The sequence below is a fragment of the Bos grunniens genome, chromosome 9 (assembly GCF_055505025.1).
Source record: "Bos grunniens cultivar Pamir isolate PY7600 chromosome 9, Bosgru_T2T1.0, whole genome shotgun sequence".
Lineage (NCBI taxonomy): Eukaryota > Metazoa > Chordata > Mammalia > Artiodactyla > Bovidae > Bos > Bos grunniens.
Window position 1 is genome coordinate 94311391 of NC_141173.1, and position 72089 is coordinate 94383479.

At 41.7% G+C, this 72089-nt stretch overlaps 1 protein-coding gene and 3 long non-coding RNA genes across 32 annotated transcripts in view; 2 read left to right on the forward strand and 2 right to left on the reverse strand.

Moving 5' to 3' along the window:
• Window positions 1-8031: 8031 nt before the first annotated feature.
• On the reverse strand, window positions 8032-11579 carry LOC147366385 (uncharacterized). The gene is made up of 2 exons (XR_015133353.1): window positions 11268-11579; window positions 8032-10732 (listed from the first exon to the last, which is right to left on the reverse strand). It is a non-coding gene; the product is annotated as an uncharacterized LOC147366385 (long non-coding RNA).
• Window positions 10272-14418, forward strand: LOC147366386 (uncharacterized). Of its 3 annotated transcripts, none has more exons than XR_015133352.1 (3): window positions 10272-10374; window positions 11572-11682; window positions 12613-14418. It is a non-coding gene; the product is annotated as an uncharacterized LOC147366386 (long non-coding RNA). The 3 variants fall into 3 exon arrangements; XR_015133350.1 differs by lacking the exon at window positions 10272-10374 and adding an exon at window positions 10431-10558; XR_015133351.1 differs by lacking the exon at window positions 10272-10374 and adding an exon at window positions 10600-11317.
• Window positions 14419-19252: 4834 nt separating this feature from the next.
• LOC147366387 (uncharacterized) lies at window positions 19253-29947 on the reverse strand. Of its 5 annotated transcripts, none has more exons than XR_015133358.1 (5): window positions 29810-29947; window positions 25549-25629; window positions 25090-25228; window positions 24010-24695; window positions 19253-23598 (listed from the first exon to the last, which is right to left on the reverse strand). It is a non-coding gene; the product is annotated as an uncharacterized LOC147366387 (long non-coding RNA). The 5 variants fall into 5 exon arrangements; XR_015133356.1 differs by having other exon boundaries at window positions 20819-23598; window positions 24633-24695; window positions 25580-25629; window positions 29810-29940; XR_015133355.1 differs by lacking the exon at window positions 29810-29947 and adding an exon at window positions 28685-28760 and having other exon boundaries at window positions 20827-23598; window positions 24633-24695.
• Window positions 29948-60791: 30844 nt separating this feature from the next.
• Window positions 60792-72089, forward strand: part of ARID1B (AT-rich interaction domain 1B) — a 435290-nt gene continuing 423992 nt past the window's right edge. For 21 of the 23 annotated variants that reach the window (XM_086318501.1, XM_086318510.1, XM_086318502.1 and 18 more), the window contains exon 1: window positions 60792-62645. In XM_086318501.1, the coding sequence (XP_086174627.1) occupies window positions 60807-62645 (1839 nt within the window). In that variant the 5' untranslated portion in view covers window positions 60792-60806. The remainder of the gene's footprint in view (window positions 62646-72089) is intronic. The other 2 variants (XM_086318527.1, XM_086318528.1) reach the window with 2 other exon arrangements.

The following is a 72089-nucleotide window of genomic DNA, read 5'->3' on the forward strand; positions in this document are numbered from 1 at the left end:
TCGTATGTCTGGGATCTTGGATGGGAGAAAAACACCTTTGAGAAATGGCAACTCCAGGCCTGAGTGCATGGTGGCTGAATTTATACTATGTGCTTGACTCAGGAATCCTAAGTTGAGAAATAAAATTTAAAAATCAAGCCAGGATATTTGAAACCTTATCTGTAAGCAGTAAAAATGTACATGCACTCCATGGGAATGTTTTCACATCTCCTGGGAAGGAAACATAATTAAAGATAAGTTCATAGTCAAAAATTACAAGGTCTATGAAAGAATAAACTACCATGGGTGAGTCAACAGATACAGCAGGGAGGAGAATCCGCACTCAGAGAACTGCATGTAAAAGAACATTCTGAGAGACTATGAAATGCCTACAACATGACTAAAGATATAAACCAAGGCACAGAAGACAGGGAAAAAAAGAAGACAACATAAAAACAGAATAAACAACTCTGAAAAAGAACAAAATTGAGTCTCTATAAATGAACATCAGAGTCACTGAAATTAAAAATTCAGTGGAAAGGGGAATGAATACTTAAGACAAAAATGAAGAAAGAATCCACAAACCAGAAGATAGACTGGAAGAAATTTCTCAGAATGTGGGACAGAAAAACTATGAAATTGTGGCCAAGAGCCATAAAAAACAGATCAAGAACTTTCAATATATATCAAGTAGAAATTTCAGACAAAAAAAAAAAGAGAGAAAGTGAGAAAGAGATAATATTTAAGAAAAATTATACCTGAGAATTTTCTAGATATAAAGCAAAACATAAATGAGTCTTCAGATTTCAGAAGCATGCACACATCCCAGCAGTATAATTTTTAAAATTCACAATTTGATACACTCTGGTGCAACTTTGGAATGTCAATGATAGGGAAAAAAAAATCTTAAAAGCAACCAGATACTCTAAAAACAAAAAGCAAAAAAGTGTACAATTAGACCATCATCAAACTTGTCCTCAGTCACCACAGATGTCTACAGGAAGCAAATGGCCTCTTTATGTTGCTAAGAGGAATAATACTCATCCTAGAATTCTATACCCAACTAAATTTATATTTCAGACTGAGTGAAGCAGAAATTTCATACCTACAAAGTCTGGGAGTTTCCCACTTATCAACTCTTCCTAAAAAATCTACCATAAGGTTTGCTTCAGTAAGAAAAACAATTGAATTCAGAATAAAGAGGTAGAGACCATAAGGATGAATAAAGAAATTGGTAAACACATTGTCAAAATTAAATAATGATTTACTGTAAATAATAAAACTGATACTAATCTGAGAGGACTTTAAAAATAAGGTAATACTAATACACCAGTGTAATACTAATTAGTCTAATACATTAATACCTGAACTGTAAACTTCCAGATGTTCAAGCTGGATTGTGAAAAGCCAGAGGGACGAGAGATCAAATTGCCAACATCTATTGGATCATTGAAAAAGAAATAGAGTTCCAGAAAAACATCTACTTCTGCTTTATTGACTACACCAAAGCCTTTGTGTGGATCACAACAACTGTGGAAAATTCTTCAAGAGATGGGAATACCAGACCACCTCACCTGTCTCCTGAGAAATCTGTATACAGGTCAAGAAGCAACAGTTAGAACTGGACATGAAACAACAGACTGGTTCCAAATCGGGAAAGAAGTACGTTCAAGGCTGTATATTGTCACCCTGCTTATTTAACTTATATGCAGAGTATATCATGAGAAATACCAGGCTGGATGAAGCGCAAGCTGGAATCAAGATTGCAGGGAGAAATATCAATAACCTCAGATATGCAGATGACACCACCCTCATGGCAGAAAGTGAAGAAGAACTAAAGAGTCTCTTGATGAAAGTGAAAGAGGAGAGTGAAAAAGTTGGCTTAAAGCTCAACATTCAGAAAACTAAGATCATGGCATCTGGTCTCATCACTTCATGGGAAATAGATGGGGAAACAATGAAAACAGTGAGAGACTTTTATTTTGGGGGGCTCCAAAATCACTGCAGATGGTGACTGCAGCCATGAAATTAAAGACGCTTACTCCTTGGAAGGAACGTTATGACCAAACTATGTCTAGTTATGACTAGACAGCATATTAAAAAACAGAGACATTACTTTGCCAACAAAGATCCGTCTAGTCAAAGCCATGGTTTTTCCAGTAGTTATGTATGGATGTGAGAGTTGGACTATAAAGAAAGCTGAGTGCCGAAGAATTGATGCTTTTGAACTGTGGTGTTGGAGAAGATTCTTGAGAGTCCCTTGGACTGTAAGGAGATCAAACCAGTCAATCCTAAAGGAAATCAGTCCTGAATATTCACTGGAAGGACTAATGCTGAAGCTCCAATACTTTGACCACTGATGCGAAGAACTGACTCATTTGAAAAGACCCTGATGCTGGGAAAGATTGAAGGCAGGAGGAGAAGGGGACAATAGAGGATGAGATGGTTGGATGGCATCACCAACTCGATGGACATGACTTTGAGCAAGCTCCAGGAGTTGGTGATGGACAGGGAAGCCTGGCGTGCTGCATTCCATGGGGTTGCAAAAAGTCGGACATGACTGAGCGACTGAACTGAACTGAATACACTAGTCAACAATCACACAAATCACTGTAAAGGAAAATCTGAGTTTAAACAGTCATAAAACCCAGTGTTAGTTTGGAGGAGAAGACATATTGATTAACTTTACATTCTTTTAACAATTTCTAAGAATAAACATTAAAAGAATAGAAATAATAACTTTTAAATGAAAAGAAGAAAAAAGGAAATTTAAAAAAAGGGAACTTGAGATATTGACAGTTGAATAAAAGGTGAAAAATGAAGCAGATGGAAAAAAGCAAAAATACAAAACCTAAATAAATTCTAAAATAGAAAATCCAAAAACATAATGTTGAGTGAGACATAACATACATTACACAAATATGAATGTATATGTTAAAACATGAATCAATATAAAATTGTTAACGGACAGATGAAAGTGAAAAGTAAAAGTATTAGTCCCTCAGTTGTGTTCAACTCTTTGTAACCCCATGGACTGTAATTCTCTTGTCCATAGAGTTTTCCAGGCCAGAATACTGGAGTGGGTAGCCATTCCCTTCTGCAGGGGATCTTCCCAACCCAGGGATCGAACAAGGGTCTCCTGCACTGCAGGCAGATTCTTTACCATGTGAGCCAACATGGTGAAAAAAATATGAAAATAAGGATAGGAAAGAGCACCAGTTTCAGAATAGTGGGTACCTGTGGAGGGAAAGGAATGAAACTGGACTGAATACAAGTACAAAGGCTTTAATGTATGTTCACATTCTTTCCCTATACTGTGAAACAGAAAGAAAGAAAGGAAGGGAGGGAGGGAGGGATAGATGGAGAGAAAGGGAGAATAAAAAGAGGGAAGGAGGAAAAATGATGAGTCATTCACCCTAAGGGTAATTCTACACAAACAGGCAACACACGAAAACTGCCCCCTTAACAAATCAAAATGTACAGAGAACATAGCGTGAATAAACAGGAAACAAAACTTAGGGAGGTTGATTTGATAACAGTTTATCTTCAGTTACTGGTAGTAGCATTAGCGTTCTATGTGCAGAGGTTTCTGAGAGAGAAAATGAATTTCATTTGCAAAAGAAAAGATTGATATTAGAGTGAATGAATCAGGATTATGTGACCCTAAGGATGTTTCAACCTTTAATAGAGGTTAGTATAGACATTTTAGAAGAGTCTTGTTTCCGTAAAATATTTACATATGAGAATGATTTGACTAATAAAAATCTCTTTCTGAAGGCAAAGTGGTACACTAGATGGCTGTTCTCCAACGTGTTGGCGTGCAGACGTCTGGGTAAAAGAACCACAAGTGGTGAAAACCCTCCATGGGATGCCTCCAACTCAGAAAGTCACGGACTAAGGAAGCCCGGCACCCGCTGCTGTTCACCACAGTTTTGACGAGAAGAGGGAAGGGGGTGGGGAGGAGGAGGGGAGAGCCCAGGGAAAACTGCATAAACCACTCACCTACTTTTACCTGCTGCTGCTGCTGCTAAGTCGCTTCAGTCGTGTCCGACTCTGTGCGACCCCATAGATGGCAGCCCACGAGGCTCCCCCGTCCCTGGGATTCTCCAGGCAAGAACACTGGAGTGGGTTGCCATTGCCTTCTCCAGTGCAGGAAAGTGAAAAGTGAAAGTGAAGTCGCTCAGTCATGTCGGACTCTCAGCGACCCCATGGACTGCAGCCCACCAGGCTCCTCCATCCATGGGATTTTCCAGGCAAGAGTACTGGAGTGGGGTGCCATACTTGTTCCCTTTTTCTCACTCAGGCAAAGGGTTGGATGCAAAAAGAGAACTGGAACGAGCTTTTTGAAAAACAATTTTTATTGTATTTATTTTTGGTTGCACTGGGTCTTCATTGCTGTGTGCGGGCTTTCTCTAGCTGTGGCAAATGAGGGCTGGTCTCTGGTTGTGGTGCGTGTTGCAGAGGCCAGGCCCTAGGGTGCACAGGCTTAGTTGCTCTGCAACAAGTGGGATCTTCCCAGATCAGGGACCGAACCTGTGTCTCCATTGGCAGGCAAGATTCTTGACCACTGAGCCACCAGGGAAGATCCTGGAACAAACTTCTAATGCAATCGCTTTCTATTGTACATTTCCTCTTCCTACAGTTTTCCAGACAGCTGGCCTCCTGAACCTCCGCCAGAGTGCAGAGAAAGTGGGGTCTAATTACATTCCTTCCAACTCAAGCTGGCCGTGGGGACAGTATCAGTGGGAACATTTGCTCATGGGTTTTATTGTTAAGCCTCATGGCAGCTAGAAAGGCAGCCCTGCCTTTTGTCTTTTGTCACAGTGATGGCGCAGATTTCCACCCAGACACAAGGACCACCAGGCAGGACAACCTGGGCCGGCCCTGCACTCCCTCCCTGCTTCCCGAGTGGCCCCGTGACTACTTTGAGGACCATTCTGCCACCCATTCTGAAAAGTCATTTCCCCAACAATTCTCTTTTTTTCATTGAGGTATAATTTATATATTACAAAATACACACATTTTAACTTAATTCTATTAACTTTGATAAAATTATACTCCCATCTCCATCAGGGTACAGCATAAAATCACTTTTAAAGGAAAATTATTTTCTGGATGGACCCAATAGCAATGAAACACAATGGCTTCTACTTCTAAATCTTATACTTGCAATTTTAGAAACGGTATCTAAGACTTGAAGATAATGAGCTACAGAGTAGTAAATAGTACATTTTGCCCCATCTGTAAGAATAGTTCTATTTTCCATAGTCATTTAGATAAGAAACAGAAATGCTATAAATCACTGTAAAGTGACTTGTACTTTAAAATACAAATTTTAACATTTGTCTGCTGAAAAGTGATTAATCATACTTTATTTTCTTTTCATATTTTCTTATAATGCCACATGAATAAGCCGATATACCTTATCTTCTTTCCTATCTGAAAAAAAATCTGGATTAACAGCCCAGACTGAATTCCATGCTAGCAACAGGGGTCGGTCAGTTCAATTCAGTCGCTCAGTCATGTCCGACTCTTTGCGACCCCATGAATCACAGCATGCCAGGCCTCCCTGTCCATCACCAACTCCCGGAGTTCACTCAGACTCACGTCCATCGAGTCGATGATGCCATCCAGCCATCTCATCCTCTGTCATCCCCTTCTCCTCCTGCCCCCAATCCCTCCCAGCATCAGAGTCTTTTCCAACGAGTCAACTCTTCACATGAGGTGGCCAAACTACTGGAGTTTCAGCTTTAGCATCATTCCTTCCAAAGAACACCCAGGACTGATCTCCTTCAGAATGGACTGGTTGGATCTCCCAGCAACAGGGGTATGGAGCTACAAATGGTTCTCTTTAAATCAAACAAAATAACAACAAGTATGGGAACACCTTACTCTGTAGTTTCTGTATTTGGGTTTAAACCTCTCTTCACAGGCTTTTTTCAAGTCTCTGAAGCATTATTAAACGATCCTACTATTGACTTTCCGTGACTCAGTCCTGGTGAAAGTGGAGTGACTTGGACCACTGACGACTACAGTTCACTCGTCGTCTGAAGGGCAGTCACAAAGCCTGGGCTCATTCCTACAAGCATCCTTATAATTTACATGTCGACTCCCGGAAATAGGAGAGGTGGGAAATAGGACACAGAATTCAACTCATCTCTCTTACTTAAATATAGCACTGCTGCTATTTCTGTTGCTTATCTTGGGGAATTTTGTTAAGTATTGATATATTTTGCTATTCAGCATTAAGTTGTATGCCTCATTTCTACCTTTGAAATCCAAATTTCCAAGTAATCACTTTTAGGAAAAAATCCTCTATTTTCAGCTTCATTCTCCATGGACCATTTATTTGTGATGCCGAGCCACTGAGTAACTTGAAGTTACAGTAAGAATTTGTCATGCCAGTTTCCATCTTAACAAGGAAGGCTTTTAAGACAAACCAATTTTTGTTAAATGGATAAAAGAAATGAACAAGCGTTTCACATAAGAGTGGGAAAAGAATGGTCTCATAACTTCAACCTTGTAAATAATTGGAAAAACGCAAATTAAAATCACAATGAGACACCACTTCAGCACCCCATCAGATTAGCAAAAATTTGTAGTCTGACAATACCAAGTGTTGATGATGATGAAAAACTATAGAAATTCTCATACAAACTGGTAAGCCTACACACATTATAATTTATATTATGTGGGTTTTAAATGACTATATGTCATGTGACTATGTTAGGTGATATTAAATTACTGTTAATTTTCTTAAGTGTTAATTCTGAAGTATTTGGGAGTGAAATGTCAAGATGTCTACAACTTTATAAAATGGTTCAGCATAAAGAATGTGGAGAGAGAAGGAAAGAGAGAAAACAAGTGTGATTAAATGCCTTTTTAAAAGTAGAGGGCAAACTATGGGGGCAGAATCTGTAAGTCTGAATTGTGACCTGGCCATTTATTGATTGTAATCTGGGTAATTAAGCTCTCTCTACCTCAGTTTAGTTATCTGTGAAATGGGAGCGATGGTGGTATGTACTCAATAGAGTTGTAAGCATTAAATGAGGTAAGTCATGTAAAGTACTTAGAGCAGTTGCTGCTTTGTCATAAGCCTTCAGTCAGTGTTATTACCTCTGTTGGCTTCATTCTGCAGATGATGTCAGTTGAGACTCAGAAAAATGATGTAACTCGTTCATTCCCAAAACTGCCACTGGAGGTTGGAGCTGGAAGAGCTGGAACCGTCAGGAAGCTCTTCTGCAAGTCAGCAGCAACACACACAGCAGCCCTCTTTACACCAGCAAAAACCTGACACACCCAAGTGCCCATCTACCGGAGAATGGATTGCTAAGTTGTGTTACACTTCTGTACTAGAACCCTATACAGCCAAGGAAAGGAATAAGACAAGTTAATGTGAAAGGGAAAGTGAAAGTCGCTCAGTTGTGTCTGACCCTTGCTACCCCATGGACTATATAGTCCATGGAATTCTCCAGGCCAGAATACAGGAGTGGATAGCTTTTCCCTTCTCCAGGGGATCCTTCCAACCCAGGGATTGAACCCAGGTGTCCCGCATTACAGGCAGATTCTTTACCAGCTGAGCCACAAGGGAAGAGTATCAAAAAATTGAAATAAGTTAAAAGCTGTTATTTTATCCTTAAAGATTTTAGCTGCTCGAGCAACAGAAGGACTGATTAAGCCACTAAAACTACCATGAAGAAGATAAGTAAAAAAAATGTTTTGGTTCATAAACACTTTGTACTTCATCACAGCATTTTCCATAAGAGTGAGAAATTACTATCTAAATGTTTAACAGATAAGTAGTTATATAAACCAAAGAATTATTCCTACAGTCAACTAATTTGTAACCATTAAAGTTGCGTCTTTAATGAATATTTAGTGATATGGTAGAATGCCCACTATATAATGTTGAATTTTAAAATACAGAATATATTTTATTTTATCCCCAAACATTAAATACAAATATACAATTGACCCTTAAACAACTCAGGGGTTAGGGGACATGACCGCACCCCAGCCCTCCTGCAGTTGAAAATCCATATAATTTTATAGTCGGCCCTCTGTATTCTCAGTTCCACATTCATGGATTCAACCAACCACTGATCAAGTAGCACTATAGTATTTATTGAAAAAAAAAAATCGCATGTAAGTGGACACAAGCATGTGTGTTCAAACTCGTGTTTTACAAGGATCAACTGCATACACATATATATTTGTATGTGTACACATATATCCATATAATAACATGTATATACCTATACCATGTAATGTACTTATATATATTCACATATGATACATAAAAATACATACATCTCATAGAAGAAAAAACTTGGAAGATTATGGTGGTGGTGGTGTTGTCACTAAGTCGTGTCCAACTCTTGCGACCCCATGGACTGTAGCCTGCCAGGCTTCTCTGACCATGGAATTCTCCAGGCAAGAATACTGGAGTGGATTGCCATTTCCTTCTCCAGGGGATCTTCCCAACCCAGGAATTGAACCCAGGTTTCCTGCATTGCAGGCAGATTCTTTACCAACTGAGTTATGAGGGAAGATTACACACAAAAACAAATTTTTTAAAGTGAGTTTCTTTGGATGGAGAGATGGAAATGACTTTTCCTTTTTATTTTCATTGCCAATTTGGATTTTCTTTTATTTCTACAGTGAAAATGTAAAACTGGCAACTCTCAAGAGTAAGTAGACAGGGTCTAATTAAGTCATGGATTGTGCACCTAGAATCCTGACACATTTCCTGTCCTGGGTGAAATTCTTCACATGTGTCCATAAGAAACATCCACAAGAAGGTCCACAGCAGCATTGTTTACAATGGGGGAAAGTAGGAACCACCACCATCTCTCAACAGAAGCACATCCGTCCAGACAGTGGATATCTAGGCAGCAGTTAAGAGGACGGAAGCAGAGCTACTGTAATCAAGGTTATCACAACAGGGCTTCCCAGGTGGCTCAGCGGTAAAGAACCTGCCCGCCAATGCAAGAGATGTGGGTTCAATCTCTGGGTGGGGAAGATCCCCTGGAGAAGGAAACGGCAACCCGTTCCAGTATTCTTGCCGGGGAAATTCCACGGACAGAGGAGCCTGGAGGGTTACAGTCCATGGTATGGTGAAGAGTCAGACACAACTCAGCAACTAAAAATAACAACAATCAATACATACATAACAAAAATATTTTTAATGTGTGACCATGATAAACATCAGTTCATAAGAGGGATGTGAGGAAAGGCAATAAGATTAGGAAGGGGACACATGGTGTGGTGGGGGCGTCGATGACACTTGAAAAGCTTCATCTCTTGGGCTGAGTAGTAGATGCTTGTTATATATTAATAATTCTCTGTGGGGCTTTTGGTATGCCTGAAATGTTTCACAATAAAAGTTATATAATGAAATAAAAATTCAAATGTATCTCTAGAAATGAAATTCATTTTCATTTCTAGAAGGTGCAATCATGGACTTCTGGACTACTTAAAATATTTTTACATCTTCATTTTTTGGCATAAACAACAATTCCAAAGAATAATAATTATTTTCTGCAAAAATAGAAATGACTTTAAATAAGTATATTTGATTACAATTACTGCCCAATTTTGTTCAAAACTCAAACGATCTTCACAGGGGAACAAAGTTAATACATATGACACCCTCTCTAAAAAAATGCATACTTAAAAGAGGGAGTTTAAAGGAAGGCATTGAATCTGGAAAAAGTAGTAGTTCTTCTATTCTTTCCATGTATTCTAAATGTAGAGGGAATCTGTGCTGGGAGAACCCCATGGTGTTGAAGCTGCGCTTCCAGCCTTGGCATGGCCAGTGATCCCAATCCTGGCCAACGTGTCAGGAGGCAGAATTACACATTTGCACATGGTTAAACAGTTTCGTCAGTGAAACAGATTTAAACTAGCTTTCAAAGAAGGAAAAGAAAACATTCGATGCATTCCACGTTTTCCCTAAAGTATACTGTACCTTCAAGTTATGCTGCATTTTGCATTCCTTAGAGCCCCCCAAAACTATTTAAATTGTGCACATAAATCATTCTATCCCTTGTGAAATATAGCTGCCTCCTCCAAGAGAAGTAAGGGGCGCCCTGTCCCAAGTGGCTACACCCGGGGGTGAGGAGCCCAGCTCAAAGAGAATCAAAGGCAGGTGAGGTGAAGGGACACGCATTCCGCCTTGAAGGCAGAGTGGAGAGCTTCGGGGACGTTCTCATGGTTTCTGGATGCACCACAGGCTTTGGGCTAAAAGCCCATGTTTTTAAAGCTGGTAAATTCTGCCTCCTGATGACACGCTTCTCAGCCATTCCAGTAGGTGGGAAGTGGAGGGTTACAAGGGCAGAAAAGATCATCCAAAAAGAGGACCGAAGAGAGAAACTCAGAGCCAAGCTGGAAAAGGTGACGACCACCTGAAATCAACAATGATATAAATGGCGGGGGTGTATTCTCCCAGCAAAGAGGCTTTCCTTTCACCAAAGAATCCACCGCGCGGTGCCTGTAACTCTCCGACGCGACGTGATTGACAGCAATTCTGTTTACACACCACCCGCTCCGGGAACCGCGGTCCAGCGTTCACAAGCCGGTGCCTGCGTTCTGTTCTAGACGCTTCCTCTGGGAAGGAGCGGCCTGCGCGGGGCGAGGCGGGGCGTCCGGGCCTCCCCACCCGGCCCCCACTCGCTGGGGAGGAGGGAAACCGGTTCTCGAGCCAGCCTACCCGGGATCTGGCAGAGGAGGGCCAGGCGGGGCTCGCAGGAGGCTGTGAAAACACCAGGCATCTGGCTGGCACGTCCCAGGGCCTCCCTCCCAGCGCCCCGACTCTTCTGTCTGCCTTACTGATGAGGGCCTCTGAGAATAGACCCCAACCCTGCCCCACGCCCAGCACACACACACACACACACACACACACACACACAGTCACCTGCAAGCGCACCCACACACACGTCCCCTGAGCAGGCAGGCGTCTCCAGTAGGTGCCCCTCTTTCTCTGGAGGTGCTTAGTAGCCGAATTGATCGGTGCTCCAGGCCCTCCCTGAAGAGGGGGTCAGAATTCGGCGTCTAGAAAGCCCTGGCCCAGGCCGAGGGAGGGAAGTCCACCTTGCCTTCGGTTGGCCCCAAATCGCCCCTTTCCTTTGGGGGCCTGGCTTTTCTGTAACTAAAAGAGCTACGTCCCACGTGAACCACCACTCAGCTGCTTTCCGTGGAGTAACGGTGGGCTCTTAGGTTCAGAGTCAAGTCCATCCCCTATCAGGACATGGGCACCATGCTAGGCACCTGCACGAAAATCAGCTCACCTTGTCCTCATGCAAGGTTATGGGACTGTAACTCACTTCTGCCTAGAAAGGTGAGGGGAAAGGGTTTCGTAGGTCCTGCCGCGTGTGTCAAGTCGTACAGACTAGCTCAGGCTTGCCGGCCTAGCTTTTTAAAACTCCCGAGTTTCAATACTACGGAACCTAGACGTGACTTCACCTTGACCTAGCCTTTTTCCCTCCAACCATTTCTCTCGAGCAGTCTTCCTGTCCGCCGCCGCCGCCTTTCCTTGTCCTTTTTCTTTCTGCTCCCTTCCTCCACGCAGTCACTTTTTTTTCCTACACGCAGGGTGGCTGGAGAGCGGAGGATGAAAGGGCGGCACGCGGGGGAAATCTTATCCCATCAGGAAAGGATGAGGGCAGAGCCGGGGACTTCTGCTCCTGCTGCCAAGTTAATCTGGTACGAGAACCAGCCGGGTCGGGTCTGGACATGCTTTTCTGTTCTGCAGCTCAGAGAGGTGTGGGGTTTTTTTTTTTTTTTTTTGGTCACTTTAACTTCAGTGATCTTCGGTGCCCCTGAAGGCAAGTAGCGCACCTGAATCATAAAGCTTCAGATGAGTCGAGTTCAAAGTTTATTTTCCCTTTTTAAAGCCCTCAATAAATTAGGCCAAAGGTAGACTAGAATCCAGCCTCTTGCCCGGCCGTTCCTCTGGGATTATTAAGGTTGACTGAGCAATCTGCTCTTGAGAAACCAGGTGTAACGAGACCTGGGCGGAGAGATCTGGGAGTTGTTTGTGGAACTTTCTTTCTCTCTCTCTCTCTGTCTGTCTCTGTGGCCGATGCCGGAGTCTTTCTGGAGCAGTCCTGCGGGCGGGCCGCCAAGGCTCTGTGGTGTAGTCCTGGCGGACACACCAGTGAGGGGGTCACTGAATCCAGGGCTGCAGGCTCAGGACACCTCTGTGCCCTCCGCCTGCTTACCTTCAGCCTCACCTTTAGAAGCCCCGTTTGCTTATATTCAGAAAGTAATGCTTCAGAGCTCTGCCACCAACTTGAGTTGTTAGGATTAAAGGGATGTATAACAGTCAAAATGAACTTTGTGCACGAAGCTAAGTTGATCCTAAAGAAAGCAATTAATTCTCACTGTTCTCTGTTTCCCTTATCTTTATATGGAATCTTTTTTTTTTTTCCCCCCTTGCTCTCTAATGTTTTTACACTGCCAGCCAAATAGTTGTTTCTTTCTAAGACCCTTAAAAATTATAGTGTCAGGGATAGGCAGCCATTCCTCTTTTTTGCCCCCTCTGAGCATGTGTATCTGCAAACCTCCTGCTATAGCAACTAACGTGCTTTTTGAAACCAAGCTGCAGAGATGCCATTTGCTCTAATTTTCCAGGTTGTGCTGCTTCCCCGGGGAGTGCTCAGAGACCCTGGGACACGTGTGTGTGTGTGTGTTAAGGGACAGGAACTCAGAGCTGCAGAAGGAAGATGGCACGAGGTGGCTTCATTCCAAACCTCTGCAATGCCCTGCTCCATCAGACCAAAATCCTGTTCTGGAAGATCCACCCACTCAAATCCGGTTCCCAACAAAACAACTGACAGAAGTAGGTGGGAGTGGGAACTATGGAAGGATCAGCCCCCCATGGAATGGGCTGGCCCTGCTTACCAATGCCTTCCTTTTGAACGGAGTGGAACTCAGAAAAAAGAGGCTTTCTCGCATGAAGAAAACAAAAGAGAAAGCAAAGTACTTATCAAAGATAAAGGAAGTCTTTTGCACTCTGCTTTGTACTGTGATCTAAACCTACTGGAAGTCAGAGCCAAAAGAGCTGCAAACCCAAATTGACAAGAATATCATGCTGTCTTCTCCATGGGGTTTGAAAAAAGTTGAGAAATGACTTCATTCCTCACGACCCTCCAGGACATTCTCCAATGATCTTCATGGTGGTACCAGCTGTTTCTGTACCTCTGGTTATTTACTAGAGGGTGTTCTGCATAGAGAAAAAAGATCCCTTTCTACTTTATTCCAATATAGTGGTCATTTTTTATGGCCCTTTATCTCAGTGGTCCCCAAAGCATTTTACAGAGGAATCTAAATCTATCCATTATTAAGGGGAAAATACAGATTTTTAGGGAACTGAAATGAGAAAACCCTTTGGCTGGAATAACTTATCCTTTATTTCACAAGGCTCTCAGTAACATGGAACCTATCTAAGCGGCAAATAGATTCAAAGTCATAGAGAAAATGACCCAAAGATTACATTTTGTTTTTACTATTCCATTAGGTTCTTTGAGTCAATTTAGAAAGTGAATAATATTCAAAGTGGGGTAGTCTTTCACTTACACCTTTACAAATCAACATTGACACATGTCCTTAAATAAAATTAAAAACCGACTCCTAATCATCTAAACCATGGTGGAAAAAAAAAGCATTTGTTATAACCAGCAAACCAAAGGGCCATTCACAGAGTAAGAGGTAGATGAATGAGACTGAAGGGGAAGAATGGGGATTAATCTAAATTGCTGATTGTTCCTTTCCTCAAAATTCTCTTTTGGTAAAGATTAAGTTGCACCAAATATCAATCAGTTTTTTTGATGATAAGACTATCAAGCTTGTTTCATTAAACACTCTCCCATCTCTTAGAGCTATCTAAATAGGATTTTCCCATTTAGGCCCCTATCAATCCAGATTTATGAATATGCTGTAACTTGGGAGATCCTTGTATCAAATATTAATATTTGTATAGTTATTAAAGTATTTGATGATTTGCACAGGGACTCTCAAATTAAATATAGCATGTCATTTATAGTCTTTTCAAAGACTATAAATGGAAAATTATTTTCTAACCTTTGGTCTTTGCTGGAGCAACTTGCAGGATGATTTACATTTTAAGCAGTATATATAATAATGAAACACTGTTTAAAAGTACAGCATTTAGGCAAAATCTTTTACATTATATAGTGCAGTCGTTTTTCAGACTGCGTTTATCCAAGGACTCTTTTCTAAAAAAATTAAGTAGAAGCCAAATAAATAAAACAGATAAAAAACAGTGTTGCGGGGAGTGGGCAGTGGGGCAACAGGTTTTAGTATTGATATTTTTAACCTTTTCAAGGGCTACAGAAGCACCTTTGAGGAACATTGGAGTTCTGGGAAGTGTGAAAGCCAGTGTAGTATTGTAAAACGTATTAAAAAGAAAAAAATAAAGGGCGTGTTGGAGATGACATACCTCTTCCTTACAACTGTATGTGTGTATTTGTGAAATCTGACTCAGATAATATCTGACTACTGTCTTTATCCTTCTTGCTCTCAGGTTGCAAATTTTGTGGCATTTTATGATAGTGCAAATGGATTCCATATTATGAGTTTCAAACTCTTTAAAAAAAAATCTTAATAAGAGGTCAGAGGGCATGTTAGGGCAAACTACATGTGACCTCCATGAAATTATATAGATAAATATTTCTACTTTGTAGAATAACAGTAACATCTCAAGAAATGGTTGTCAAATTATGATTAGGACTTTAGAGACTATTTCACCCCAAGATTCTGATCTTTTTTTCAGTTGAAAATACTGGAAGTTGAGGGATCTAAACATGGTTACAGGAGTAAATTCCAGACAGTAACACAATTATCTTGCCCTGAGTCACACACTTTTCCCACTCTTCTGTGTGTTGCATTGTGTAAATATCAATATGAGACTTTTACAACTTGAAAATATCAGAATTAACTATTGACTGAAATCAGTTTAATATTTCTACGTTTGTCTAGCCTAATCCAGTCTGGTTCATGTTCAGTCACAGGCAAGAAACACAGCTTGTGTTAGATCAAAGATCATGAAAACATCCTTAAGCAACACATGTCTCCTGCAAAAGGATTTCAGGAAGTCATCCAGGGAGACAGAGAATACTAAAATACAAAAAACTTCCATGCCTTCCTTGGAAAGTAGAGGTTGCATAAAGCATGCTACGAAGACAAATTAGGAAATCCAAGGCTGAGATTGGAAGGCTGAAACTTTGGTTTGGAAGAGTCTGGTCCTTTCCCTTCCACTGAGAGCTCCTCTCATACCTAATTCCTTGAGCAGAAAGTGGGGAAAGACTGATCCAGAGGCTGACCTTCTCATAAACCCAGAGCAAGAAATTTGGGGCTGGATGCAAAGGTCTGTGATTGTTGATGTATGTTTTGTGTATGTACTATCACAATAAGGGAGGTTTACATGGTTTTTAACTAGTCCGGGGTATTTGTGCCTATGCCACATACATTTTCAAAATTATGTTAATTGGATATTTTATTTATAAGTCACATTTCTTTAAATATACCATTCTCTGCTCCAGGCTAAGTCAGAATTGTTTGTTTAGGTTCCTTTTGAGCTTTCAAGAGAAATAGTAGAGAAGGATTTGCTATGAACCAAATTAATACTTTGGATTCCATTCTTGGTTTTTGGCAGCTTTGTTTCTGCTGGGGACTATTAGCTCCTGTAACACTGGCTGTTGTGTGCCTAATTGTATATACAATTATATTACATGTGTTTCAATATTTATAAATGCAAATGCTTTAGAGCAAACAACTACCATAGGCTTCAATGAGGCAGCCGAACAAGGGGGCAGGTCTGTAGGTGAGGCTGTTCAGCCAAGTCTACAGACAGTGAGCCACAATGGGTCTCCAGCTGGGGGCTTACCTGTTGTTCAGAATGGTTTGGTAATTGAAAGATAATTGTCTTCTCAAAAGCATCTGGGGTACTTAAGGCAATGATGATGTTTGTTATCCAAGTTATTCAGATTACATTGGCCTTGATTTTTAAATTATCAAGTTGGCCTTGATTTTTAAATTATATGCTGTATTCGGCATATAAAGTTTCCTCAGAGTAAAGCTGAAAGGAAAAAGAAAAATGCTTATTGTCTATGATTCACCTATACACCCTATTTCACAGGACTGGTGTGAAAAGCAGGTAAATTTGAAAATTGTAAGGGATGTTGAAAACTGTAAATGTTGATGTAGATACTTGTCTGAATTATATTTCAGCACTGAAGTCAAGAGAAAAAGTTCAGACGACCACTTCAACCCACTCCAGTAAAAACATACACAACTTATTGGGCTTTCCTTTAACAGTTTTACTGATGTATAATTTACATACTGTAGAATCCACTCATTGTAAGTAGTAAACAACTTACTGACTTTCAGTAAATGGATGCAGTTGTGCAGCCATCACCAGAACCCAATTTTAGAACATTTCCGTGACCCCAGAAAGTTGCCTCCTGTCCATTAGCAGTTAATCCCTTTTCTCACTCCCAGCCCCAATCACTGGTGTGCTTACTGTCCTGTAAATTGCCTTTCCTGGATATTTATATAAAGAGAGTCATACAGCTGTTGTCTTTTCCATCTGGCTTCTTTCATTTAGCATACATTTTTGAGATTCTCCCATGTTGTAGCATGTATCAGTACTTGGGTCCTTTTTATTGCTGAGTAGAATTCAATTGTATGGGGAAACCATGTTTTGTTTATCCATTCATCAGCTGACAGACATTGGGGTTGTTTCGAGTTCTGGGCTATTATGAAAAATTCCACTATTCCACTATTCCACATTCACATATATATCTTTGGACATATGTTTTCATTTCTCTTGATTAGTGCATAGGAGTGAATTGTTGTATTTCGTGGTAAATTTATATTTAACTTTTTAGGAAAATGCCAGTCTGTTATCCAAAGTGGCTAAATCATTTTTTTCCCCCATCAGCAATATATGGAGGTTCCAGGTTCTCCACATTCTTGTCAGCACTGTATATTGCCTGTCTGTCTTTTTTATTATAGTCATCCTAGAGATACGTAATCATTTCTCACTGCGGTTTGGATTTGCATTTCCCTAATGACTAGTGATCTATTTCTGCGTTATTGACTGTGCCAAAGCCTTTGACTGTATGGATCACAATAAACTGTGGAAAATTCTGAAAGAGATGGGAATACCAGACCACCTGACCTGCCTCTTGAGAAACCTATATGCAGGTCAGGAAGCAACAGTTTGAACTGGACATGGAACAACAGACTGGTTCCAAATAGGAAAAGGAAAGGAGTACGTCAAGGCTGTATATTGTCACCCTGCTTATTTAGCTTCTATGCAGAGTACATCATGGGAAACACTGGGCTGGATGAAGCACAAGTTGGAATCAAGATTGCCGGGAGAAATATCAATAACCTCAGATATGCAGATGACACCACCCTTATGGCAGAAAGTGAAGAGGAACTAAAAAGTCTCTTGGTGAAAGTGAAAGAGGAGAGTGAAAAAGTTGGCTTAAAGCTCAACATTCAGAAAATGAAGATCATGGCATCCGGTCCCATCACTTCATGGGAAATAGATGGGGAAACAGTGGAAACAGTGTCAGACTTTATTTTTGGGGGCTCCAAAATCACTGCAGATGGTGATTGCAGCCATGAAATTAAAAGACGCTTACTCCTTGGAAGGAAAGTTATGTCCAACCTAGATAGCATATTCAAAAGCAGAGATATTACTTTGCCAACAAAGGTCCATCTAGTCAAGGCTATGGTTTTTCCTGTGGTCATGTATGGATGTGAGAGTTGGACTGTGAAGAAGGCTGAGCACCGAAGAATTGATGCTTTTTCACTGTGGTGTTGGAGAAGACTCTTGAGAGTCCCTTGGTCTGCAAGGAGATCAGCCCTGGGATTTCTTTGGAGGGAATGATGCTGAAGCTGAAACTCCAGTACTTTGGCCACCTCATGCGAAGAGTTGACTCATTGGAAAAGACTCTTATGCTGGGAGGGATTGGGGGCAGGAGGAGAAGGGGATGACAGAGGATGAGGTGGCTGGATGGCATCACTGACTCGATGGACATGAGTCTGAGTGAACTCCGGGAGTTGGTGATGGACAGGGAGGCCTGGCGTGCTGTGATTCATAGGGTCACAAAGAGTCGGACAAGACTGAGTGACTGAACTGAATGATTAGTGATATTGAACATCTTTGTGTGTGCTTATTAGACATTAGTGTATCTTCCTTGTTGAAATGTCTATTCAAATTTTTGCCCACTTAAAAAAACTAGATTGAATGCCTTATTATTGTTTACCTTATGTTGCTTGGTTTTTTTTTTTTCACTGTTAATTACCAGGTCATTTTACACTCACTTGTGGCTCTTGTATTCTGCTGGCTTCCACTATTACTAAACTCCTATATTGTTGTTTACCTTTTAGTAAATGCATTTTCTTTCCCCAGACCTGTTTATTTTAAAATTTTTAAATTGAGGTGTAATTGACATGTAACATCATTTTAGTTTCAGATGTATAGCATAATTCAATCTGTGTATATATTGCAACATGGTCATCACAATAAGTCTAGTTAACATCCATTGCCATAATAGTTATAAAATTATTTTTCTTGTGATGAGAACTTTTAAGATTTACTCTCTTAGCAACTTTCAAATATGCAATACAGTATTATTAATTGTAGCCGTCATAATATATATTATATCCCCAGGACCGACTTATTTTATAAGTGGAAGTTTGTACCTCCTTTTGACCTCCTTCAATTTAACAGTCCTCAACCCAGCCTCTAGCCACACCAACCTATTCATCATATGAATAAGCTGTTTTTTTTAGAGTCCACATATAAGTGAGATCATATGGTATTTGTCTTTCTCTGACTTATTTCACTTAGCATAATGCCCTCAAAGTCCATGCATGTTATCACAAATGGCAAGATTTCCTTTTTATGGCTGAATAATACTCCATTGTATCGTAACATGTACCGCATTTTCTTTATTCATCCATCAATGGACACTTTCTCCAAACTTGATTTTTAAATTACCTCAAGAGAATGAGCACTTGCACTTTCTGTACTTTATTTTTTACAAACTAGGCCTCCAATATAAAATTATCACACAAATGATAAAAAGCTCATCATCTTTATGGTAATATTTTCAACACACCTGGTATCATAATTTAGTGAACTGAATTGAATTTTGTTTCTTTATTACTTATTTTGTACATCAGAGTTTTCAGATTTAAAACCATTTTTGAGAGGAAGGAATACTTCAGAGTATAAAGTTGGACAAACAAATTTAATTATCAAGAAAAAAGAGATTCTGAGGAAATATTAATATTTTATGGTAATTAATACATTTAAACAAAATTAAAATTTTAGGTATTTTTTCCTGCAAATGTCCCTAAGTCCCTTAACAAAAATAGCAAAACACAAAACATAATTAATCACAAATAGTCAATGCTCTCAAGTGTACCTACAAGTGAGTAGAAAGTGAGGAGAAAGCAAACTATCATCAGTACTCTGGACCCAAAATAAAAGATTTCAAATTATCAATATAGATTTACTTATGTATAAGCCTGAGTGTAAAACAAAAACAACTTTTCCTATAACTGGTAAATAATAGGGGGGAAAAAAAAAACTTTTAAGCCTTGCCTGGAAGGATGCCAAAGATATACACTTGAGAATATTTTAAGGTAATTAGCATTTTTGTCTCTGTGTCAGTAAAAATAGGCTTTTGCCTGCTACTAATTTTCTTTGGGTTAGTGAGACCATTGTATGAATGAAGGGCTGTTAAAGGCCATTTATATTGTGCAAACAGAGGCACAAATTAGAGGGCATGTTAATAAGGAGAGGGGGCTTATGAGTGCTCAATTATGAGCCCAGAACCTGTTTCTATTTTAGGGGGATAGAAAACACATCAATCTTGCTTTTAGAATATTTTCAATTAAAATGAACAGCACATGGCACACTAAGAACCAGCAAAGGCTGCAGCCATGTGGATTTTGAATAATTCTTACAAACCATCTTAGTATCAAAACTGAATACGTATAATGGGCTGAAATATAATTTGGGATCCCAGAAGACCGAAGTCCCTGAGCTGCATAAGAAATTCTAAAGGAAGAGAAGTATAAAACTGGACCATCTGTTTCACTTTTTAGCATACAACCTTTGGAGTAGAATATTTGGAGGAGGATGCTGTTTAAAACCTGAATAGGGATGAAATATAGCGCCTGCACTCCCAACATGTCAGTAACCTCCTCTCTCCTAAGTATAATCAATAGCGTCTGCAAGCCTAGTTCCCCCTGTGAAAAGCACAGCACAACTTTAGCCGAGCAGAGGTTCATGTCTCCCTCCACCAAGACAATAGTGAGTAGATTTCTCTCTGGCCCTAGGCAGTGCCTCCTGCCTAACTGGGGGTGCAGAGGGAGGCGTCCACTCTGCACAATTTGCATGTACAACTATATGTATCAGCGGCATATCCAGTTTGCCCCATTTTAGCCACTACTTCCAATCACGTAAAAATATGTAATTTTATATGTACTTATGAAAACATTTCAAGATGCCCCCAAAGCTGCGTTTTCCCCTATATAAAATACCTATTTTAGAATTACAGCTAACAGGTAACCAGCATTCACATGGTGTTCATGGAGTGGAAAACCACTAAATAAAGCAGCAAAGGGTGACAAGAAGGAACGCCTTTGGTCTCAAAGTAGAAAAGCCATCACCCCCCAAGGCTATTCAGTAAGTCCAGTGCTGAACTTCTGCAAATCATGATTGTATTGGACTTTTGGCCTTTCTTTTTCAGGTGGCGCTAGTCCTCTCTTGAAATCTTTGTAACTATTACGGCTGAAGTGCCATTTAAAGAAAAAGAAAGGCAAAGAAATGAGCTAAAGGAAGCCATGGTGAGTCGTTTGTCAATGTATCCTTTCTTGAGCTCATGGGGGAATCAGGCTTGACGGTGGTGGGATCACAGGCTTTATTTTGAATTTGTCTGTTATAACCTTAAAGCTTTCTTCAAGGGAGATACATAGGGCTCATGCCTGATATACAGTGTCTGTTGCTATGGAAAGGTTTGTGCTTAACCATATTACAGTGTTCTGTTAGGAGCAGGGAAATCGGGGTATCAGTTCATCTCTTTTTAAAACCATACCTTTTATGGGATAAAACAAAATAAAACAAAAATGTGTACAGCACATACTTCTGACATTGGGAAACAATTTTAAGGGCCTTTTTGTATTGTGTGTATCAAGAAGTTATTCTGCACCCTAAGATTCACAATAAGTAATGCCATACATGGCAATTACTCAGAGTGTATTAGCTAATCTCCTCTGATGTTTTCATCTCTAAATTCATTTCCTTGTGACATTTCTCATTTCTACCTGAATATCTGCTGTTGGCTCCACAAGACAGCTTCTCCTTTGTGCAGGTTGCCTAGTGCCCCATTCTTAGTGAAGAGTTTCACTGTAAGATGGCACCATGAGTGTTCACTGACCCTGAGTCCTCTGTTCAAAGATGGAAAAGTGGAGGCTGTCCTGCCATGAAAATCTTGGCTTTTCTGGGAAAATGAACCATTGCTTAATCCAAAAATGTTCAGCTTTCACATCTTTCTTTGTATCCCAGATGGCAACGTATTGTTTGTTTCGTGTTTCAAGAGGAATATATTGTATGGTGCTAACTCCTACCGTTGTAGGAACATTTACTGGTTCAGAGCATGGAGCCTCAAGTCAGACCACCAGGATGTGCATTTGGATACACCATGTGTAGCCTGTGTGATCTTGGGCAGTCTCCTGAACCTCTCTTCGCCCGTTTCTGCATCTATGGCACTGGGTTAATAATAGTATCTATTTCGTGTAGTTGAAGTGGAACTAAATGAGATAGTTCTGGTAAAGCACTGAAAATAGTGCCCGGCACATAGTAGGTGTGCAGTGTTTGTGTATTATGATGTTGAATGTCTTCATCATCCTGCAATTTTTAATCTTGATTTTCCCACAGATATGCAACCATTTCCGTTAATTCAAAAGAATTTTAAATGGCAGAATCTGGAGCAGGGTGGCAGGATGCTTGAAAAACATGGGGATGGCGGGGCTTTGCTGTTTCCCCAAAATAATACTAAGAGTATAATTGAAGGTTTCCCCATACCTGTAAGGACCACTTTGCCTTTCAGTCTGCAATAACGATGATTCCTGCTTTGCCCATTGTCCTGCTGAAAGCTCCTTTTTGGTTCCAGATAATATAAATGTAAAAACAGTTTGTCTAGAGGTATATGTGTTACATATGCACACTCAGTCGTGTCCAACTCTGCAACCCTATGAAATGCAGCCCACCAGACTCCTCTGTCCATAGATCTTTACAGGCAAGAATACTGGAGTAGGTTGCCATTTCCCCCTCCAATCTTCCCAACCCAGAGACTGAACCCATATCTATTGTGTCTCCTGCATTGTAGGCAGATTCTTTACCGCTGAGCCATCAGGGAAGTCCATATGTGTTACATATATCCTTACAATTTGTTCACATCACTGCTTTGTTAACAATCTTTATATGTTATTAAAGGTAGAAAGAGGTTTAAAATAACTTTGATAATTTAACCCAGTACATGCAAGGTTTTACCAGTATCCCAAGTAGAGTAAATGTAGATATACAGAAAAAAGACAAAGGGCTCATTTTGTGCCTATTCAAACTGATGCCTGAGCTTTCAGCCCAGACCTGGAATTCATTGTCAGTATTTGGCATTTATCCACGACCAGTGGAACCACTATTAGTAGGCCTGTTTTCTTTTCTCAGAACATAATTCGGTACTGTCAAGTCGGTCTAGCTACAACTGAATGGAATTTTTTTTCTTTAAAGTTTTTTTTTCTTTGCATTTTGTTTATATACTATCTCTAGTGAGGTCAAATCCCCCTGTAAATATCATCTAATTTATTCTCATAACATCTCTAAGAGATAGGGTGCATTTGTCTTTATTATTAGCATCTGGAGAGTCACACTCACTTTGTTGGGAATCACCAGGAATAAATCTCATGTAGACACTAATGGAAAAATATAATAGGAGATAAATATAGGTATGACTGCAAATGAAGATATTTTCCCACCTTTGAAATCTGTTGACTAAAAAGATAAAAAGTGGAACAACTTATGATGATTGAATAGTAATAAAAAGCAGCATTTAATCTAAATCTTTCCTTCCCATGATTACCGCATGCTAAATATTACTCAATACTAGAGAGTCTGCTGATGAGCTCTGTAAATGTTTTCCAATAAAATTAAATAGATTAGATCTGGAAAGCGAATGCTAATGTTTCTAAGGATGTTAAAGAGTCTTCTTTTAAAACTTCCCTGAAAAATCCAGCTTAGGACTGCATCACAGCGTCATCAGCCTGAGCAGTCATTATTTCCACAAGGACATGCTAGGCAGAGGCAACCAACATGTTCGAGAACTTCTTGTCATCTCCGACCCGATGTTGCTAATTCTCTTCGTGTATTTCGCCTGCTGCTTTGTTTTGGTTGTCAAAGTTTGTTACTGAGACAAGACTAAGATCATCCCACTCTGACAGCCTGAGATTGAGTTGGCATGACGCACCATGAGGTGAGTCTAATTGCTGTTAATATTGGAAGGATGAATAATCCTATTAAAAAGAAGAACAGTTACAAAAAAGTAAATAAGGGGAAGCAAGTTTAGATTACATGAAAGAAGGACAGCTTGATGAGGAGGAACCCATTAACCTGAATGGAAACAGTGCTTTGCTTTCAATTTAGCAGGCATGAGCCAGACCGCATTCATACTAAATTGAAACGGAAACAATTTTTCTGATTCATTTATAGACTTAAATACTAGGTTTCCTTATATATGAAAAAAGAGACCCCACTGTGATTCCAAATTGTTAATAGAAGACAAAATGCCACGTTAGGTAGGTTTATGGGAAACCTTCATCTTGTTCCTTAGGTATGATTAATGAGTTAAAAGAGGTAACTATTAGGTGGAGAGGGCAATACTCTACATCAGTTTGCTTTCCAGACATGATGTGCATGTGCGTCACCTGGGATCTCGATCGAGTGCAGATTCTGACTCAGCAGCTCTGGGATAGGGCCCCAGATGCTGCACTGGAGAGGCTCCCAGGGGGCTGCCATGGAGCACAGTCAGGACCACTCTCGCAGAAGTCAGGCTCCAGACAACTATTTCAAAAAGAAATCTGTGCAAGTACAGTGTGACTTGCCTTATCATTTCAGGAACTTGAGGGCATTGGGATAACAAACCCCAAACCACCAGCTTTGTTAAATGGAGAGAATGCGCCAACTCGGAGCATCAAGGACTCTCTTAAGGACACCTTGAATTTCTGGGAGAGTTGAAGCTATAACGGAACAGTGTGGAAAGGCAGAATGTCTCCTGGTTCCTGTTGGAGCTTCACTCGTGACCCCCTCCAGTCCCTCCTTCTCTGTGGCCATCGTCTTCAGACGGCCACAGAAGTGCTAAAGTAGTCCCTCTATATGATAGACTTCATACTTGAATTCATGAGGCCTTAGCAAGACAGAGCGTTATGCATCTCTTCCTTCATCCTCCTGCAAGCCAAGTTGTTAAGAGAACACCACAGCAGTCTCAAGCATGCACATTTCACCCATGCTGTCTGTGCCCAGGACATGCAGTTTATCGCTGGTTACATACTGGTAAGATCATCTGATACCCCCAGCACGAAGTCTTGTGTCATGGGCTCTTGAATACATTAATCTTTAAAAAGAATTTTTTATTGATGTATAGTTGAATTACAATGTTGTGTTAATGACTGCTTTATAACAAAGTGACTGAGTTATACACATGTACATTCTTTTCCACATTATTTTCCGTTATGGTTTATCACGGGATATTGAATACAGTTCTTTGTGCTCTACAGTAGAATCTTATTGTTTATCCATTCTTTGTATACTAGTTTGCATTGACTAGTCCCAAACTCCCACCTTTATTCATCTCACCTCCCTCCCCCTTGGCAACGGCCAGTCTATTCTCTATGTCCCGGATTTTGTTTCTGTTTCACAGACAGGCTCATTTGTGGCATATTTTAGATTCCACATATACGTGATATTATATGGTATTTGTCTTTGTGTTTCTGACTTACTGCACTTACCTTGATCATCTCTATGCATCCATGTTGCTGCAAATGACACTGTTTTTTCTCTTTTGTGGCCAAGTTGTATTCCATTGTGTATGTGCACCACGTCCTCTTTATCCAATGAATGCATTAATCTTAACCAAACCCCAGATAGCTGAATAAGAGGGAGAACATAGAAATACTTGAATAACTAAGAGTACATTTGAGTCAGGAGAGCTTTAAATGGGGAAAATATGTTTCAAAACCTTGACTGCATGTTAATTATGCTAAATTCTGAGTGATCAAAAACTATCATTTAATACTTATCCAGTAAGTACGTAGTGAAAGTAAAGTCGCTCAGTCGTGTCCCACTCTTTGCGACCCCATGGACTGTAGCCTACCAGGCTTCTCTGTCCCAGGAATTTTCCAGGCAAGAGCGCTGGAGTGGGTTGCCATTTCCTTCTCCAGGGGATCTTTCCGACCCAGCGATCGAACCTGGATCTCCCTCTGCAGGCAGATGCTTTACCGTCTGAGCCACCAGGGAAGCCACAGAAAGTACATAGGGACAGCATAAACCTGAAAAACAGATGGTAGGAAAGCTGATTACAGCTATTATATATGAACAGTATGTGCATGTATGAGTCTGCTCAGGCTGCTATAACAAAATACCACAAACTACAGACATTTAGTCTAAAATCAACATGCTGCCAACTCAGTTCCTGGTGTGCAGACAGTTACTAATCCCATCATGAGTAACCTCACAAAGTGCTTTTGCATTTGCTTCTATTAGATTCCTAGGGGTCCTGATTCATCACTTCCTCTAACCTCAATTATCTCCTGAAGGCTCCGTCTTCAAATACCATCACATTAGAATAGAGCTTCAACATACAAGTTTAGAAGACACATTTCCATTTCAGTCCACAGCAGTGCATTGAACATTGATGAAGATATCAGTTACTTTGCAATTATAATACAAGCACAAAGATGCTTATATTTGTTCCTTACATTTGCTGTCTTTAAAGTCATAAGTCTATATGTATATCATCCTGATATCAAGTCTGGAAATAAAGTTCCTTCGGATGGTTTCATCATATTATTGAAATTTATTTGTTCTAGAATGAATTTATTCTTCCTACTCACATAGAACCTTTTAAAAATATAGTTGTGACAAATTTACTGACTACTAACTCTTGTAATCCTACCCTGCAGGGACAAATTTGGTCCAACTCTATGAAGACAAATGTACTTCTAGTGTGTTAGAAAATATTTTTTCATTTTCTTGTATACACAACTAGAGAGTGAGCATGGTGGACAGATGGACGTGGAAAGCCTGCCTTCCTAGTACAAATTCATGGAAGTCATGGATAGAATGAAGCAACAAAACTCCCTGAATGTCAGAAATAAAACAAGAAATCAAAGCCAAAGAAATAAGTATAAGCTGATGCTACAAGGACCCATGGGGGTTTTAGTCCTGGATAAAGATTTGTGGAGATGAGGATGGGATGGGAATTAAGGCCTCAAACACATTGGGTAGGGAAGCTGAGGCCAGTCCCCTGCAGAAAGTCTAGAGCCTCAGAAGGCGAGTTAGAGAAACACCAATTGGCCTGTGCAAGGAGCAAGGAAGTTTGCTGTTACTGATCCCTAGAGTGAGCACAGGTCAGGGAAGAGACATCTGCTGAGAGAAACTATTAATAACACCAGCCTGGTCACATATGGAGAGGTCTGAATTTATACTATTTGCTTAGAACACTAACCCTAAGTCCATTTTCTTGGAATGGACCCCTAAGTCAGTAAAGTAACATAAAACAAGGCCAGAGCCTTGAACCCCTAGGAATCTGATTGTAGCAAATGCAGAAAGGTTACTTTCACAACCTAGGGTTCAGAAACTGTCTTAATCTGCTCAGGCTGTGGTAACAAATATCACAGATTGGGTGGTTTACCTAACAGAATTTATTTTCTCACAGTTCTGGAGACTGGAATTACAAGATTGAGGTGTTGGCAGGTTTGGTTTCTCCTGAGGCCTTTCACCTTGGCTTGCAAACAGCTGCGTTCTTGCTGTATTTTCTCATGGCCTTTACTCTATGTATGAGAGCCTTGATATCTCTTCCACTCATAAGGAAAATAGTCATATTGAATCAGGACCCATCCTTATGACCTTAATTAATGTTAATTAGCTCTTCATAGGCCCTATGTCCAAATATAATCCCACTGGGGGTTAGGGCTATAATGTATGAAGTTAAAGAGAGTACACAATTCAATTCATAACAGAAGTCTCATGAAAAACAACTGAACCCACTGAAGATGAATTTACAACAACAGCAAAATGTTTTAAAGTATACAAGGATTACGACCCTAAAGGAGAGCAATCAGAGGCAAAAATAAGGAGAAGGACCAAAATAACTATAGATTGCAGATCAAAACCAAAGACACTCTAAAGTAAATAAAAGAGCAAAAAGATTTTTTAAAAAAGACTTGAAAACATCATGAAACAATAGGACACCATGAAAATTAATAGGCAGATTTGTAAAGAAACAGAATGTCTAGAAATGGAAATTGTAGTCATTAAAATCTCACTAGATAAGCTAAATAGGATATTATGTGTATGTGTGTGCTCAGTCCTGTTTGACTCTTTGCAACCCCGTGGACCGTAGTCCACCAGACTCCTCTGTCCATGGGATTCTCCAGGCAAGAATACTGGAATGGGTTGCCATATCCTCCTTCAGGGGATCTTTCCAACCCACAGATCAAACTCTCATCTCTGGCATCTCCTGCATTGGCAGGTGAATTCTTTACCACTGCACCACCTTGGAATATTAGTCACATCCAAAAAGAAAATTAACAAACTGAAGGATACATTTGAGGAAATCACTTAGAATGAGGTATAGAGAGAAAGAGATGAGTGGGTCAGAAATGTAGAAGATACAATGAGAAGGCCCAATGAACATGTCTCATGGAGACATAGAGAGTAAAAAATGGGAGACAGGCAACTTTCAGAACAAAGTCAGTAAAAATTTTCATAATGAAATGCCAGAGTCCAAAAGTGGAAATACACTGATTCTCAAGCAGCAAAAACAAAAGTTAATGTATATCTAGCTGGAGAAAAATCCAGCAATTCTAATGTTTCCCACAAAGGGAATTTCAATAAATAACAGAAAAACTGGATTCATATGTAACATATTCTCTGATCATAATGCAGTAAAATTAGAAATTAGTAACAAAACAATAGCTGCTAGGAAAATGAAAATCGCCATAGTATCAGTAAAAAGGGTCCGGATAACACAAACCATATTAAAACATGAACTGAATATTTTAAGCTATCTCATCACCTCAATACATACAAGAAAACAAAACTTTAAGGTTTTTGGTATACAAAAAATTATTTTTTACAGTTGTTTGTAATTGATTATTTGCAATTCTGGCTTCATGAGCAAGTATTTTTCCTTTGCCTCATGGCTATTCCTGAGACTATTTTGTTAGTCTCTGTCTGACCTTGATATTAAAGGACTGTATTTTATTGGAACTTTACAAACGTACTTTCACATACATCCTATCAGCATCTAGTCTCTGCCTCTTGGTGAGACAACTTAGAGATGTATTTGCAACGCCTTTAACTAGCACGCAAATCGCTTACCAGTATGTGAATGCACGAATACTACTGGAGTCAGAGATTTCTTGCCAAGTGATTTTACTTTCTTTGATAGCATACAGAGACCTCATCAAGTATGCCCAGTGAGTAGAGCTTTACAGAGGAAAACTACTGACATTAAGGATGGACTTGAAGACAGTATTTTTCCCCCAACAGTAAGTATTAGATACATGTTATAATCGATTTGTTGTTTAATTGACCTAATTCTGAGTAGCCTCAAAATATGGTAAAATGGAGCAGAAACAGCATACATAGAAAAGCTTATTTTTCATCTAATACCTGACTGAAAATTAAATAGATTTAAGAATGTGTACCATTTGGGGGAAAAAAAATACTTAACTGACTTTTAAAACATGATCCTTTTGAATTTAAGTTCCCTTAAGACCTAAAATTCTGTTGAAGATTATGTTCATGTAATTTCTTTACTACATCACCGAGAGAGGCCTGCTTTGGGAGGTTTTTGTCTCTGAACGTGTTTCTAGTGAATTCTGCTTGCTGTTCCAGGGGGGCAGGCCACTGTGTCTTGAGAAATGTCGCATAGGCCCAGTAGCATGCCAACCCCAGATGCAGCCGAATGGCAGAGCATTTGACATAAAACTCTCTCAGTGCTTGTTTATTTATTTCTGGAGTATCCCTAAGGTGTCTGCTCTCCTTTTCATCCTTGTTGTGCTGTTTCTGCCCAGAGCCACATTGGTATGAACTCTTTCCCTCCACAGGCTTCCACTAGAAATCCAATCAGGCCAGTATTCTTAACGATTTAGTGCACCTGGTGGCTCAGAGGGTAAAGCGTCTGCCTGCAGTGAGGGAGACCTGGGTTTGATCCCTGGGTCGGAAGATCCCCTGGAGAAGGAAATGGCAACCCACTCCAGTACTCTTGCCTGGAAAATCCCATGGATGGACAAGCCTGGTAGGCTACAGTCCATGGGGTTGCAAAGAGTCGGACCCGACTGAGCGACTTCACTTTCACTTTCTTGATGAGTTACATCCCACACTCCCTTTCACTCCACAGCCTCTTACCCCATCCCTGACCCCAGGTTCCCAGCCATCTCTCACCCCATCCCTGACCCCGGGTCCCCAGCCAACGGGAGTCCCAACTTCTCACACACTCACCAGCCCAACCTTCACTGGAACTTCGCTCTTTCCTCCAGGATTTTCTCAATTTAAACCTGTTTGCCACTTCCCTCTACTCCCGCCTATTAACCAGGGTAATTTAGTCAGCAAGCCCAAGTCCTCTAGCTTATCCAGAACCTAGTAAACTGACAGCCCTGCAGGTACAAGAATTTATCCTCAGAAAGCAAAGAGAGGTACAACCAGAAAGAATTTCGTTACGTATAAATGTTTTATTAAACTAGAGATAGGGACATTTTGCCCCCAAACCATGTTTGTCTTATGAATAAATTAAAATGCAATATAAAGTAATTTTAAAAGAAATACAGTCATCTGACAACAGGCTTGTTATATTTCCACATTATTACTAATATACCTTAACTTAAATTTGAGTTTATTTTGGGATAGACAGACACTTCTGGATTAAAACCCCATGGATCTGGCTTTCACAAAGTCCAAACAGCACCTGACTCAGACTTCAAATGCTTTTAATTCAGTTCTCATCCAAATTAACCTCAACAAGTTCTCAGGAAATATCAGTTTAATGAATGGAAGGGTCAGTAAATGCTACAACTTCCAGATTCCTTGGGTCAAAAGTCTGCCTATCTTCTGATATATCTTTTCTTTTTTTCATTTACTTAGTCAAAGACAAAAATACACTAGTGTCGCTTGCCCAAACCAAAAAAAGAAAAACAAGGAAAATAAATATAATAAAATAAATAGAATATTATAATATTTTTTCAAATAGAGTGTGTGTGTGTGTGTGTTAGTCGCTCAGTCATGTCTGACTCTTTGTGACCTCATGGACTGTAGCCCGCCAGGCACCTCTGCCCATGGGATTCTCCAGGCACGAATACTGGAGTGGGTTGCCATTCCCTTCTCCAGGGGATCTTCCTGATGCAAGGATAGAACCTAGGTCTCCCTCATTGAAGGCGGATTCTTTACCATCTGAGCCACCAGGGAAGCCAGCTAGGGTAAAATAAATAGGAAATGAAATAATATTTTAAATAACCCTTACTTCATTCATATTTAAAAGTAAACTAAAAATGCTTACTTTCCAACATATTTTAATCATCAGATTTTACTTTAGTCACTTCATTACAACGCCTGCAAGTTTATATAGACTCTGTGGTGGTGGTTTAGTCGCTAAGTCATGTCGTACTCTTGCAACCCCATGAACTGTAGTCCGCCAGGCTCCTCTGTCCGTGGGATTCTCCAGGCAAGAATACTGGAGTGGGTTGCCATTTCCTTCTCCAGGGAATCTTCCTGACTCAGGAGTCGAATCCATGTCTCCTGCATCGCAAGCAGATTCTTCACTGCTGAGACACCAGGGAAGCCCTATAGACTCTGTACTCCAAGGGATAATTCATTTCTTAAGATTATTCAATTGATTAAAAAAATAAACCATCAGAAATAATCTGAACCTGAAACCATGTTTTGTAAACACAAGTAAACAGTTACTTCCACATAAAATTCTAGAATTGTTAAGTTCATAGAATTTTAGAGTTTAAAGCATGGAATAATATGATTCTTAGAGATTTAGAAAAATTAAAGAATTTCATTTTTCATAAACCCACCTTTTGCATTTAGGTTACTTCATCCAGCATCAATGTTCTAATTTTCCAGCAATAACAGTTTGATGAGTATTAGTTAAATCAAGTGGGTTAAAACACTGTTACTGATAACCATATGCCCAGTGATTTGAGCCTTAAACAATGATAAAATTGTGTACGAAATCTAACAATGATTAACTTTTAAATCAAGTCTATTTCCCTCAAAATATATAAAATTTCAGAAGATGTGTGAGATAATTTGGGAGAGTATGGATTAAAAAGAGGGAGTCTGAAATATGTCCCCCAAAGAGAGAATTACAAGTGATAAAGAAAAAATTTGGCAAAGTAATAAAGGAGAAAGTTCTGAGTGAGGCTTGAAATCCTCATGAATGTTCTATGCTTTATACTCTTAATTTATTTTTTCTTAAAGATTTCATAAGAATGAAGATGGTGATCATTATTCTTTGGTTTGTCATTGTTCTTTCCTAATAGATTTCATAAGAATGAAGATGGTGATCATTATTCTTTGGTTTGTCATTGTTCTTTCCTAATTTTTCCTTCTTTCTGAAACATAAATCTATCCTTGAGATAAGGACGGTGTATTAAAATTACATCAAACAACTATCTTAAAATTAAATCAAATAGAGGAATGCATTTTTTGGGGGAAATTGATTAAATCAAGGTTCCCTAGTGAGAGATAAAAATAGAAATGATTTTAAATAAAATTCACTCTGGATAAGGGATCTACTGGTAAGATTAGAAATATCCTTTTAAAGCAAAATGTTTATTACACATTCTTGGAAAAACATTTTCAATACATATGACAAGGTGTTAATTTCTTTAATATCCATATATTCTTACATGTCAATAAAAAGGTAAACAACTTTAAAACAATAGTTTTCCATGTTTGCAGGGAAAAAACTGGTAAGCAAATAAAAGTTCAAGTTCAGTTACAGTTGAAGAAATGACAATTTCTAAAATTGAAAGTGAATTTTCTTCTTTCATATTGCCAGGGATGAAAATATTTGTTGTGGGTGTGGAATTCTGCAGTCTCAGATTCATCAGTAGGAGTGTAAACTGATACAACCTTTTTAGAGCTCAATTTGGCAGGATGTGTTAAATTTTAACATAGGAATTTTGTTTTTAAATTTAAATAACATATCCTTTGATCTTACGATTCCATTTAGAAATTTTCCTTATAGATTTTTTTACACACATGAACAAGAGTAATCATTGCCATATATTTGTAAATAATTAAAAAAAAAAAGAACCCAGCTGAATATCCATGAATGAGGATCTGGTTCTCTTAAAGATTATGGCACATCTGTGCTTATATGCAGATGTTTAAAGGAAGGAAATAGAGCTATATATGCTACTAGAAAGAAGTCCAAGATAAAATGTTTCATGTAAAAAAAAAGCAAGTTGGAGAACGTATATTCTAATCCCATTTGTCTGAATAAATATTTTATGAATATTCTCTGGAAAAAAAAAAAACATTGCAAGTGGGATGGTTAGAAGCCCTTTGCTTTGTACATTATTCTGTCCTGCACCACGTCCTTTATTTTCTCTCTCTTTCATTTTCTTGGTGTTCTGTTTTATTTTTTTGTTTGCTTGGTTGTTGCAATGAGCATCTATTTTTTTATAAAAATGTAATAGCTAATGGTGAAAGTCATTTTTACCTATCGTAACTATTTTGTTTCAATGTCCCTAAACTGGCTGGGAGCCACAACATCTGGACTTTTTCCAACAACAGGAACAAGACTAGGAATATTGTCAGTTCCTATTTCTCTTGTCCCCCTCATAACATCCCTGGTGGACTCTTCTTTAATTGTTGCCTATAGAGAAAAAGATGCCTCTGAGGCCAGAAGATGCTTAGGAACTTGTGTACACCAGGTCAGAGGGGAAAGTGGGCTTTAAAACCAGAGTAAAGAGTGCTTTGGCAAAGAACATACACTTATGTATGGCCCCTTTTCACCTCCTCTCATATTGTCTCACATAGCAGCCACTAAATATGAGTAAGCGAAAATGGAGAGGAATTAAAGGCACAAAATGAAGCTAATATTTTGAAGCTATCTTTGATAGGATAGATTCAATTCCAAATAACTCTTCCAATTCTAAATAGCAGCACCAACAAGAACCAGGATTGCTTCACATCATGTAGACATCAGTTATGCGTGGAGAGAAAAATAAAATATTCGTGCTGCAGGAAAGTGACTCTTACAGACTGAAAAGCAACTGTGATTCACTTACAAATGCTTATTTCAGTGAGATATTCTGCCATTGGACTCAATGCACTGGGGAGAAAAAATAAAGGAGAGAAACAGGTAGTCCTAATCGCTGTTTTTATTTTTTTTTCTAATAGTTCTTTCTTATTTTCTAATAAAAATTGTTCTTATTTTCTAATAGCTGTTTTTATTTCTCTTATTTTCTTATTTTATCAAATTCTCTTGCAAACGCCTTTGTAGGTAAAAGTCTATTTCAGGAGACAGTACCTTGGTTGAAGCTGCTTTTCAATAAAGAGGAGGATGGATTAATCTGTCCTCTTTCTAATTGCTTTGTGAAGCCTTCCCTTCTCCCTAATCTCACTGTAGTTTCTCAAGAAATGAGGCACTTACATATCCCAAGGGGTTAAATGGAGATTTCTGCTGCAGAGGGTAAAGTAGGGAGTTTGCTGCATTAATCATTGAATAACATCAATCAAGCATCCGCTTGGGCAGTTAAATTTCTGTTGAACAAAGTACAGAAGTACCTGGGGAATGTCTCCCTCTTTGTAAGTGGTGTCATTAGACATCTGTCATGAAGGCCTTGTAAAAATAGATTTGGGGATGCAAACAAAGTCATTTCAATGCTAACACAATTGTAGGCACATCCTGAGTAATATTCTATAAAAATCATTGAATTAATAAATAAAACTGTAAAATAAATTATTGTACCAATTTCCTAAGGAAATTCTTAATTACGTTCTTACTCCAAATATGGGTGCTCATTGCAACAAGATTTATCTTCCTTAAGCACTATTTTGATCTTTCAGACTCATTTTAAGTAACTAACAGGTCCAAATTTTTGCTCTCATAAAACCCATACTGCTGGTCCATGTTGAAATGTTTTTTGACAATTGGTTATCATCTCCCTAAATCCCCTTTTTAAAAATCGTTGTATATTTATGTTATCTTTGCTAGCCTAGAACACATGTAAATCTGCCTCATTACTTGCTTCCTCCAGTCCAAATGCTCCTTTTGCCATCTGCAGTGCCTTTTACCCTCCCCTTCACCATTCCAGATCAATCCTCTTATTGACACTTGTATTGCGGCCAGATTTGCAGGGTTTAAGTACAGAGCAGTGTATGTACAATAATAAAGTTACAGAGCATTTCATTTCTGTTCTACACAGCTTCATGTCAGCTCAGGCATGAGCATGTCAGAGGCAAACGCTGCTTTCATGACTTTCTTAATTCTTCTCAAAACGTTTAACCTATGCAAGAGGCCTGTTAGCCAACTTAATGTCAAGGATCTGATAACATCTCAGAAAAAGGTCAAAATGACTTCATATGAAAATAAAAAGAAATGATGTATTGATGCTACTGCTAAGTCACTTCAGTCATGTCCGACTCTGTGCGACCCCATAGACAGCAGCCCACCAGGCTTCCCCATCCCTGGGATTCTCCAGGCAAGAACACTGGAGTGGGTTGCCATTTCCTTCTCCAATGCATGAAAGTGAAAAGTGAAAGTGAAGTCGTTCAGTCGTGTCCGACTCTGTGTGTCAAATATTTACAAATCTACCTAAAATTCTAATGAAGTTCCAATTTAAGTGCCAACTGTGGGATTTCCCTAGTGATGTAGTGGCTAAGTCTCCATGCTCCCACTGCAGGAGGCCCGGGTTCAAGTCCTGCAGGGAACTAGATCCCACAACTAAAGGATCTTGCATGCTGCCATGAAGACTGAAGATCCCATATGCTTCAACTGTGTCCCAGTTGCAGTAGATCTATGGGTTTTTTTGTTTTGTTTTGTTGGAATATATTTTTTAAAGCACAATTCACTATGAGAAAATTTTTAAAAAACTGTTAGGAAGAATACAGCACATCAGTTATTATGCAAATACATAAAAGCTAGAATAATTAAGGCTATGGCACTGGTGGAGGAATAGATATGTAGATCAAATAGAACACAACTGGGATTTTAAGATGATTCATGTACATACAGGGAATTTAATTTTTCCTGGAGATAACATCTTGTATCAGGGGATAAAGGATGACTTATTCCACATATGTTGAAATATCTGGTTAAACTCTTGGAAGAGTAAAAATTTAGATCTCTTCCTTAGAACAAAATAAATACCAGATGGATTAACAGTTTCAAAGTAAGTCAAAGAAAACCAAAACAACACACAAAAGTATTAGTGGATATTGTAGGCAAATACTTCTAAACTTGTAAGAAAACAGAACTTTCTGAAAAAATGATACCAAAGAAAAAATCAAAAGAGAAAATCCTGATAAAGTTTTAAAATTCTGCATAAAAACACCATAAACAATGTTTATCAATAATGAACTGCCTGAAAAAAAATATTAAAGCTATGTAAATCAGACAAAGGGTTAAATACTCTGTCTCTCTCTCTCTCTCTCTCTATATATATATATATGTATATAGTCTTTTAAAATCAATGTGAAAAAGACTACCTTGATAGAAAAAAAGATCAAGGAACTTAAAAATAGTAACATATAAAAGAAAAAACACAAATAGCAAACAAATTTTTAAAAATCTCTAACCCATCCTAGAAATAAAAAAATACAATCATATTCTTGGCCTATCTTATTGGCGAGGATTGGAAAGAATGATACTTAATGTTGGAATGGGTATGGAATAACGGAGCATTTTATACCTGGTTAGTGGAAGAGTAAAGCTGTACAATCTTACGGAGTAAAATTCGGTGCTATTTCTCAAAAGCCTTTAAAAGAATATATCACATGACTTACACATTCCAGTAGAAGAAATGGGGAAATACATGCATAAAAGGATGCTTATAGCAGCTGATCATTATAGCAAAATACATAGGAAAACATGTTATTCAGAAAAATTCCAAATAGTAGTAGCTTAAATAAGGTAGAAGTGTGTTTCCCTGCCCTGTAAATAAAGTCCTGAGATAAGCAATCCATGATCAACAATGACCCAGTTTCTGTCTATCTTGTGTCTACAGTTTTTTCTCTATGAGGATTCTACCTTGAGGTCTAAGATAGTTATTTGATTTCCAAGCATCTCATCCATACACATCAGAAATCATATCTGAAGATACACTAGGAAAAAATAAGAGCAGAAAAGACACAGGTCTCCTCTTCAAGAACATTTCCTGGCAGTTGAACGGACACGCCACTTCCATTTGGTCACACACAAATTGCAAAGGAAACTGGGACATAAGCCTTTATTCCAAACAGTACCTTCCAGCTAAAAAACTAGAAGTTTTGTTGCTAAGGAAGAAGGGAAGAAAAGATGTTAGGAGATAACCTGCAGTCTCTGCCAAAGAGCCAGAGTGCTGACTCACAAATGGTTCAACAACAAATAAAGCATGGTACATTCAGACAATGGATTATTTATCTGTTTATCTCATACTTATCTATCTAGTCATATATGTTTTCAGTGTTAAAGTGCTTTTGGTTTCTAAAATATTAGAGTATTTAAATTACCTTCTTGTTTTTTTAGCTTCTGACCATATTGCATTGTGATATGAAATGTGCTCTGTTGTGAAATGAATCCTTTGGTATTTGTGTGACTGGACTGTGGTCACTCTCTGCTAATTACCTGTTTTCTTTCATTACTGGGAGCAAGATTCTGTATATGTCCATTATAACGAGCATATTGTGTTGTTCAAGACATTTTATACTTCCCAATTATTAGTGGACTCTCTATATCAGTTTCTGAGATGTGTGTTAAAAAATACCCACCATGATGGTGGAATTTAAGTTATTTTAATATGTAATGTTATTTGTCTTTACATATTTTTGAGGCTAGGGTTTGGGGTGCATGCAGGTTCAGGATTATATTCTCTTGGTAATTGCTTTTTTATGATTATGATTTTTTTCACCTAATATTGTTGCCTTAAATTCTGTTTCATCTAATTAATATTGCTTTCCTCCCTTTATTTGTTTACTATTTACACGGAATATTTTCCCCATAATTTTATTTCATACTTTGAGGGTCATTGTCTTTCGTGCTTGCAAAAGACATACATATAGTATTGTATTTCACTTCAGATCAGTTCAGTTCAGTTGATCAGTCGTGTCTGACTCTTTGTGACCCCATGGACTGCAGCACACCAGGCTTCCCTGTCCATCACCAATTCCCAGAGCTTGCTCAAACTCATGTTCTTTGAGTCGACAATGCCATCCAACCATCTCATCCTCTGTTGTCCCCTTCTCCTCCTGCCTTCATCTTTCCCAGCATCAGGGTCTTTTCCAATGAGTCAGTTCTTCCCATCATGTGGCCAAAGTATTGGAGTTTCAGCTTCAGCCAATTCATATAATTCCTGCTTTTTAACAGATGAAGTTAATGTTTACATTTTTAGTATTGCTGTAGTTGGATTTATTTATACCATCTTATTTTGTGTTTTCTATTTACCATATTTTTTTACTATTTGATTTTTTCCCTCATTTCCTATTGAATTGATTGAGTTTGTTCCCTTTTCCCCCCTCCAGTGTTTTGGAAGATATATATTCTATTTCTTTCAGAGGTTACCCTTGAATTTTGAATATGCTGCACTTGACTTAAAGGCCAAAGTTAATCAATAGCTCTGATCTCTCTTCTCCTATATTATTGCTGTTTAGCTTATTAGTTTCACCTGTTTTTAAAAATCTCTCCAAATTAGCCATTATTATTAAGGTTGTAGGGTATACCATACATGTGCTGTACTCAGCTATGGCCGACTCTTTGTGACCCTGTCGACTGTAAACCCCCGGCTCCTTCTGTCCATAGGATTTTTCAGCAGGAATACTGGAGCAGGTTGCCACTTCCTTCTCTAGGGAATCTTCCCAACCCAGGAATGGAACCTGCCTTTTCCTGCATCTCCTGCGCTGCAGGTGGATTCTTTACCGCTGAGCCATCAGGGAAGGCCCATCCCATACATTGTACTTCTCTGGAATTCAGAATCAATTTGGAGAAAGAAGGGAGGGGAGAGGTAGGAGTAACAGATAGAAAATCAAGATACAATATTGGCTTTATTTCAGATAAAGCTGATGGGAGAAAGTGGTTTTAGATCAGTGGCCAGATGGGCTTGCTGATACTTTACTCCTGAAATAGATGGACTGAGCCCCTGATGGCGCAGTGCAACACCAGAAGGTTTCCCTAATAAGGCTGGTCGCTCACCACCTGGACACAGGCGGACTAGAGCTTTCCTTCAGTCGGGCAGGCAGTTCTGAAGGAGAGAGAACAGCAGGGGGGTGAGGCAAGCATCTTACTTGGATCTTCCTCCTCAAGCATCCAATCCCCCTGCCTTCCAAGAGACATGGTTAAGGCAGAAGAGAGAAGTTGAGAGTGTTCTTATATTATTCCTTATGGAGACTGGGGTGGAACTGTTCTCTTGTCTATGGGTGTGTAAGTGGGAAGTAATTGTTCTTGTCAATAGTGTTTGCTGTAGTCCCCACTTAAGGCCGATTTACCCTGAAGCTAGTGGTTGTGCTTCAGGGCCCTTAATGTGATAGCCCCTCTGGAGGCCCTGGTACCAGAAAGAAGCAGCAACTCCAAGAAATTTGGCGGAATGTAGTCCTGACAGCCTGGAGGTCATTCTTTCCTGGGGGGTGGTCTTGGAACTGCAGGAGATGGGGCAGGCGATGGGCACGTCTCCAGTGACAATCTACACTCGATGGGCCCTGTGAAGCGTCAGCATCTCCCCAAGGAGAAGAATCCAACTGAGACACTGCTCCACTCTCAGCTTGAGGGCCATGTGACTTGGCTTTGTGGTCACCTTGGCACACCCCACTGCTGAGAACTGCCCTGCCAAGGTAGCGGGTAGGAGAGATACTGGGCGTGGTGAAACCCAGCCAACTTTGGTCAGCCTGCTGTGACCTAGGATGAAAGGACTGGACTTAACTGATACTCCCCGACCACCAATAATGAGGCTAAAGTAAACTTTCCTAAACTATGATGGATGAAAAAAAAAAAAGAACACATTTTGACTATGTTAGAAGACTGGTTTATCTTTCTACTTTATATAAGTGATATTTAAAAGTAATTATCACATTAAGAGGTGGGCAAAGAGTATGCAAGGCTTGGAGGCTCAGTGGTAAAGAATTCACCTGCCAATTCAGAAGACTTGGGTTTGATCCCTGGGTTGGGAAGATCCCCTGGAGAAGGAAATGGCACTCCACTCCAGTATTCTTGGCTGGAAAATCCGATGGACTGAGGAACCTGGGGGTCTCCAGTCCATAGGGTCACAAAGAGTTGAACACAACTGAGCAACTAAACAATAGAAGAGTATGTAGCCAAGAAACAGAAACCAATTTTCACTTCCATAAAGGAAATAAAATTATGATGAAAATAACTAAAGATTATATTACATTCCTGGATATTGTGAGGTTTTGTGGCATTTAGCGACAGTTTAGATTTTTATCTGTTGTGATTTATATTTTCATTCTAAGATAATATAAACGTTTGCACCAAATTTTCTATTCATACTTTGAAATTCTTTTCTTAAAAAGCCCAGAAAATGTGGATTCACCCCTGTTTTTTCCAGTTTTCACTTTTTTTTTTTCCTTTGGACTAAGCAGCAAGAGCCTGTTCTTAATTCAACCTCTTAATTCCAGATATTCACCTTGGGTAGACCCAAAGTCATGTCTCTTGTTTCTGTGTAAGGTTTATTATACTCTATTTCTGTGTAAGGTTTATACCCTATTTCTCCATGGGCTTCCCAGGTGGCGCTAGTGGAAAATGTAGGAGACATAAGAGATGCAGGTTTGATCCCTGGGTTGGGAAGATCCAGGACATGGAGGAAGGCATGGAAACCCACTCCAATATTCTTGCCTGGAGAATGCCATGGACAGAGAAGCCCGGCAGGCTACAGTCTATGGGTCATACAGACTCGGACACGACTGAAGGGAGTCAGCATGCATGCATGACCATGACCCCATTCTCTAAGTGCTGGTTTTATCAGGCTAGCCTTACAGCTCGAGCTACCAGAGGATTTCTATTTCTTCCTTCCTAGCTCAATTGTCTGCTTACTTAGAAACACAATTATCAGTAATTTATTTTATTGATTATAGTGGTGGTGCTTTAGTCACCAAGTCGTGTCTGACTCTTGAGACTCCGTCCATGGTATTTTCCAGGCAAGAATACTGGAGTGGGTTGCCATTTCCTTCTCCAGGGGATTTTCCCCACCCAGGGATCAAACCCACAGACCCATGTCTCCTGCATTGCAGGCAGATTCTTTACTGCTGAGACATGAGGGAAGCCCTTTATTGATTATATTTTACTCCCCAAAGCTATGTGTTTATTATGAGTGTGTCTGTATCTGTCCCTCATGTTGCTGAACCAGTAGTAACAAAAAAAAGTCTTGATTTACACCCAAATTTACATCATATTTAAATAAATAGTCCCCATTGAGTGGGATTACAGGTGCTTTGGATTTTCTATTAAAACTTTATTTTATTGTTCACACTTTATACAGTGACTATGAAACACATTAGTTGAAAATATTATTAAATTTTTTTTCAATTTTGAAAAGAAAGTTTAATGAAAACTAGATTAGGATATCATATTACCATATAGTTCAGAAATTATTTTACCCAACTGTCTCTGTGAATCAGGGAGAGAAATCAAACAAAGTTTTAAAATTATTTTACACTTGACTTTAAAATGCATTACAATTGGTTACAAACGTCACCAGTTCAGACTAAATGAGGAAGATGAATCTAAGTTAGTCTAAAGTCTGAATATTTTTAATGTTTTTAAAATTTCTTCAAGTAAATGCAATAAATGGAACAAGAAATGGAGTCCATTAAGCAAGGTTCTATGTTCTACAATAAAAAATATTGTTTTATGTTTCTAAATAGATAAATATTCTGCACTCCCATTTCTACTCCTCAGTCCTTGTATTTACTAGTCGTTACCATTAAGTTCAAGCAAGCCTCCTTGAGACGGTTGGACAGATAACCTTAAAAACTATGCATTTATTTGTCTGGCTGTGTCAGGTCTTAGTTGCAGCGTGTGGGATCTTCAATCTTCATGGCAGCATTTGGGATTTTTAGTCGTGCTAATGTGGGACCTTCACTTGCAGTATGCAAACTCTTAGTTGTGGCGGGTGGGATCTAGTTCCCTGTTGTTCAATTACTCAGTTGTGTCCAACTCTTTGCAACCCCATGGACTGCAGCACACCAGGTTCCCTGTCCTTCACCATCTCCCAGAGCTTGCTCAAACTCATGTCCATTGAGTCAGTGATGCTGTCCAACCATCTCATCCTCTGTCGCCCCCTTCTCCTCCCACCTTCAATCTTTCTCAGCATTAGGGTCTTTTCAAATGAGTCAGTTCTTCCCATCCAGAGGCCAAAGTATTGGAGTTTCAGCTTCAGCATCAGCCCTTCCAATGAATATTCAGGACTGATTTCCTTTATGATGGACTGGTTTGATCTCCTTGCAGTCCAAGGGACTCTCAAGAGTCTTCTCCAACACCACAGTTCAAAAGCATCAATTCTTTGGTGCTCAGCTTTCTTTATGGTCCAACTCTCACATCCATACATGACTACTGGAAAAACCATAGCTTTGACCAGATGGACCTTTGTCAGCAAAGTAATGTCTCTGCTTTTTAATATGCTGTCTAGAACTGTGGTGTTAGATAAGACTCTTGAGAGTCCCTTGGACTGCAAGGAGATCCAACCAGTCCATTCTAAAGGAGATAAATCCTGGGTGTTCCTTGGAAGGAATGATGCTAAAGCTGAAACTCCAGTACTTTGGCCACCTCATGCAAAGAGTTGACTCATTGGAAAAGACTCTGATGCTGGGAGGGATTGGGGGCAGGAGGAGAAGGGGACAACAGAGGATGAGATGGCTGGATGGCATCACCGACTCGATGGATGTGAGTTTGAGTGAACTCCGGGAGCTGGTGATGAACAGGGAGGCCTGGCGTGCTGCGATTCATGGGGTCGCAAAGAATCGGACACGACTGAGCGACTGAACTGAACTGAACTGAGGTTTGTCATAGGTTTTCTTCCAAGGAGCAAGCGTCTTTTAATGTCATGGCTACAGTCGCCATCTGCAGTAATTTTGGAGCTGAAGAAAATAAAATCTCTCACTGTTTCCACATCTATTTGCCATGAAGTGATGAGACCGGATGCCATGATCTTCATTTTTTTAATGTTGAGTTTTAAGCCAGATTTTTCACTCTCCTCTTTCACTTTCATTGAGGCTCTTTAGTTCCTCTTAGCTTTCTACCATAAGGGCGGTGTCATCTGCATATCTGAGGTTATTGATATTTCTCCCAGCAATCTTTATTCTGGCTTGTGCTTCATCCAACCCAGCATTTCACATGATGTACTCTGCATATAAGTTAAATAAGCAGGGTGACAATATACAGCCTTGATATACTCCTTTCCCAGTTTTGAACCAGTCCATTGTTCTGTGTCCGGTTCTAACTGTTGCTTCTTGATCTGCATATAGGTTTCTCAGGAGGCAGGTAAGGTGGTCTGGTATTCCCATTTCTTGAAGCATTTTCCACACTTTGTTGTGATCCACACAAAGGCTTTAGCATAGTCAATGAAGCAGAAGTAGATGTTTTTCTGGAATTCTCTTGCTTTTTCTATGATCCAACAGATGTTGACAATTTGAGCTCTGGTTCCTCTGCCTTTTGTAAATTCACCTTGAACTTCTGGAACTTCTCCATTCGTGTATGTTTGAACCCTATTTTGGAGAATTTTGCTAGCATTATTTTGCTAGCATGTGAAATGAGTGCAATTGTGTGGTAGTTTGAACATTCTTTGGCATTGCCTTTCTTTAGGGTTGGAACAAAAACTGACCTTTTCCAGTCCTGTGGCCACTGCTGAGTTTTCCAAGTTTGCTGGCATTTGAGTTGCAGCACATTCACAGCATCATCTTTTAGGATTTGAAATAGCTCTTCTGGAGTTCCATCACCTCCACAAGCTTTGTTTGTAGTGATGCGTCCTAAGGCCCACTTGACTTCACACTCCAGGATGTCTGGCTCTAGGTGAGTGACCACACCATACTGCCCATTCCAAATTATTGGTGGTCCCAAGTTAGAAGAAGTAAGGAAAATGGTGCCTGTGTTACGGGTTAGGTGTGCATGAACTAGCCACAGGAGGCCAGAACAGCTTGGCAGGGTCCAACCCTGGAATATGACTCATATATTAAGTTGAACGGAAATGACAGAACCAAATTCAGCCCAGGAAACTGGGAGAGGTGCAGCAGTTCAGGCTTCTCCTAATTTCAGAGAGCATAGCCACTGGCCACAGGACTTCCCTAACTAGCTAAAACCAGCTGAAGATGCCTCCCGTTTAGAGTCACACTTATTTTGTGTCCATTCCCAGATTCTTCATTTACTGGTTTCATGAGGTTAAGTTATTTCAGTTCACCTTTTTTCATGATTCTTATCCCTATACCTGCGTTTCCCTGGTGGCTCAACTGGTAAAGAACCTGCCCTCTAATGCAGAAGATGCAAGAAACGTGGGTTTGATCCCTGGGTCAGGAAGATCACCTGGAGAAGGAAATGGCAACCCACTCCGGTAATTCTTGCCTGGAAAATTCCATGGACAGAGGAACCTAGTGGGCTACAGTCCATGGAGTTGCAAAAAGTCAGACATGACTGAGCACTCACTCAGGCACACACATCCCTATACCTGCCTCCTAGGATCTTCATGAAGATCAAATGAGACGATGCATGTGGAGACCTTGGCCCCACGCCCTGTCTCCATCCCACAGCAAACACTCATCATCATTGTACAGTTACTCTAGTAAGTAACTGTAAGCAGTAGGTAAGCAGTAGGCATCAGGGAGTGTTCAGTAAGGAGGAAGATGATGTTTGGCAATCCAGGCAGTCAGGCAGCATCAGATACAGCTGTCAACAGATACCAAGGCCACAGCCATGAGCCAAGAGTGGACGGACCAGACTCCAGTGCCAAGGGAGGATGGGAAGTTAAACTGCTGTAGTGTAAGAGCAAGGCAGTACTCCCAGCTCAGGATAGAATAACAAGCAGGATTCAATGACTGGGACCCAAGCCCAGGAAACAAGACAAGGATGTGTAACCAGCAAACCTCGTGGAGAAAATGAAGACTGACCTCGGCTACAAGCCACAGCATAGCCCTGGGCCACCAGCAGTAAAGCGGAGTGGATGTCCAGTGTAAAACTTCTGGCCATAGCTTTTGAAATCTGCCATATGCCTCACCCCACTCCAGTTAATTCATGACTGGTCCTTGAGCCAGAAAGGGCTCTACCTGCTGGAAAAGATTAATGGATTTTTTTTCAGCTTTAGTTTGATTTATTTTTGAACATGTATGATTCAGAAGTGAAAGCTATACAAAAGGTACACAAGGGAAGTCTCGCTTACAGTGTCCTCTCCACTCTCCTCTCCTCCACTTCCTACAGATAACCACCCACTACAGAGAGTTATCCTTTCTGTGTTTCTTTTTATAAATACAAACATATATGTGTACATATTCTTACCCCCCTTACCTCTTATACAAAAGGTAGCACGCTATATATACCTTCAGTTTTTTACTTAGCAAAACACCTTGTAGACTTCTCCACACTGGAAGATGGAAATCTTTGTTCTGTTTCATGGCTGCATAGAACTCCACCATATGGATACATCACAGTTTTAAATTATTTATTCATTTATTTGGCTGCCCCTGGTCTTAGTTGCTCCACGTGGGATCTTCGGTCTTCACTGTGACGTGTGAGATTGTTATCGGCATGCCAATTCTTAGTTGCAGCCTGTGGGATCTAGTTCCCTGATCAGGGATTGAACCCGGGCCCCCCACATTGAGAGCATGGAGTCTTTAGCCATTGGATCACCAGGGAAGTCCCACACCACAGTCATTTTGAACAAATTTCCTATTATTGCTGAGCACTTGGGTTGTTTCTCATCTTTTGCTATTAGAAACAACGGCACAAAGCATGATCCTGGCTAGATACTATTTTGTACTTCTAGAAGGTATCAGTAGGAGAGATGCTTAGAAGGGCAGTGGCTGGTCAGAGGTAAGCTCATTGAAAATTCTGCTCATTATTACCAAACATTTCAAAAGGAACTGTTCCATTTATACTAGCAGTATATGAGAGTTCCTGTTCCTCCACAGCCTCACCAACAATCAGGTCAAACTTTTCAATTATCACCAAGCTGGTGGGAAGGTTATAATTCTGGAGTCTAACGAAAGATGACGGAGAAGGCAATGGCACCCCACTCCAGTACTCTTGCCTGGAAAATCCCATGGATGGAGGAGCCTGGAGGGCTGCAGTCCATGGGGTTGCTAGAGTCGGACACGACTGAGCGACTTCACTTTCACTTTTCACTTTCATGCATTGGAGAAGGAAATGGCAACCCACTCCAGTGTTCTTGCCTGGAGAATCCCAGGGACGGGGAAGCCTAGTGGGCTGCCGTCTATGGGGTCGCACAGATTTGGACACGACTGAAGCGATTTAGCAGCAGCAGCAGCAGCAGCAGCAGCAGCAGCAACGAAAGGTGAACTATACTTTCATAAAAGCCACAGTAAGTAATGTTTTATTATTTAGAGTGGTCCTTCTTTCCTTCTTTTCTTTCTTCCTTTAAATGCCATCAATCCAACTATTTTGTGGTTAGTTATGTGGGTTTAGTTATATATCCAAAAACCTAAGGCGTTCTGGCTATGGTGAATTAGACTGGCTTGTGTAGGTAAGAAAGATGAAGAACTGAAAGTTCTGACTGATGGCTGGGTTCTGGACTTCTCCTCCCCTGGGGCCATCTTGGCTCCTAGCCACCCTCTAGCCTCTGCACCAATACATGCTGGGTCTCCTCCACACTGGGCTGACCTCCAGTGTCTGAGCAACATCTCCATGTTCATTCTCTAACCGCCGGTAGCCCTCTGGCTGCCGCCTTCCCTGTGGCACGTGGGATGCGGTGGGAAGAGTTTTGGAAGACATGCATGTTAGTACAATAATTAGCAGACTAAGAACAAAATCACCTTGAGAGTTGTCACACAGAGGCCCCAGCCAGGGTGACAAGTTTGTGGAAGAGCACATGTTATTTCCATTAAGTTTGATTTTCAATGAATGGGGTCTAGAAGGATACATCTTCTTCTACCTTATATTTTTCTCATTTGGACTCTAATCATCGAACATGGTTTTGAGTAAACTCCAGGAGCAGGCCTAAGGGTTTTTATGGACAAAGGGGAGGCTCTTGGTACTCAGGACTGGAAGAACAGATGCCAGCAGGGAGTCCTGGGTGTGCTGGCATGTCCACCTCTCCATCCTGGAGACGATGCTCCCACTTGTGCGAGGCCCCTGCTGCCGATCATGTGGCCACCTTCACTGGGGAATTTTCATATGGAGGCTGCCACAAGCCAGACTAACACTTTTTGAGACTGTGAAATAAATATATTTCCCCCAACTTTGAAATGTAAAAATTTTCAAAACAAGAAATAAAATCAGATCCTGACAGATTAAAACAAGGCCGAGATGGCTCACATATCACACTAGCATCTTAAACTGGGATGAAAAAAAATTAGAAGTTAAACTAAAGTATCTGGAAAGTTTAGTCGCTCAGTCATGTCCAACTCTTTGTGACCCTAAGGACTGTAGCCTACCAGGCTCCTGTGTCCATGGGATTTTCCAGGCAAGAGTACTGGAGTGGGTTACATCAACTCAGCTATGACTAGCCTAGTTTTAGATCAATCACACTAATAATTTTATTCTTTGTAGTACAAAGAATATTTAGTATATGTATCTATTTATTTTAATTATCTTGGGACAATGGGCTTCTCTGGTGGCTCAGATAGTAAAGAATCTGCCTGCAGGAGACACAGGTTCAATCCCTGGGTCAGGAAGATCTCCTGGAGAAGGGAAAGGCAACCTACTCCAGGGCTCTCTGAAATTATAGTGAGAAAGATTTTGCAACAGAATATTTTAGTTATAGCACCTTAAAAAAAAATCCTAATTCTATAAAGTGGCCAAAAAGTCAGTTTTGCTAGTTAGAGGCTATACGTATTTGTTCCTCTTCACAGAAATCTTCTTTTCATGTTGTTCTAGGCATCTCTGATACTACCAGCTGAAAATTACTGAAACATCCATGATAGCTATTCTTCTGTCTTTGACTCTTGTTACATGGAGCGGAGAAGTTTTTTTCATATTGTGCCAAGGCAAAATTCCCCATTTGTGAATTCCCCATTAGGGACCCCAAGGAGGTCGTGCTCTGGGACATTCTCCAGCTCCAAGAGAGAATGCTGATGCTCCGTCTTGCTGCAGGAGGGAGGCTGGCTCACTTTCCTGTGCCCACACCAACCACCACGAAGTGCATTCAGATGAGCAATGATATGGTTCCACTGAGCGATCTTCTCAAATCACCACCTACATCCTGCCATGTGGAGGACTCTGCTTAATTTCCTTAGAATAACGTATTGATTACTAAGAATGCAGTCTCATGAGCAGGGACTCTTTGGCACCTCAGAAACTGTCAGAGGAGCTCAAGTATATCAGTCACACTGGTACCATGCTGGAGGTAGGGAGGGGATGTTGATGTTGACCTATGGCCACTTTGACAGGTTCAGAGGTCATTCATTCACTCAACAAACACTAATGGAGGACCAGGTCCTACATCAGGCCCTGGATATTGTAAAAATGTGGGGTGCCCTCCTGGAGCACTCAGTCTAGGGGTGGAGACATAAAAATTCACAATATAATAAAATAAGGGCGCAAACAGTGACGTCCACAGTCAGTCTCATAGCTCACAGGGTCTGTTCCTCTTGTTGTTCTTCAGTCACTAAGTCATGTCTGACTCTTTTCGATGCCAGGGACTACAGCACTCCAGGCTTCTCTGTCCTTCACTATCTCCCGGAGTGTGCTCAAACTCATGTCCATTGATGATGCCATCCAACCATCTCATCCTCTGTCGCCCCCTTCTCCTCCTGCCCTCAGTCTTTCCCAGCATCAGGGTCTTTTCCAATAAGTCGGCTCTTCACATCAGGTGGCCAAAGTATTGGAGCTTCACCTTCAGCATCAGTCCTTCCAATGAACATTCAGGGTCGATTTCCTTTAGAATTGACTGGCTTGATCTCCTTGCTGTCCAAGGGACTCTTCCCCTAGGTATGCAGGAATTGTGATCAGAAGACTTCACAAAGGGAAGTCTTTTGAGCTGAACTTCAAAAGACCAAAGCTCTTGACCAAACAGTGGTAAAGAAAATAGAAAGCAGCAAATGTAGAGGCAGGGAGGTATGAGGGAGTCTGGCGGGGCAAGTAATCAAAAATGTAATTCACAAGGGACGACATCTCAGAGCAGGTGAGCAGTGAGCCAGACCCTGGAGGAAGTGGCTGGACATGCAGCAGAATGAAGTGCATGGAAGGAGGAACCAGCCAGCGTGTATCAGGGCAGAGAGGGCGCCATCTCGGCCAGGCTAAGGCTGTCCCCAGGGTCACCAGGGTGAGCTGCCTGGCTTCAGGGAAGCGGCCCTGAGAGAACAGGAGCAGGTATATCCTCGGGGTCAGGGGCTGGTGGCTCAGAGGAAAAGGTGGTGAAGGGAGAAGAGAAAGCACAGAAGCTTTGGGCTAGATGGCCTCAGGAAGTCAGAGGATGAGAAAAACAATTTGGAGACTTGAGAGTAGGCACCAGCTGGCTCATTTGTCTCCTTTTGCACATCAGGAAGTTGGAATCTCTACCAGTCTCTGTTTTATGCCCTTGAAACTGTCATTCCATCCATGCCCTCCAGGTGTTTCATCCCTACTTGTCACTTAGAAGAGCTTAGATAATCTGAATAGACCACCGCCAACTTTAACAAGCTTTTTAAAATGGACTTCCCTGGTGGCTCAGTGGTAAAGAACCCACCTGCCAATGCAGGAGATGCAGGTTTGATCCCTGGGTGGGGACGATGCCCTGGGGAAGGAAATGGCAACCCACTCCAGCTTTCTTGCTTGGGAAATGCCATGGACAGAGGAGCTTGGTGGGCTACAGTCCATGGGGTTGCAAAGAGTTGGAAATGACTGAGCAACTAAACAACAACAAACTTTAATAAAACAGGAGTAGAATGAAAATCACAGAACACTGTGCTTCAGGTTTCAATATATGTATTTCCAGAAGATTGAAACCAAGGAAAGCCAAGAAAAGGCAAGTGGATTTTCCTGGGAGAAATTAGAAATTGGAGATGAAACTTTCCCAGTGGCCAGGTAAGATTACAAATAATCTTACATAATCCCTGGAAGGGATTATGAAATAAAACAGAGGCCGGTGGACAACTGTCCAGGGGAATGTATCCATGGAAGGTCAGCACGAAAAGTTACTCTAAAGCGCAAACTTGAAACTAAAATTTTTATGACTTCCACGCATTATCTCACATTAGTAAGAGGGTCTAGCCCAGTGAAGGACAAATGTATCACAGGATACATTGCAACTTGCAACACTATCTTTTCAGATCCTGTGAGATTTCTAGTAACAGTGTGTCTAGCTATCTCTGGAAGTCTCTGTCTGTGGTTTTTCTCCCTCCCTCTCTGTTTTTTCTTCTCTCTTTGTGTGTTCTTCCAGTTTCTTTTTTTCTGTCTTCTTTTCCACAGGACCCACCGAGGAGGAGGCAGACTCTCAAGGCCATGCCCCTACCCATCCTTGCACTGCAGCCAGACCCAGTGACCCTGGACTGCAGGGCAGGGGTTCCCTGTGTCCTTCCCTCTGGCTTTAATGCCAGCATCCTTGTAGAGTGGAGCCGGGCCACTGTGCTTCATTATTGCCTCCAAAGCAAAGGTGTTCCACATCATCCACTCTCCTCTGTAGCCACAGAATCACGGAATGATCTTCGGCCTGGAAACACACCCCCATGCTGTCTCCCCCCCGCCTCCCTCTCCCCATCAGTGCCTACCTTGATCTTCCAAGGGTCAACGTAACACAGCCATGACAAATCCTGGGATTCCAGCCTTTAGGAAATGCTTGAGGCTCTGCAAGCCTGAGCTTTTCAGATGGAAAGCAAAACTTCTTCAATATTTAGATATGCTTTCCGCCCATTCACATGTTACGCTGTTTCTGAGGGTAACAGGATTTTCCAGGAAACAGAATTTGTCCCAGAATTCGGACATGACTGAAGCAACTTAGATGCTGACGAACAGGAGAAATGTTTGGCATTGAGTGGAGTGTAGCTGATTCATCTGAAATCACATGCCAGACACCCATTCTATTTAGAAATTAAAATACACATGCACACATACACACCCTACTGACCTATTTTGTGTGTGTGTATTCAGTCATCTCTGACTCTTTGCAACCCCATGGACTGTAGCCCGCCAGGCCCCTCTGTCCATGGGATTTGCCAGGCCAGAATACTGGAGTGGGTTGCCATTTCCTCCACCAGGGGATCTTCCTGACCCACTTAACCTGTTTGCTTCCAGGCAATATGTTAAATGCTTTACATATAGTCTTTCATTTAATTCTTACCCCCCAAAGAATTGTAGGGTCTCACAAACATTCTGCTGCACAATAAGGTTAAGTAAATGGCAAAACAGGCACAGCCCATAACTGTGGAACTGGGACACGAATCCAGCTTCTCTCTGCATTCAGGAACCCCCCGAGGTAACACTTTTCATGTGGTGGGAAGCAGTTTTCTTGCTTGCCTCTTAGGTTGCTGAGTTAACGAATGTATAGAGCCTTAAAAATCTTTTTCAATAAGTCATCTTAAAAAGTGCCCCTAATCATCTTTGTTTTTTCTCGGAACTCCCCAGTTTGTCTATGTCATCCTCGTAATGATGTGCCCTGAAAAACCATAGTGGCCTGGTCTATTTTCATTTCTCAGCCTGTGCAGGATATAAAAAATAAACAGCATATGGTGAAAAGTTAATGAGATTAAAAAAAAATAAGTTCACTTAAAATAATCCATGGGCTTTTCTACATGTGTTCTTGGTCTGGTTTCAAAAACCACAGGAGTTTTACTATGCTTTAGAAAAGGATGAATATTTGCATTGTTTCTTTTGGGGTCAGTGGGAAACCAGTCTTCTAGAATCAGCACTAATAATCATGTTGTTTGTAAATAAGTGCTAAACTAGTACAAACCAAGACTACTGTGATGTGCCACAGCGTTAAACACGCTCAAAGCAGCACTCCACACTGTCTCCAGTTACAGCATCACACGATGCTCCTTTAGTCAACAAGACCAGTGAAGTCTTACCTTCCCTCTGGCTTTACTACCAGTGTTCTTTCGTAGTGGAGAAGATGGGAAATCAGACAGATAGGTAGACCTGACCTTTTAAGAAAAACTTCCCACACCTTGAAGCAAATAAAAAAACAAAAAGGAAGTTAGGAATCCTGTCTTTATTTTAAAAGTATAACCATATGAAAATTTATGGCTGCTTGAGCTACCTCAGTTCTCAGTACTGAAAGAAACAAGTAATTTGAGAATGCATGTAAATAATTTTATGTGCACATTTGTCAGCCACAAGGTTCTCTCAACAATTAAGTGTAGAGCCCACTGTGGGTCCAGGATTGTTCTGTGGAGGATGGAAGAGATTGAAGACAGGGACTTAATGGAATTGGTGATCCCACTAGAGAGATGTAAGGCCCTTAAACACTTCCCTTGTGCCAGGCACTGTGCTCAGAGCTTTGCAGGAATTATTTAGTCTAATCCTCAGAAGCCCAGAGAAGTAGGTACTATTATTTTCCACAGGAGGAAATCAAGGCTTGAGAGGTTAACTAAACTCTCAAAGGGTTGTTTGAGAATTATATAAGACACCATAACGCGCTATATCAGTCAAGTGTAGATTTTGTTTTCTACTAAAAAGAAAAAATCCAAACAAAACAAAGCAAAAAAAAAAAAAATTAGTAGCTTAAACAGAAGTTTACTTCTCTCTCTCATAAACCAAGTTTGGAGGTAGAAAGGAACCAAGCCAGCACCACAGCTGTCCTTAAAGACATGGGCATACCTACCTCCAAGGGGTCTGGGAAATGTGTAGATGGTTTTTTACAGAAACGTGGGTTTCTCGGACCAAAGGTGAGAACAGATGTTAAATTAGGCAACCTGCATGTCTGTCACATGTATGCAAAGTGCTGGGCACCGGATAAACACAATAAATGCTAAGCAATAATCATTATGAAACTCAAAGCAGCCCAGAAGTGGCGTGGTTTATTAAGTACATCTATTTCTGCCTGAAGTTTTCCCTTTACTAGACTCACACCCTATCCTTAAATAGGGATGAGTGAGAAGAAGGGAGTATGTGCTGGGTGCTCCAAAGGCTGCCTTCTGGGAGCACTAACTCCCAGGGCTGGCCTCTCCTTTTTCTCCTCCAGACATGGGAGGTGGTTTGCCCCACGGTTTGCACCTGTGGAAAGGTAGCAGAAAGCCAGGTCATGACACAAAGCAAGGATGCTGCCCAGGCCTGGGTATGTTCCAGCCTGGGCTCCTCCTTTCTTCCCGTGCCCCCTTTCAGGGACTGCAGATGATAGCTCTGGCCTCTCGCAAATGCAGAAGGAGCAGGGCAGTCATACTGCATAACTCCAGGGGATAAGCAGCCACACTGGACACAGGTGTCCTTTATGTCAGTGATGATAAGCACAACAGTCCTTGGCGCTGTGCAAACAGGAGGCTTTGGGAAGGGGGCAAACTGTAACTTATGGGTTGAGTGTCAACTCATTTGGTTTATTTGTTTCAAAGAGTTTCCCATGGATCATCTCAACTTTACAAATTCCTAGGTAAGAGCGACAGCTCTGACAGCATAAAACATCTACAGTGTATGGATCTGATGAGTTTTTCACAGCTTCTTAAAACTTCTAAGCTGTTTTTAGGCCTAAGATTCTATTATGGACAGAGCTGGCTTATCAGAGCAGTTGGATGGTTAGGATAGATGGATAGGGTGAAGTGGACAGGATGGTAGGGATAAAAGCTGGAGTTTCCAGCTACTTCATCATTGGTATGGACCAGGAAGCGGGGGGTGGTGGGGAGATGATAAAAGGACGGAGAGGTGGGAACTTTACCTTTCCATTTCCTTACCCCATACCTAATTGATTACCAAAGTCTATCAATATGTTATCTCCTTGCCCTCTCTGCCATGGAGGGCCGCTGCAAGCATGCAGGAGACTGTGCAAATTAGACACCCCATCCTCAAGCAGGACTCATTGGGTGGCAAGTAAGGCTCTGGCTGAAGACCCCACTCACATCCTCGGTTGGAAGCCCTTGGTCGGTGAAAAATCCACACATTCTTAAATTGTGGACTCTTCGGAATCACTTCACTTACCTCCATCCCCACGGTCCCTCCTGCCTCCTTCCACCTCCACCATCTCTTATCTCTCACATGGAGGATGCTCCCTCAAGACAGAGAACTGGGAGAGAAGCACAAAGGCTCTCAAATTTAGGCTTCGGCGTGGTCCCCAATTACGGTTATCCCTTTAGTCCTAGAGATACAATGACTAGACGGAAAGAAAAGATGCTGATCCTGCTATTTGTTTTTAGACTTGTGATCCATCAACAGACCACACAGCCTGTGGGGCTCTGTGAATTAATGAAAACTACGTCAATTTCAGAGGTAATTCTGTGGAAAGCACATTTGTATCGCCTCCTATTTTCTAGGCTGAGTATGTTTTTTAAAGTGTAACCATTAAAACAGACTCACTTTAGGATGCTCTTTTATTATTCCTGAGTGTCCTTGTGCACGGGGAGGCTCCGCACTTGAAGGAGGCGGGCTGGACGCCCAGGGCCCGCCCCCGGCCCACGCCCACTCTCTCCGGCCCCGCCTCTCTTCCCAGCAGCCCGAGGGCCGCGTGACCACCCGGACCCCGGGGTCAGCCCCCGGGGCGCGGAGGCCTGGCCCGAGTCCCATCGCGCGGCGCTCGGGGGACAAACGCGGGTGTAGCTGGGCTGCGGGTGGGTGCGGGGGCTGGCCCCGCGCCTCCTGCCGTCCGGGACGCCCTTTGCCTTCCTGCCTGGGTTATTTCTCCTCGCTCTTCGGGTTTCAGCCACGTTTCCTCCGGGAAGCCTTCCCTGGGGCCCCGGCTTGCGTCAGCGCCTTCGTTCACTTCCCTCGTAGAGCCCTGCGCCTTTTCCTTCCCAGCGCGTTGTCTCTGCGCAACTAGACACTTTTGCGTGGGGTCACTTGATTAGTGGCGAGCTAGTGGACAGTGCTGGAAGTTCCTTTTTTTAAAAAAAAATTCTCAGTGTGGTGGCCGCAGAGTCGAGCACAGGGCTGGTGTGGAGTAGGCAGGCCTCGGCAATTATCTGCTGAATGAATGGGGTTGAATCAAGAAGCCGCCTGCCCAGCTGTTCCTGTAGTTTATCCTTTGGGAGGGAAAACTTTACCCCACATCGTCCCTGAGAAAAGCAGGTCACCAGCACCACAGACAGAAGGACAGCCTGGGAGGAGACGTCTGAGGGTCAGACAGACGCCAGGGAGGCCACTGACTTAAGTCCTATAGTAACATGCTACAATGTGGAAATATCCTTTAAGTTAGGGAGAGAAAAAAAATATTTATGCTTAACCACTTTGGCATTTCTAGAGGAATGCCCTGATAAACAAATTCCCCAGTGAAATTATGTCATTTGGTGTAAGAACAGCATATAACCAAATCCTTTGGCCCTTAGGAGAACAATCAAATGACTGTCAGTAATTTACCCTTCAGAGTGCCAACTGATTCTCTTAATGAATTAGGGACAAAATGAAGATAAGGAGAGTGAAATAAATGTCACAAATGTGTTACGTTAATGCACGAGTTATTTATTATTTGGAGTTTATTGTGCTTGATAGTTTTATTGTAGAAATTTATATGTACTAAGAAGCAATAACAAAGATAACCAATAACAAAGATTCAGGCCTTCAGATAAGTTGCTAAAATCTTTCCAGAAAATTGAGATTAGCTCTCTAAATGATTTCCTTTATATTCTTGACTAATACAAAATGACCTTAAATATGTTTACTTTTTGAGTATTTACTTATGGGAACTAGAGTGATGTTATCAATAAAGTGCTTTTATTTAAGCAGTAGGTTATCAGTGACAGAAGCCATACAGATGAATGTATGACATGATGTAATCATTGGAGAGAATATTAAAATACACTAGTAGGTGCTCAATAAGTGATTGTGACGATGGCAAAACGAGGACAATCCTGGGAATAAACTGAAGAAATGCCATTGAACACACATTTGTCTAAAAGTTATAGAACATTTCTAAACTAGGCTGTAATAAAAAAATTATTACACATTCAAAATGTGGACAGTCCAGTATAAGATACATAGTACAGCGTTCCAAAATGTATTAAAGAAATAAATGTAATTTATTTCATTGCTGTTACTACGTTTCCAGGGACTTTGGAGAGGAACTGGAGTGGTCACTGGTGAACCTTGGAGAAGGAAATGGCAATTCTCCAGTATTCTTGCCTGGAGAATTCCATGGACAGAGGAGCTTGGCGGGCTGCAGTCTATGGGGTCACAGAGTTGGACACGACTGAGTGACTACAACACACACACACACTCACACACTCACTCACTCTCTCGTGAACCTGACTTAGGGTTCTGGAAGTCTAGTTCCAGCATTGGTGGATTCCAGCATCACTTCAAACTAGACTGAGGATTAGGGCGAGGTGCCCAGCCGATGGCAGCCAACAAGGCAGAGCTGCAGGGAACGCTGTTAGGTGGGAAAGTCTGAACTCACGTCTTTTCTGGCCAGATCCTCCATGACGTTTCATGGCAGCTCTATGTATGTCTAATGAGTGTGTGTGTATGTGTGTGTATGCTCTGTCATGTTCGACTCTTTGCGATCCCAGGGACTGTAGCTAGCTAGGTTCCTCTGTCCACGGAATTCTCCAGGTAAGCATACTGGAGTGGGTTGCCATTTCCTTCTCCAGGGGATCTTCCTGACCCAGGGATTGAACCCATGTCTCCTGCACTGGCAGGTGGATTCTTTACCACTGCACCACCTGGGAGATGATTAGATAGCCTCGTGGACTCAATGAACATGAATTTGACCAAACCCTGTGAGAAAGTGGACAGAGGAGCCTGGCATGCTGCAGTCCATGAGGTCTCAGAGAGGCACACGACTTAGCGACTGAACAACAATAAGTATGTTTTAGGTAACAGTTTATCTCCCCTGTTGAGGACAGAAGGAAGCTAGTATTTTTCTTTTTATTCTCAGGGAATGTCACAAGCTAGATTCTAGACAAGTTTGTTGAAAAAAAAAAAGTGTAGTTTGTCCCTCTCCCCATCCAGTTTATTATCCCCTCTATAATATTCTTAGTAAATATAGTAGTGCTCTTGTTAGTCAAGAGTCCCCACATGTCTTTAAATTATTTCTTGCCTAGATTTTTGTTTTCAGATCCTAGTTGTTTTGCATCCTAAATTTAACAACTATTACATTTGCATAGTTGTTTCAAGTCAAATGCTGTATCCCGTATCTTGCATTTACTCCGTTATTCACTGCGAACATCTAAATCAGAGATGTGAAAAGGACAATTGTTTAGTGCTTTTTAAAGTCCCTCACCAAGATAAGTAGGGAAATCCCATTAGCTCCATTCATAGCATTTCTCATAAATCTAAAAGGAAAGCAAGTATCCAAAGCCTTATTCTTTAATAGTTCTTATTTGTAAAACTTTTGACAGGGCTTTAGTATAAATTGGTTCCAAATTATGTAAAGAACACTGAGAAATATGATGGATAGTGAATCGTGATAGTTTCAGTTATTGAATAAATAACCAGAACAGTAAAAGGGGACTAATCTTAAAGCAAACAGTGTGATGAGGCAGAGAGAACAGAACTGTGGCATTCTTAAACTACCATCTGGCTCAATCCTTTTTAAGTGGGCAGGTTTGAAGAGCCTTTTATTCAGTGCCCTAAAACTTATTCAGAGGGAATCGTATTGGAGTATCAGGTTTTCATAACGTTAACCCCCACCCCCCCCCCAAACCCAACCCCATTTTTGTAACCAAAAAGTAATGTTTAACAAAGTGCTGGGTAATCCTCTGGCTAACCGTGAGGGTGTGGGGCATTTGGTGGGTGTCAGGTCAGCTGCAGGTAGGGTAATCCCACTCTGCAGCTTTTGGGCCTTCACCTCCTCAGCTCCTTCGTGGCTAGAGTAACTTATTAATGTCAATATGGTTTGAAATTTAGGCAAGAGGTGTAAAAATAAAGAATTCATTAGGAAAAATGAATGTGGTCATTTCCAGTACTTTATTTTCCATTTGAAAACTACTGTAGAGTCTCCATATAGGATAATCGAGGCAACTAACACAACAGAAACTATAATCTACAGCTCGAATCGTGCTTTTTGAAACTATTACATGACTTTGCTTTTGAGAAATGTGAACCTATTACATGACTTTCTAACAGACCTAACAATTGCAATTTTGTTTATTAAGTCCTGGATTTTTAAATGAAACTGTTAAGAGGCTTTTCTTTTGTTTTCTCAAGAAGGTGTGTTTGAGAAGCCTAGGTTGAATAAAGAGGAGCCCACTACTACTGTCAGGGACGCTTTTGAAAAGGTATTTTAGCATTCTCTGTGGTTTAAGAGACAAAACCAAGTCCTGCCGGCTTTGTGTCGTGCTTCTCCCACAGACTGCAGTGCCTTCTGTCTGCTTTAGGGTGTGGCATCTGCCATTGGGGAGGAGAAGCTGGCATGTGTCGCCTTTTATAGCAGACTGACTTCATTGTGCTGGGGGCCTCGATTTCATAGCCTCTTGGTTCCAATCTTCTAGTTCACTTACTGAAGCAAAAGGAATTAAAAGAGATTTCGACCTATATACCTAGTTTTTTTTTCAAGTTTCATGATTTTTCTATATAGAAAAAAAGTGTTAAGAAAAGGGCCAGAGGTGAACTTGGTGACTCATTTTCCCTTTTTAGGATTAGTTGTGAAAATAAGCCACAAAATATGGCTACACTTGTAAAACTGATGTTGATATATTTTATCAGTTGGAAAAAATGTATTTTTATGACTATATGTGTACATTTAGTTGGACTATAAATGTCTAAAAGCATAAATATGTAATTGAGTTTAGAATATATGTATAAACACATACGCAAAACATATATTTGTATTTGCATATGAAAACTTAAAAAATTCAACTTGTGTGGTATCATCATGTAATTAGTATGTATTTGACTATATAAAGGGAGAAAATCCAGGAGAAAATGAAAAGAGGCACACTGACAAAGATGTAGTATTCTCTTGGCAAAAACTGATGAATGATTTGGCATGAATTCACCTTACATTCCTCTTACTCACTTACACTTGATGATATAACTCCTGTTTTCCAGTTGTTTGCATAGATTTGCAATTTGTTGTTTCTACATTCTATATAGAATGACTCTTGGGTATACACCTGATTCCCCTCCTCCACCATCAGTCTCCAGTTTTTCACATCTATCCTTTTCTATTTAGTCAAGTAACATATTTACACTTGGTCAAGCAAACAAAAATAACCACTGCAGTTGAAATAAACTAAAATAGCCTTTATGGAAAGCTGAAGAATTAGATGATTTTAGAAAGCTACATTCTACCAAAATCATACATATCATTTCAGCTAGCAGGACTTCTTGAAAGCTCTGGTTTCAGATGCTTTCTCTCTGTGAAAACTGAGTCCACGCTAGTACAACTGAGCTATTGTTTAGGTTAAGAAGTCCTGCTTTGGAAGATATTCAAGATGTTACTAGGTGACAGATTCACAATAATAAAAACATTTAAAACATCAAAAAGTGATAAAACAATGGATAGTATTTGAAGAAAAAGTGTGAAACGTTTTTGCTGCAGGATTAGATTTGATGGATTTACATCATCACTGATCTTATGTTTATGAAATATAACATATTTTAGTTTTGTTTCACGTTACTTAGAAATGAACTCATATCAAGAGGGTTAACTGTGCACATAACCTCTAAAATAGGATGAAAGGCGTCATACAGATTTATGAAGACATGAGATAAACCTTAGCTCTTGCTATTATGGCACCAATAGTTAAATTTCCACATGCAAGTTGTTGGGAGCATAACACACCACTCTACACATTTGAAGGCTTTCCTTCAGAGAGAAGACAGGCAAGTGCATTGTGAGAAAATGCTCCTTTGGGAATACTTTTGTGTTTTCATTAATAAAGCCTACGTGGGCTTCCCTGGTGGCTCAGATAGTAAAGAATGCAATGCAGGAGACCCCAGTTCGATCCCCGAGTTGGGAAGATCCCCTGGAGAAGGGAATGGCTACCTACTCCAGTGTCCTTGCCTGGAGAATCCCATAGACAGAGGAGCCTGGTGGGCTATAGTCCATGGGGTCGCAGAGTCTCAGACAGAACTGAGGGACGAAGCGTGCAGGCACACACACACTGTCTTAAAAAAAAGTTATATCGGCATTTCTTTGGGGCAGGTGCAGTCAGTAATAAGCATGTATTGAGTACCTACTGTGTATAGGGCACAGAGCTCCTGGAATGAGGCTAACCTTCAGTTAAAACTCTTTGCTAATTTTGCAGTTTGAAGAAGTTGTGGGAATCACACTAATGGCCCGAAATCAAGGGAGAGAGGCTAACATGCTGAAAAATTACATAACTGTTGGGAGAGGCAGTGCTTTTGCACAGATTGCCCAAATATTTTCTTTCTCCGTCGGCTCCTCGGAACCTTTGAGGCCAACAGACAACTTTGTTCCCCGGCCCTTCTCTCCCTCTTTTGTCTGCTCGTCAGACTCGTTTTCCACCTTTGTATCGTGTCTTTTAGACGTGAAAACAAACACGCGAACGCCCGGTTGGCAAGGCGACGGAGGCACGAGGGGACAGTGCAGCCTCCGGTCGCCCCACGCCCGCCGCGCTCCGGACGCCAGCGGCGCGGACCGACCCGAGCTCCCCAGCCCGGGGCCGCCGGTGCCCGCGAGGCTGCACCCGGGCCGGGTGGGCAGGAGGGCGCAGGGCCCGCGGGCCGCGGCGGCCCAGGGCTGAGTCCAGTCCGCGTTTTGCGAGTGCGCCCGAGCAGAGAGAAGTGGATAATAGTTGCTCGGGCTCGCCCGGCTCCCTCTCAAGCCATGCTGGGCCCGAGCGGCTCAAGTCAGTCGTGTATTTTTACCCATATCCGGGGTAGAGAGGAAAAAGAGAAAAAGTTTCATTTAAACCTGCACTAAAAACTTTCACCCTGAAATCACACAGCGGGAACAGGCCCAGACCGTAAGGCGTAGACTCCCGGTTCGGCTCCGGCGGGGCCCTTGGAGTGAGGGGAGTGGGGAGGGGGCTCGCTCGATTCCCGTCGGGGCGTGTGGATGCGCACAGGAGGGGCCGCGGACTAAAAAGTGGGTTTTATTGTCTCCCCCCGCGCGCCGCCCCCCCCCCCCCCCCCCCCCGGCCTCGCCACGCCGCGGCGATCATGGCCGCGCGGGCAGCAGCAGCAGCGCGGGCGGGCAGCGGCGAGCGGCGGGCGCCCCCGGGGCCGCGGCCGGCGCCCGGGGCCCGGGACCTGGAGGCGGGGGCGCGCGGCGCGGCGGCACCGGGACCCATGCTGGGGGGCGGCGACGGCAGCGGCCTGAGTAATGTGCACCACCACCCCCTGCACCCCCGTCACGAACTGAACATGGCCCATAACGCGAGCGCCGCGGCCGCGGTCGCCGCCAGCACTAACAGCGCCAAGAGCGGCGGCTCCGAGGCGGAGGGTGGAAGCGCCACCGCGCTGTCCTCCTCCTCCTCCTCCTCCGCCGCCGCGGCGGCTGCGGCGTCCTCCTCTTCCTCCTCGTCGGGCCCGGGCTCGGCCATGGAGACGGGGCTGCTCCCCAACCACAAACTGAAAACCGTTGGCGAAGCCCCCGCCGCAGCGCCCCACCAGCAGCAGCACCACCACCACCATCACCACCACCATGCCCACCACCTCCAACACCACCACCACCACCATGCCCACCACCTCCACCACCTCCACCACCACGCACTACAGCAGCAGCTAAACCAGTTCCAGCAGCAGCAGCAGCAGCAACCACAGCAGCAGCAGCAGCACCAACATCCCATTTCCAACAACAACAGCCTCGGCGGCGCGGGCGGCGGCACGCCTCAGCCCGGTGCCGACATGGAGCAGCCGCAACATGGAGGCGCCAAGGACGGTGCCGCTGCGGGCAGCCAGGCCGAGCCCCCGGGCCAGCCGCTGCTGAGCAAGCCGGGCGACGAGGACGACGCGCCGCCCAAAATGGGGGAGCCGGCAGGCGGCCGGTTCGAGCAGCCGGGCCTGGGCGCCCTGGGCGCGCAGCAGCAGCAGCAGCCGCCGCCGCCAGTCGCCGTGCCCGGGGGCGGCGGAGGCGGCGGCGGCGGCCCGGCGGCCGTCTCGGAGTTTAATAATTACTATGGCAGCGCTGCCCCAGCTAGCGGCGGCCCCGGCGGCCGCGCTGGGCCTTGCTTTGATCAACATGGCGGACAACAAAGCCCCGGGATGGGGCTGATGCACTCCGCCTCAGCTGCCGCCGGAGCCCCCAACAGCATGGACCCCCTGCAGAACTCCCACGAAGGGTACCCCAACAGCCAGTACAACCATTATCCGGGCTACAGCCGGCCCAGCGCGGGCGGCGGCGGCGGCGGCGGCGGCGGTGGAGGAGGAGGAGGAGGAGGAGGCAGCGGAGGAGGAGGAGGAGGAGGAGGAGGAGCAGGAGGAGCGGGAGCTGTGGCGGCGGCGGCCGCGGCGGCGGCGGCAGCAGCAGCAGCAGGAGGCGGCGGCGGCGGCTATGGGGGCTCGTCCTCGGGGTACGGGGTGCTGAGCTCCCCCCGGCAGCAGGGCGGCGGCATGATGATGGGCCCCGGGGGCGGCGGGGCCGCGAGCCTCAGCAAGGCGGCCGCCGGCGCGGCGGCGGCGGCAGCGGCGGCGGCGGCGACGGGGGGCTTCCAGCGCTTCGCCGGGCAGAACCAGCACCCGTCGGGGGCCACCCCGACCCTCAACCAGCTGCTCACCTCGCCCAGCCCCATGATGAGGAGCTACGGCGGCAGCTACCCGGACTACAGCAGCCCCAGCGCGCCGCCGCCGCCGCCGCCGCCGTCGCAGCCCCAGTCCCAGGCGGCAGCAGCGGCGGCGGGGGCGGCGGCGGGCGGCCAGCAGGCGGCCGCGGGCATGGGCTTGGGCAAGGACATGGGCGCCCAGTACGCCGCTGCCAGCCCGGCCTGGGCGGCCGCGCAACAAAGGAGCCACCCGGCGATGAGCCCCGGCACCCCCGGCCCGACCATGGGCAGATCCCAGGTAACCCCCGCGCCGGCCGGGCCTGCTTCCGCCGCGGCGGCCTCGCCGCGCGCCGCGAGCCCTGTAGTTTCTTTTCTTTCCGCGTTACTTTTTCTGCGTCTTCGGCCCTGGTGGGGGTTGGTGGTGGTGTGTGTGTGTGAGGCGGCGGTGGGGAGGTGGGGGAGCGAGGCGCCCAAAGCCATTTTAACTCGCGGCTGCCTCGCTCCGAGGCCCGGCGGCGCGCAGGGTCGGAGTGCGCGGCCCGGGGCCCCGGGGGGCGGAAAGGGGGTCCCCTCGCCGAGGCCCGGGACGGGCGCCGCGGTGGCCGGTCGCCGAGCGCCCGCCTCGACACCCCCGCCCTGGGCGCCGAGCCGCGCGGCCGGGACCGCGCCACCGGGAAGCCGTGTGGGCGCTGGGGACCGTTCGGGCAGCTTTATTTTATTTATTTATTTATTTTTACCACAGAAATAGGCGCTCCGGGCCGGTAGGGTCTGAGGAGGAATAACTGCCCCCCGCTTCTCGGGTAGCGCCCACCATGAGCTCGAACTGAGGAAAGAATGAGGAACTTTGTCCTACCTCAGGCCACACCGCGTTTTTCCCTCTTATAGCTCACAAGGTGAAGGCAGGAGAAGAAAAAAAAAAAAAGGTTAGCTTTGTGGCAGCCGAGCGTGTGTTTCGTAGTTGTGCCCAGGCATTCGGCGATATTCGACGCGGGCTTCGAGTTTTGAGCGTTTAGTAGCCAAAAAGAGTACCCACGTTTTACAACGTTGGGGAGGAAAACGACCCTAAAATATATCGATTCATTCCCAAGAATAAGCCGGGGAAATCCATTATTTGGCTTGCAGGCTGCTTGAAAGGAGTCACCTTCAACGGACAGGCTGCGTTAAAGGAACACATTCCGGTTAAACTGAACTTATTTGGATCGTGGGTTAGGCGTACGTTTTTAGTCAGCTAACCCAGGGAGGGAGCAGACCAGAGAAAATGGATCTTTTTGGATCAGATTTATTTGGATTTTTAATTTCCGCCCCCCCCCCCCCCCCCAAGTCCTTCAGCGTTATTAGGAAGAGTCCTGCACTCTTGCTGTTTCTCGCTCGGAGGCTGAGCCTAAAGACTGGCTTGATCTCCTTTGCAAGGTTTGGAATTTGAATTGTGGAGGTAAACTGGCTGTAATAGTCTCCAGACAGCTGCCTCTGAGTTGACATCTAATCTGCCATCTGATTGGCTCCCCTCTCACCATTGGGCATTTAGCACTGCTGATGTAAATAGAAGTGCTGAGCAGTACAGTCACAAAAATTCTTGCCACAAATAATAACTGAGCTCTATTTCATGCAGATGTAAGGTGGAATATTATTTAAAGCTTAAATTATTATGAATCACAGTTACTAATAAGAGGATTAAATACCTAAAAACATTACACTGGTGTCCAGTATTGGGCACTTAGAAAATTCAGCTGTTTGACAGTCTCAGCATGGCCATTGCATATCTCATTCACTATAATTGTAGGGTGAGGATATGGCAATTGAAAAAGAATTAAACCAAAAATTTTACCAATTTCTGGATTTGGAAAGCTTTTATAAAATTACCCTTTATGGATTAAACCATGAAAAAATTTGGAATTATGTCATCACAAGTAGTTTAATATAAAATTAAAACTTGTAACATTAAAAATGTCATGATTCTGATAGCCAGTGGTATATTTTAGTAATATTAGCTTTATAACAAGATTAAAACTATATTTCTGGTAAGTTGTGCTTTAACAATCCTGATCGTTTTTAGATGTTAGTGTATGAGGGGTTTCAGTTAGAATGGACGTGATGTTTAAGAAAACATGAAATGGGGAAACTATAATAATTTTTGGAGACAGCAATTAGTTAAAAGGGAAGAAATGGACGTTGTGAAATTTAAAAAATTATTTTGTATTTGCTTCTGATTTGGAAGCAAATGCCTCAGGAATCTTTCCCCCCCCCTTGATTATTTTGCTAGATTAGGTTATATGAGCCTTATTTGAACTGCTTACACAGTGTTTTAGGGAAACTGTATTACATGCAAATTGTGCTGGGTTTCTTCCAAATAGTTTTTCTTTCAGGGACATTAGAATTTTTTAAACTTTTTTAACGTTAAAATATGTTAAAAAGGAATAATGGTGGCTGTAATATCTGTTTTTATTTAGCTCATTTACTTTAGGAAGGTGCATTTTAATAATAACCGTATTTTAGATGAGAGACTTGTCAGAATGTGTGCATTACTGAATTTAACAGATAATCATGTGAATCCCAGGCTGAGGACGTTCGGAGTCCACTCCTTTCTAATCTTCAGTTAGTAGAGTTTTACTGTTAATGATAATACATTTTCCTATTCTTCATAGAAAACTTGGGATTCTGATTTTTTTGATTCGGATAGGTGAAAACATAGGAAAACTTTGTGTAAATAAACCCATGTAATTAATTTTGAAAAGATTTGCTTTGTCAGCTTCCTTTTAAAGGGACAGTTTAGAATTCACATCTCTGTAAACCAGTAACGAGGATGATAGAGGCAGATGCAGGTCGGTGTTACTTTCCGGTATTTTTTCGTAGTGGTACCAGTCATTTTAAGTGTTTTGTTTTCTTGGAATGAGAGTGAATCCTTTATGTCCTCAGTATGACCCTTAGGAATAGCTTTTTTGTTTTTAAGGGGGAAGAAAAATGCTGGGCGTGTGACCTAGATTCACTGATTTCTTGTAGGTACTATACCGTATAACATGTGGAATGTGTCTTTTTTTGGTATTTTTTCTTTTTGGAAGGCTGCTATTCTTTAGTATTTGTTATGATAGTTATACTAAGGACCAGTTGTTTGTCCAAAACATTAGATTACTATATAACTATAGGTCATGAAATACTATTAAATTTTCTCATGGCTTTTAACACGTTTAGTTTCATTTTTGATTTAGGAATGGTTTACATTGGGTGGCAATGTTTTTGTAATTGAGAACAAAACGTGTGTATATTGTAATGGGAGGGTCTTTTTTAAAAGTGAAATAAGGCATTTTACAATATACTTAGTGGGTTTTTGTGAGATAAAGTATTCAGATAAAGCAATCTCAAAAGGAATACTGAGGACTGCTCACATAACTAAGATTTTGTGATGTCCATATTTGTGCTGAATTTCATTAATCCTATTTTAACTTTAATTTTATAGAATATAATACAACATAATTTTTAAAAAGCCTTATTTACCATTAAAAGAAAACTGATTAGCTGATTTCAAAGCAGTAAGTTTTGTAAGTAACCAGACTTACAGGCTGGTTCCTGATTACCTTAAAATTTGAATAAGATACATTATAACACTCTCCCACTTTCCCCGCTCAGTGCAGTTATCCTATATGATATGTTAAATCTTGTAAAGAAATATTTGTGGACTAAATTGATACATTTGCTGAGCTATGACTGGTCAGCTGCCCCATCTTTAAGAGGAGGTGGAATTGGCAACTGTGGTTCATTTAAAAAACAAAGAAAATACAATGAAAAATGTCAACTGTTTTCTGTTTTTCTGGGTTATCTGAAATGAAATTGTGCATGGCTTAAAATTGTTTTCATTGGGGATCCTGATTTCTGTGTACTTTTGCAGTTTGTTTTTTTTTAAGGCAACTACTCTGTATGACAGCTGTCACTTAAATTTATGTTTATATTAACACAAAATCAATACATATATTCCAGGGAACAACATATTCTTACCTTGCATCTGTAATAAGAAACCCTAATCCCTTGTTTTTCTTTGATTTTGTTTTTTTATCTATATTCAGGAGTGAATTTTTGGCAAAACTTTTTATACTCGTTCCATTTTTCCCATGTCATGTTGTATCAGAAGCATCTGAATTGTGTTGTGGATATGGAAATATTCCAAATCACACCTAGACACTTGTACTAATGAACTACCCTCTAACTACTATTTTCTTTCATTAAAACTGTAAGAATAACATCTTCACTCTGGCATAAAAGTATATATTAATTCTGGCTTGAGAACCGATTTAAAAAATGTAAGACAGTGTAGAGGAAGTCTCTTAATATACAACCCATTTGGTAGTTTTATTAGAAATAGACACATTTTAAAGAAAACAGATGTAACAGAGGGTGGTTGAATTTTCAGGTCTATATGAATGGACTTTATTACTTTATAATTTGGAGCTGGGTGTATTTGAAAAAAAAAAAAAAAAAAGAATTCTGATGTAATAGGAACTTACTTATTTCCCTAAGATAAATACCAGTGTGACAGGCAAACCAAAAAGATGATCATTTATTTAACCCTCTTCTCTTCTAGCAAGAAAGTAGTTTACATTAAAAAAAAATTTTTTTTTGAGGGGGGTGGTGGTTTCTATAAAATTTTGCAACTTATTTTGAAGACTGACTTGGAGATGTAAATTTGGGGCAGGTTGGCATAGGAAACTATTAGCTTTTTGCCTCTCCCGGGTGGAGAGGTTTTTCTTCCTTCTCTGCAGGAGCTTGACACTGCTCACTTAATGGAGCTGTGTGCTTTGATCCATATTTGAGGAAAGGGAACTAGTATTTCACTTGTGTCACTTTCCTTTTGGGCTGTGTGTAGATATATAAATTGGAGTCTTAAATATTTGTGTTTGAAAGAACTGTTGTGTGTTTCTTAAAACAACAGATTCATGGAGGCTCAGAATGAGTATTAATAAAACTCAAGTCCCATTAATTTTGGGGATAATATATAGATTTTCAAAATGGATATTACAAAAACTTAGGACATTTTACAATCCTCTTTTTACTTGAGGGCCATATTCCTGTCCATGGCCTTTTGGGAATTGGGTAGTTTTCATCACGTGCCTTTTTAGAGGGGTCTCCATCAGGAGATCACTGTGGGTGTGTAAAGGAGAGCTGCGTTCTTGCTTTGTGTGCATGCTTGAGACCGAGGAGTCCCAAGTCCTGGTTTCCCGGGGTGTGGAGTGGGGGCAACCAGGCAAAACTGCTCATCCACCAGGGACGTGTTTATGTAGGTGTAGATCTGTTACACAGTACTGCTTTTTCCAGTTTGAAGGCTGTTTATAAAAGACTTGAGCGGCCTTTTTTGGTTTAATTGAGTGGTTGAGTGAATTAATTTTGACCTAAAATGTTTTTTATATGGTGGTGACTCTTTCTCTTAGAAATTTGCCTAGAATGACTTAGGTATAATTACCTAAATATTATTAAGCATCCACTTATTTTGCCGTATGCCACTGGAATGAATGAAATTGTTGATGTAAGTATACTGTAGTTGTAAAGATTCATGTTAATTGAGTGACGTGAAGTGAAAGTTGCTCAGTCTTATCAGACTCTTTGAGACCCCATGGACTATCCAGTCCATGTTATTCTCCCGGCCAGAATACTGGAGTGGGTAGCTTTTCCCTTCTCCAGGAGATCTTCCCAACCCAGGGATCGAACCCTGGTCTCCTGCATTGTAGGCAGATTCTTTACCAGCTGAGCCACCAGGGAAACCCCTAATTAAACTCACTAACTGAGTGAGTGAGTTTATCAAAGTAAAATATGTGTTTTCACAGGAGGTTTTCAACACATATGTTCTATTTTCAAAGTCTTTAACTCCAAGTAATTCTAAGAAAACTGTTTCCTTATATTTACTTAGTTGAATAGGATCCAGTAACCAGTTTTTTAAACCTACTTCTGGATAGATCAACGCCAAGGTAAAAAGGTCCATCCGTGTAGTCAAGGCCATGGCGTTCCCAGTGGTCACGTCCTGTTGTGAGCGCTGGATGGTGTGGAAGGTGGAGCGCCAAAGGATTGATGCCTTCAAACTGTGGTGTTGGAGAGGACTCCTGAGAGTCCCTTGGACAGCAAGGAGGTCAAATTAGTCAGTCTTAAGGGAAATCAACCCTGAATACTCATTGAAAGGACTGATGCTGAAGCTAAAACTCCAGTGTTTTGGTCATCTGATATGAACAGCTGGTTCACTGGAAGAGTCCCTGATGCTAGGAAAGATTGAGGGCAGAAGGAGAAGGGGGCGTCAGAGGATGGGATGGCTGGATGGCATTACCGATGCAATGGACATGAACTTGGGCAAACTTCAGGAGATGTTGAGGGACAGGGAGGCATGTCGTGCTGCAGTCCATGGGGTTACAAAGAGTAGGACATGACTGGGCGACTGAACAACAACAACAAGGATATTAGAAGGCTGTGGAGTTCAGTAGGTGAACTAATGATGAAATTGATCTGTTTCTTGATTGATATTCATTGCTAGGAAAGAGACTAAAGCCGTAAAATCTTAAGCATGTCTCATCTATCCATAGAATCTCTTATTTTTGGTAGGATGGCAGCAAAATCTGGAGTAGATCTATCACAGCAAGGCAGTCCTTTTGAACTGAAGTATGGAGTAGGTTTGGCCTCTGTTACCTCCATTCTGTTAAGATGCACTTCCCTGTCTCCTTGGGCCTTGATAAAAGATGAAATTTGAGAATCAGAGTAGAAGTTATTCCTTATTAAGTGACTCTAGAAGGGAAACTATATTTGATGAAATCCAGGAGAAAATTCTAGACCACTTTATTTTTCTAAATATGGGATGCTAAAAAAGCTATATATGTGTGTATTTTTTGGTTGTGGCAGAAAGTACATTACATAAAATTTACCACTTTAGGGTACAGTTCAGTGGCATTAAGTACATTCACATTGCTGTGCAACCATTGTTCCATCTATTTCCAGGATATTTTCATCCTCCCAAATAAAAATGAATAAATATTTTTCTTCCCTTTTTTGTCAAAATTTAAAATTGTTAGCTATTAACATGTAAATAAAATAAGCTTATTTTTATAACCATTAATCTTGCTACTTCATAGTTTATGAGTAAATCCTCCCTCCAAGGAACAGTAATGGTGTTTTTGGTTTGTTTTTAGTCCATTGCTTCTAATTCTAACTTTAGCGTAATTGTCCCTGTTTTTGTCAGTTTGGAGATGTGCATTGTGTAGGTTAGTTGTTTCATTGTCAGTTATGGTATTAAAAGCTGAAAAGCAACTTTTCGAAGCCTTTCTGTTTAAAGGTTTGAGGTACTTTGTTGGGAGAAATCTGGGACTTTGTTAGATAATAGGATATGGAAATGAACTGTTAGCATGATCATTTATTTCTCTTATCCCCTTATTTCTCTTCATTTTTTGCATTTTTAGCCTCTTTTTAAAATTACTGGTTTTACCTTTCTGTTATTAGTGGAGATCACTTATAATGATAATTTTTTAAAAAGTGTATTTTATGTTTTAAGGCATCTCACCCCCTAACCCAGAGCAAGCAAACCAAACCACGTGCGTGTTTTCAGTGTTCTGTGCCCCAGGTTTGTGCATCCCTCCTCATGGTTTTATCATCCTCTGCAAAACTGCAGAAAGTCTTTGTAGGTGGAAAAATTCCTAAATTAAGACGATTGGCCTTTTGATGAAATGTTCGAGGCAGCTGCAAAGGGATATTTCTTGGGCCCTGGTTAGTCTTTCTCATGAACAGGCTCTGTGTGTGTAAAATATTGGCATTGTGTTTCGGTTACTGTTGATGCTGATATGTGGTCACATCTTTATACGATCAGTGATGTACTTTAACCCCAGATTCTCCAGAGGGCACAGAGAAAATGAGCTGTGGTTTAAGAGCTCATACTGGCAGCAACAATTACTTCTCAAGGTGTAAACATTTAGCATTTGTGTATGCTGTGAGGTGTACGGCAGGTAAATACCTACTGTATACTATCAACTGGGAAATATTTATTTCACCCACTTTCTTAATCAGCCGTGTGCCAGCCGCAGGGGGTAGCCAGGCCGTGGGGCTCACTCCTGCTCCTGTGTGCAGCTCAGGCCAGAGACATCCTGCCAGAGCCTGCTTCCGCTGTGCCTGGCCTTGGTAGTTTTGGCATCTCGTTGACTTAGAACCGGCTCATTTAAACAGTGTGCAAAGAGCAACCATGTGGGTCAGCAGTCTGTTGGCCTGCCTTTTTTGGGCGTGGGAGTGGATTTTGGCAAAACAAATAATTGTAGATTGTTGTGATAGAGACGATGTGGGCTAGTGACTCTTCATTTCTACCAAATAGTTGTTGGCTTGGTGCCAGAGCAAAATAGCGATCCACTACAGAGAATAATAACTAGAAGAAGAAGAGGATCACTTTGAAATTTACATAGAGAGGTTCTTCTTTTTCTCAGTTTTCTACATTATATGGGCTCTTGGGGAAAAAGTTAAAACAGTCTGCTCAGATTTAGGAAGATACTTAGATGGCTAGAGTATTTTTGGTAACTGTTTAGATAATGTATGCTGGCTGAGGAGTAAATTCAGCTACTGCTTCTGGGTCCTGAAATAAACCTCAGAAAGCAAAGCATTGATGGTTAGTGGAGGATGTTTCAGAATTCTTAGTATCTCCTGTTTCTTTTTGTGATGAGCATCTCAGAAGTGAAACCGCTCATAATACTTCAGAGTCTAATTTTTGGAAATTTTTGGTAATTCTGAAATTTGTCTAGAATTTGTCTATAAAATTTCTGAAATTTTAAGAGCAGATTTTAAGATTCAGGGACCATATATTTATGCATGCGAGTAACTTACTGATCGTATTTTTTTTTTAAATAATAAATTCGCTTCACCCAGTGAATTATTAGTGACTTTGGAAACAGAAAGGGAAAACATGGCCACTGCTGAGCAAGTATCTTTCTTACCGGCCAATTTCTGAGGGAACTGATATGTTTGAATATTAGTTTGTTTCTTGTGATGATGAGGGTTTATGAGAATATAAATGTATCACAATCTGTCCCGACGTAAGGGAAGGGTCACGGGCTTGGAGTTGGTCAGACCTTGAATTCTTCTGGAGGCTTCAGTGCTCGTTTTCTCGGAGATCTGACAGGACTCAGTTTTCCTTCTCGCACTGTGGCCTGCTAGGCGGGGTGACCACCGAGAGCATAGCCATCGGTCCTGTAGCATCTTTAAGTGGCACCACTGGTCTACCGCGGCTGTAGAAAAGGGGGCCCGGGATCTTGTTCTCTGCCTAGCCCTGCTGCACTCAGGGTGCGGTTGAGGACAAGCCTCTGCCTCCATCAGTTAATGACCCCTAGTCCCTTCCAGCTATAAAACCCTGTGATGCTTTGAAATGTTTTTAAAAGAATATACTGCCTAATCAGTTATGCACCACTGAATATCTTATTAAACTACACTAGATCCCAGACATGTTCAGAGAATATCAACTGAGCCCAGTGCAAATATACAGATTTTGTGAATTCCAGAGTAATTCCCCTCACAAAATGTAGTTATGTGCTGATTGGACTCTTGTAAACGGTTACATGAAACTGCTTTTGGTTTGCTGGTAGAGCCCAGGGGAGACCGACGCCTTTAGACCACGCCACTGACCCCTTCGATATTCTTCCTATGTATTAGGAAATTCTGTTCTCTGGCCAAGAGTCACTTCTTTTTCTTCTGCCTCTTAGGCCTTTCCACTTTAATGGTCTGCAGAAAAGACTGTCTCTCTAGTGGAAGT